The sequence below is a fragment of the Seriola aureovittata genome, chromosome 2 (assembly GCF_021018895.1).
Source record: "Seriola aureovittata isolate HTS-2021-v1 ecotype China chromosome 2, ASM2101889v1, whole genome shotgun sequence".
Taxonomy (NCBI): Eukaryota; Metazoa; Chordata; class Actinopteri; order Carangiformes; family Carangidae; genus Seriola; species Seriola aureovittata.
The window spans coordinates 31545319-31617407 of record NC_079365.1 but is presented as its reverse complement, the minus strand read 5'-3'; the positions used below and the strand labels follow the sequence as shown (position 1 = coordinate 31617407).

At 38.0% G+C, this 72089-nt stretch overlaps 4 protein-coding genes and 2 non-coding genes across 6 annotated transcripts; 1 reads left to right on the top strand and 5 right to left on the bottom strand.

The window, feature by feature from the left end:
* Nucleotides 1-35014: 35014 nt before the first annotated feature.
* On the bottom strand, nt 35015-49380 carry ahcy (adenosylhomocysteinase). Its single transcript, XM_056385337.1, has 11 exons — nt 49224-49380; nt 45054-45244; nt 42274-42349; nt 41909-42061; nt 40553-40665; nt 39051-39258; nt 37850-37937; nt 37655-37772; nt 37243-37365; nt 36976-37047; nt 35015-36040 (listed from the first exon to the last, which is right to left on the bottom strand). The coding sequence occupies exons 1-11, from the start codon at nt 49249-49251 to the stop codon at nt 35909-35911; spliced, it is 1302 nt and encodes a 433-aa protein (XP_056241312.1). The 5' UTR covers nt 49252-49380; the 3' UTR covers nt 35015-35908.
* On the bottom strand, nt 40932-41065 carry LOC130162096 (small nucleolar RNA SNORA17). Its single transcript, XR_008826228.1, has one exon. It is a non-coding gene; the product is annotated as a small nucleolar RNA SNORA17 (small nucleolar RNA).
* On the bottom strand, nt 42581-42714 carry LOC130162092 (small nucleolar RNA SNORA17). Its single transcript, XR_008826227.1, has one exon. It is a non-coding gene; the product is annotated as a small nucleolar RNA SNORA17 (small nucleolar RNA).
* Nucleotides 49381-53672: 4292 nt separating the features above from the next.
* On the bottom strand, nt 53673-60874 carry chmp4ba (charged multivesicular body protein 4Ba). The gene is made up of 5 exons (XM_056385390.1): nt 60501-60874; nt 56754-56931; nt 56497-56611; nt 56216-56342; nt 53673-56134 (listed from the first exon to the last, which is right to left on the bottom strand). The coding sequence occupies exons 1-5, from the start codon at nt 60682-60684 to the stop codon at nt 56070-56072; spliced, it is 669 nt and encodes a 222-aa protein (XP_056241365.1). The 5' UTR covers nt 60685-60874; the 3' UTR covers nt 53673-56069.
* A 1622-nt stretch (nt 60875-62496) lies between these two features.
* LOC130175103 (uncharacterized protein C20orf85 homolog) lies at nt 62497-64917 on the bottom strand. The gene is made up of 4 exons (XM_056385400.1): nt 64821-64917; nt 63858-63939; nt 63243-63341; nt 62497-62784 (listed from the first exon to the last, which is right to left on the bottom strand). The coding sequence occupies exons 1-4, from the start codon at nt 64877-64879 to the stop codon at nt 62629-62631; spliced, it is 396 nt and encodes a 131-aa protein (XP_056241375.1). The 5' UTR covers nt 64880-64917; the 3' UTR covers nt 62497-62628.
* A 3425-nt stretch (nt 64918-68342) lies between these two features.
* Nucleotides 68343-70249, top strand: LOC130175053 (nuclear factor 7, ovary-like). Its single transcript, XM_056385325.1, has 2 exons — nt 68343-68702; nt 68788-70249. The coding sequence occupies exon 2, from the start codon at nt 68805-68807 to the stop codon at nt 70203-70205; it is 1401 nt and encodes a 466-aa protein (XP_056241300.1). The 5' UTR covers nt 68343-68702; nt 68788-68804; the 3' UTR covers nt 70206-70249.
* The last annotated feature ends 1840 nt before the right edge of the window (nt 70250-72089 follow it).

The following is a 72089-nucleotide window of genomic DNA, read 5'->3' as shown; positions in this document are numbered from 1 at the left end:
CTATAAACTATTACATCCATGGTAGAAACTGGAGAATCAAAGTCGTTATCCGGCCTCCATATTGATACAGGCTCGGATGTGGGCCGCCAGCATTTTAGAGACTTTCAAGTGACAATGAGTCGGAAAAGGTTGGGAACTACTGGTTCAGTCTGAATCTGAATATGACACAGACAAAAAATGATGAAAATATTACTTAAGAAATCCAACTTTCAGTAACATGTAAAGTCTGTGTAGAGAGACGGTGTGTTCCCGCTCTGAGCACAACAACAAAGAGCTACTTTTGAAAGTTCTGCAAAAAAATCTAAAGTAGGATCTGTGTGTGTTTCACTGTGTGTGTGTCTGTGTGTGTGTGTGTGTGTGTGTGTGTGTGTGTGTGTGTGTGTTTATACATGTTTGGGACCTTTTCCCAGTCTAAACACCAACCTTGTGAGGACCAGTAGTCCTTATGGGACCACAGCACGGTCCTGCTGAGGCTGGTTAAGGTTACAGTTAGACTGTGCACAACTTGTGTGTGTCTGTGTATTTGTGTGTGTGTGTGTGTGTGTGTGTGTGTGTGTGTGTGTGTGTGTGTGTGGTGCTCTGCTGTTTGTCAGATTCCATCCAGAACCTTTTTAAAAACAAACTGAATTCACACGAAGACGAGGTGTTTCTCTGAACCTTGTGTATTTGGATTATGATCACGGTGTCAACATCTTAACACGCTGCTCACTTCAATCCTGCTGAAGGCAGCTGGACAGACGCAGGCCTGAGCTTCAGTCCAACTGCTGCATTTGAAAACGTAAAAGAGAAAATCTCAACATTTTAAAAAGCATCTTGAACTTGTTTTTTCCAACGTCTTATTCTCCAGCTGGTACTCTTTGTGTTCATGTTTTCATGCACTCGTTTTCTTTTTTCGTTGTTTCTCATCTTCAACCTTCAAAAAGTCTGTGATGATTGTTTGGAAAAGTGCCACAAAAATGAAGCTGAAAAGCTGAATGCAGCTTTAAATATGGGACATAAGAAGCCAACAGCGTGTGATGCTCCTGTTTTTGTGTAAAATCCCGACTACAGCGTCTGGACAGACGTTAAATCTCAGAAGAAGAAACAGTTTCTACCTGCTTTCCTTTGATTTATACGTCTGTCTGTCCAGTGTCTTTGATTTGTTGCTGCAGGCTGAAGATATAAAGATATAAAAGAGAAAAGCAACACAAAACAAAAAAGTCCCATTTGAGAAGCCAGAACCAAAATTGTTGGTGATTACTAATAATTTCAGCCTTCATAACAGGACAAGGAGAAACAGTCTGTTCACTAACCAACAGGGAAAACAAACGAAAACCAAAACAGCAGCATATGAATGTGATTCAGAGGAGACGAGGTTGAATGTGAAAAGCCAATGTCACAACACATTACAGCCTCCAGTCTGGAGAGTAAATACAGCAGTTTTATTGGTATCTAGACCAGGTACCGACTAACTGCTGAAATTACATTCAGACTTGGCCTTTGTCCGTCAGATGAATCTGTTTCAGGGAAGACTCATTGTTTTCTCTTGTTATTGATAAATACTTTGACCAAGTAGTTTTAGCTGCCTGAATATAACCACATGTTCACCACAGGGAGGCCGATCAGGAGAGACCACAGCGGCGCTGACGCTCTGTGACGCTCTGGAATCCATTGAGCACGACTCACCTCATCACACGCAGGCCGCTCAGCGGACGCCGCTTCAACCGTCTAAAGAAACAGATACATGAGTGTACATCAATGAGCTGAACATAGATTTACAGAAACCGCAAAGACTGAACTGAAATGAGATGGTCTGGTCTACAGAGGACTTTCTCTTTGTGTGTGAATGTATAGTAATATAATTAAAATAAATAATTATTTTCCATTACAACAACAAGCACCAGTACGACAATTAACTGTATGTATAATTTCCTTTGGATCAATAAAACATTTCTGAAAATAAAATGAAATGAGACGGTCTCGTTGCGCCACTGTGCCGCAGTCAGTCTTCAGATGCAGCTTCTGAACTGAGACACAGTTGGAGACAGGTGCGTGTCCAATCAGCTGAGTTTACCTCAGGTGGTATCTACTCAAGGTGTAGAAACAGCTCAGGAAGAACCTGAGCGGAACTGACGGAGTCATAGTGGGACTGATGAGGGGAAAATGAGCTTTAAAGGCTGAAACACAACAACGTGAAAACAGTGAAGGGGTCTGAAGACTTTCTGAATTCTCTGTATGAGATAATAAAACAATAGAAAGTGGGGTTTCTCAGTTTCTCACTTTTTAAACACAGTTCACTGGATTTCCGTCCGTATAATTACACCCATGCGCCTGAGCTGCTTCCAAGGTCTGCCTTCAATTTTCATTTAGAAAGATTGTTTTTTTGTGCTGATAACCAGATATAAGACACGTGCTTCGCTCACTGACAGTTGTACTTGGGCAGGGAGGGACGTAGGACAGCCAAAACCTGAGGACGAGCGCCAGTTTGGCTGCAGATGTAGATGTGGGGGGACGCCAGCAGCAGAGGGGAGAATAATGAGCCGTCTGTGAACACAGTCCAGACCTGAAGGGCTCGTTAAAGCTCCATCTGAGGGCAGCTCTCACATCGCGTGACACATTACAGACCTTTTCCACCCTCGCACTTTGTCTCAATACAGGAGCTGGATCCTGTGAGGGATTTGGCCCAAGAAGACGCGTTCTTCAGCTCAGACTCACCCTGCTCTACCTCCCAAAATGAGACGGAGACCAATGCTAATGGAGCTTTTGGGCAACTATTAAGTCGTAAATCAAACGTTTCCAGGTTTGCCATCAGTCGTTTCAGGCAGACAGAGTTGCAGGTTCAAGGTAAACATAAACGAAGAACATCGCATGTCCAATAAGTACAATAACTCATAACCTCGTTTCTCCAGCTTCAAGAGTTAATGAGGATTCCTCTGGACATCATCAGATAGTGGATCACAGCTGATGGCTTGGTCCAGTTCTTGGCCACATCTAAAGGTGTCCCCTGAATTTGAACCGACCTCTCCGACCTAATAAAATCTGGATTTTGGAGAACTGGACCAAAGCTCGTGATCTCACTGTCCTCACTGGAGGTATTCTGGGAAATGGACTAATCCGGCACAGTCCCACCAGCTGCCTCTGAGCTACATGACTGAAGTCTTTGTGATTTTGGATTTCACTGACGACTGGCACTCGTGGTGCGTTTGATGACATCCAGTGTTCAGATGTGTATGATGATTGTGAAGCTACATAAATAACAACACCAATTGCCAGGCAGCGTGTAAAATGCAGGGTTCACACCTAATCAAAACTCTGGCTGTACTCAAGGCGACTTGATAGCCAAGTGGATACAGGCAGGGGATGCAGTTTTGGCAGAAGAGTGGCGGGCTGCTAACACAGCCATCTTGTGGTTGCAGATTCCCTGTCGGCTATAACATGGTTTCTCATCCCTCTCACACTGATACCCATAAAACAATCTGATTATTAGACGAAACATATGCAGCCATATGAAACCTGCAGCTATAAAAAAAAAACTCGGCCCCGGTTCGAGTCCCGCATCGGACGGCCTTTACTGCATGTCATTCCCTTCCCATTTCCTGTCTCTCTACTGTCCTGTCAAATAAAGGCATAAAAAGCCCCAAAAAATATACTTTTAAAAATAGGAAAATGTGTTTTTTGTGCAGTGGAGCAGCCGGAGGTCAGTGCGGGTTGTTTGTCAAAACATCTGGTTTTTTATTAGAAGAAGTCAAGGGACAATAAATGGTGATGAACCATAAAAAACTGCGGTCCTTCTCCCAATCAGCTTCACTTCCAACCAGAGACGGAGTTAGACCCACTCACAGTGATGGGTATAAACCTTAATGGTTCATTATTTCTGCTTATGCAGTGGTTTATGTAAGAAATAAAAAATGACATCAAACTCCTGCTGATATCTGAAGATGGAGCAGAGAGGCTGATCTGAGAACAGAACCTGAGGTGACCCCTATTTAACCTGTTTGTTTCCTTTTAAACTTTGTATTGATACAGGCCTAATGGAGGGTCATCATTTTTACTCCTGCATCATGTTTGTTGTTCCTCCGCGCCGGCGACAGTCAGAGCACGAATCATTTTGTTTTTGGGTTTTCCGTCCGTATGTAGGTAGAAACATGCATCTCTTTCTGTCAATATCTCCATAACACCTTGAGGGAATTTCTTTTTGTTAAAATGTTCACCTTTTTAGTCCTTACTGTACTATGATGTTTTTATGACATAGAATACTATGTTATTTTTATGACATTTTATGTCTTACTATACTATGACATTTTATGACTGTCACGCACTGTCTGGATAGGTCTCATACCTCCTGTTTTATTTTGATACTCACCTCTTGTCTAGTTTCAGGTCCTTTACTTCCTGTCCTCGTGTGTGTTCCTCCTGTGTGATTACCTGCCCTGCCCTAATGTGTTGCACCTGTGTCTCATTGTCTCTCCCCCTCCTGAGTATATTATCTTTAGTGTCCCCTTCCTTCTGTGCCAGTTCGTTTTGTTCCCTCGTGACGGCGTTCCAGCATTTTTTCTTGTGAGTTTCTTGGAGCCAACATTTTCCTGACGTGTTTTTGCCTTTTGCCTGCTGATTTCGACACTTTTGCCCTTCTGACTGATCACCTGTATACCGACCTCGTTCTGACTGAAAGGACTGATTTTTGAACTGCTTCTGAGTCTGTGTCTACATTTGAGTCCAGGCCTGTGGTTCAGCATTGACAATGACATTTTTAAACCTCAATTATACTATGACTTTTTATGACGTACTATACTACGACTTTTTGTACCTTACTATACTATGATGTTTTGTACCTTACAACTTGTTGTACTATGACATTTTATGACGTACTATATTATGACTTTTTATGACTAACTATCCTGTGACATTTTATGTCGTCCTATAGTGTGACTTTTTATGAGATACTATACTATGGCTTTTTATGAAATATTATATTATAACTTTTTATACCTTACTATACCGTGACTTTTTTAACCATACTGTACTATGACATTTTATACCTTACTATACTATGACTTTTTACAACTTACTATATTATGACTTTTTATACCTTAATATACTGTGACATTTTATGAATTGCTATACATTTTATGTCTTCCTGTATTATGACTTTTATAACGTACTATACTATGACATTTTATGTCTTTCTATACCATGGCTTTTTATGACCTATTATATTATGACTTTTTATACCTTACTATACCGTGACTTTTTACAACTTACTATATTATGACTACTATACCTTTCTATACTGACATTTTATGAATTGCTATACTATGACATTTATAACTTATTTTCTATACTATGACATTTATAACTTGATATACTATGACTATTATACCTTGCTATACTACAACTTTTTATGACTTAGTATATATGACTTTTTATATCTTACTATATTATGACATTCTATGTCTTTATTATATTATGGCTTTTTATGAAGGAAATGGGGAGGCAGAGAGAGGGGGAATGACATGCAGCAAAGGCCGTCCGATGCGGGACTCGAACCGGGGCCAACTACAGCTAGGACTGTAGCCTCTACACATGGGGCACCTGCTTAGACCACTACACCACACGAAGCCCCATAATGACTTTGATAACTTAGTATAGTATAACTTTTTATGACTTAATATACTATATACCTTATGATACGATGACATTTAACGACTTACTATACTTTGACATTTTATGACTTAATTTACTATGACTTTTGTACCTTACTTTACTATGACATTTTATGGCTTTCTATTCTATGACGTTTTATACCTTACTATACTTTGACTTTTTATAACGTGATTATGTTTTGTAACTTACTATACTATGACTTATTATGACTTACTATATTATGACTTTTTGTAGCTTGTTATACTGTGACATTTTATACCGTACTATACTGTGACATTTAATGTCTTCCTATGCTATGACATTTTGTGACTTACTATACTATGATTTTTATACCTTACATTACCATGACTTTTTATGAATTATTATATTATGACTTTTTTACTTTGCTATACTATGACTGTTTATGATGTATTGTACTGTGACATTTTATACCTTACTATACTATGACGTTTTATGACTTATTGTATTATGACTTTTTATACCTTACTATAGTATGACTTTTTATGCCTTACTATACTATGAGGTTTTTATGACTTTTTATGCTTTACTATACTATGACGTTTTTATGACTTTTTATGCCTTAATATACTATGATGTTTTTATGACTTTTTATGCCTTAATGTACTATGACGTATTCATGACTTTTTATGCCTTAATGTACTATGACGTATTCATGACTTTTTATGCCTTGATATACTATCAAATTTTTAGGATTTTTTATGCCTTACATTTTTATGACTTTTTATGCCTTCTTATACTATGACGTTTTTATGAATTTTTATGCCTTACTATACTATGAATTTTTATGCCTTACTATGCTATGACTTTTTATGCCTTAATATTATATGACTTTTTATGTCTTACTATACTATGACTTTTTTATGACTTTTTATGCCTTACTATAGTATGACGTTTTTATAACTTTTTATACCTTACTGTACTATGACTTTTTAAACCTTACTATACTATGACTTTTTTATGACTTTTTATGCCTCACTATACTGACTTTTTATGTCTTACTATACTATGACATTTTTATGAATTTTTATACCTTACTATACTATGACTTTTTTACGACTTTTTATGCCTTACTATACTCTATCGTTTTTTTTTACTTTTAATGCTTTACTATGCTATGACTTTTTATGCCTTAATATAATATGACGTTTTTGTGACTTTTTATGTCATACTATACTATGACTTTTTTATGAATTTTTATGCCTTACTATACTATGATGTTTTTATAACTTTATGCTATACTATGACTCTTTTATGAATTTTTTATACCTTACTATACGATGACCATTTTATGCCTTACTATGCTTTCACTTTTCATGCCTTACTATACTATGACTTTTTATACCTTAATATACTATGACGATTTTTTGACTTTTCATGGCTTTGATTTACTATCGTAGACTTTTTATACCTTACTATACTATGACTTTTTATGCTTTACTATACTATGACGTTTCTATGAATTTTTATTCCATACTATACTATGACTTTTTAATGATTTTTTTATACCTTACTATACTATTACATTTTTATGACGTTTCTATGCCTTACTATACTATGACGATTTTTTGCCTTTTTATTCCTTATTATACTATTACTTTTTTATGAATTTTTTATGCCATACTATACTATAACATTTTTTGGACTTTTTATAACTTACTATACTATGACTTTTTATGCCTTACTATACTATGACTCATACGACTTTTTATGCCTTAATATACTATGATTTTTTATGACTTTTTATGCCTTACTATACTATGACTTTTTATGCGTTACTATACTATCATGTTTTTATAACTTTTTATGCCATACTATACTATGACTCTTTTATGAATTTTTTATACCTTACTATACTATTACATTTTATGACTTTTTATGACTTAATGTACTATGACTTTTTTATTACTTTTTATGCCTTACTGTACTGCGACGTTTTAATGATGTTTTATGATTTACTATGTTATGACTTTTTATACCTTACTATACTATGACTTTTTATGCTTTACTTTACTTTGGCGTTTTTATGACTTTTTATGCCTTGCTATACTATGACGTTTTATGCCTTACTATACCATGACGTTAATACGACTTTCTATGCCTTACTATACTATAACTTTTTTATGACTTTTTATGCCTTATTATACTAATACTTTTTATTCCTTACAATACTATGTCTTTTTTATCACTTTTTATACCTTACTGTACTATGACTTTTTAAACCTTGCTATATACTATGACGTTTTTATCACTTTCTCTGCCTTACTGTACTATGACTTTTTAAACCTTACTTTATTATGACTTTTTATGCCTTACTATACTATGACGTATTTATGACTTTTTATGCCTTACTATACTATTACTTTTTTATGACTTTTTATGCCTTGCTATACTATGATGTTTTTATGACTTTTTATACCTTACTATACTATGATGTTTTTATGACTTTATGCCTAAATGTACTGTGACGATTTTATGACCTTTTATGCCTTACTATACTATGACTTTTTATACCTTACTTTACTGTGACGTTTTTATGACTTTTTATGCCTTACTATACTATGACTTTTTTATGAATTTTTTATGCCTTACTATAATTTGACTTTTTTTTAGAACTTTTTATGCCTTACTATACTATGACTTTTCATACCTTACTATACTATGACTTTTTATGCCTTACTATACTATGACTTTTTTATAACTTACTATACTATGACTTTTTATGCCATACTATACTATGACATTTTTATGACTTTTTATGCCTTACTATACTATGACTTTTTTTTTAATCACTTTTTATGCCTCACTATACTATGGTTTTTTATGGCTTTTTATACCGTACTATGCTATCACTTTTTTATGACTTTTTATGCCTTACTATACTATCACTTTTTATGCCTTACTCTACTATGACATTTTTATGACTTTTTATGACTTACTATACTATGACTTTTTTATTAATTTTTTTCACCTTTGTCACGACTCGGCTTCAAGGCCATGACACACAAGGAGGGAAACACAGACCGAGATGAAAACAAGAATAAATTTATTTAACAAAAGACAAAATCAACACATGAGCAACACAAAAGATGATGGGATGTGAGCAACAGTAAATCTGTGGTGAGTGTACGTGAGTGTGTGAGTGATAGGTAATGGGTGTGTGTGAAAGTGTTGGATGTAGAAAAACAAAAGACAGCAACACTGGGGAAATGAATGGGGTCAGAGAGAGAACTCTGGTTCAATGAAGCTGGAGCTTTATAGTAGTGGGCGGCACCAGGCCCAGGTGTCTTCATCTGCAAGTTGGCATCTCCGCCCACAAATGACCTGCAGACAAATTGACAATCAGGATGAGAACACAAAACACAACCTGAAAGCTGATGACGGAACAGGGGTCCATCTCACCTTACTATACTATGACTTTTTTATGCCTTACTATACTATGATATTTTTATGACTTTTTATGCCTTACTATACTATGACGTTTTTAAGACTTTTTATGCCTTACTATACTATGACTTTTTTTTTTATCACTTTTTATGCCTTACTCTACTTTGACTTTTTTATCACTTTTTATGCCTTACTATATTATGGTTTTTTATGGCTTTTTATACCGTACTCTACTATTACATTTTTAGGACTTTTTATACCTTACAATACTATGACGTTTTAATAACTTTTTATGCCATACTATACTATGACTTTTTTATAAATTTTTTATGCCATACTATACTATAACTTTTTTATGATTTTTTTATAACTTACTATACTAAGACTTTTTATGCCTTACTATACTATGACTTTTTTATGACTTTTTATAACTTACTATACTATGATGTTTTTATGACTTTTTAAGCCTTACTATACTATGATGTTTTTATGACGTTTTATGCCTTACTATACTATGACTTTTTTGTGACTTTTTATAACTTACTATACTATGACGTTTTATGACTTTCTTATGCCATACTCTACTATGACGTTTTTGATTTTTTATAACTTACTATACTATGACTTTTTATGACTTTTTATAACTTACTATACTAAGACTTTTTATGCCTTACTATACTATGACTTTTTTATGCCTTTTTGTAACTTACTATACTATGACGTTTTATGACTTTCTTATGCCATACTCTACTATGACGTTTTTGACTTTTTATGCCTTGCTATACTATGATGTTTTTGTGACTTTTTATGCCTTACTATACTATGACGTTTTTATAACTCTTTATGCCTTAATGTACTATGACGTTTTATGACTTTTATGCCTTACTATACTATCACTTTTTATGCCTTACTATACTATGACATTTTTGGAACTTTTTATACCCTACTATACTATGACTTTTTTATGAATTTTTTATGCCATACTATACTATAACTTTTTTATGACTTTTTATAACTTACTATACTATGACGTTTTTAAGACTTTTTATGCCTTACTATACTATCACTTTTTATGCCTTACTATACTATGACTTTTTTGTGACTTTTTATGCCTTACTATACTATGACGTTTTTATAACTCTTTATGCCTTAATGTACTATGACGATTTTATGACCTTTTATGCCTTACTATACTATCACTTTTTATGCCTTACTATACTATGACATTTTTAGAACTTTTTATACCCTACTATACTATGACTTTTTTATGAATTTTTTATGCCATACTATACTATAACTTTTTTATGACTTTTTATAACTTACTATACTATGACGTTTTTAAGACTTTTTATGCCTTACTATACTATGACTTTTTTTTTTATCACTTTTTATGCCTTACTCTACTTTGACTTTTTTATCACTTTTTATGCCTTACTATACTATGGTTTTTTATGGCTTTTTATACCGTACTATGCTATCACTTTTTTATGACTTTTTATACCGTACTATACTATCACTTTTTATGCCTTACTCTACTATTACATTTTTAGGACTTTTTATACCTTACAATACTATGACGTTTTAATAACTTTTTATGCCATACTATACTATGACTTTTTTATAATTTTTTATGCCATACTATACTATAACTTTTTTATGATTTTTTTATAACTTACTATACTAAGACTTTTTATGCCTTACTATACTATGACTTTTTTATGACTTTTTATAACTTACTATACTATGATGTTTTTATGACTTTTTAAGCCTTACTATACTATGATGTTTTTATGACGTTTTATGCCTTACTATACTATGACTTTTTTGTGACTTTTTATAACTTACTATACTATGACGTTTTATGACTTTCTTATGCCATACTCTACTATGACGTTTTTGATTTTTTATAACTTACTATACTATGACTTTTTATGACTTTTTATAACTTACTATACTCAGACTTTTTATGCCTTACTATATTATGACTTTTTTATGCCTTTTTGTAACTTACTATACTATGACGTTTTATGACTTTCTTATGCCATACTCTACTATGACGTTTTTGATTTTTTATAACTTACTATACTATGACTTTTTATGCCTTGCTATACTATGATGTTTTTGTGACTTTTTATACCTTACTATACTATGATGTTTTTATGACTTTATGCCTTAATGTACTGTGACGATTTTATGACCTTTTATGCCTTACTATACTATCACTTTTTATGCCTTACTATACTATGACTTTTTTGTGACTTTTTATGCCTTACTATACTATGACGTTTTTATAACTCTTTATGCCTTAATGTACTATGACGATTTTATGACCTTTTATGCCTTACTATACTATCACTTTTTATGCCTTACTATACTATGACATTTTTAGAACTTTTTATACCCTACTATACTATGACTTTTTTATGAATTTTTTATGCCATACTATACTATAACTTTTTTATGACTTTTTATAACTTACTATACTATGACTTTTTTATAACTTTTTATAACTTACTATACTATGACTTTTTATGCCTTTTTATAACTTACGTTTTTATGACTTTTTATGCTTTACTATACGATGACTTTTTATGACTTTTTAAGCCTTACTATACTATGATGTTTTTATGACGTTTTAAGCCTTACTATACTATGACGTTTTTATGACTTTTTATAACTTACTATACTATGATATTTTATGACTTTCTTATGCCATACTCTACTATGACGTTTTTGATTTTTTATAACTTACTATACTAAGACTTTTTATGCCGTACTATACTATGACTTTTTTATGACTTTTTATAACTTACTATACTATGACTTTTTATGCCTTACTATACTATGATGTTTTTATGACGTTTTATGCCTTACTATACTATGACATTTTATGACTTTCTTATGCCATACTCTACTATGACGTTTTTGATTTTTTATAACTTACTATAATATGACTTTTTATACCATTTTATACCTTACGTTTTTATGACTTTTTATGAATTACTATACTATGACTTTTTATGCCTTACTATACTATTACTTTTTTATGACTTTTTATGCCTTGCTATACTATGACGTTTCTATAACTTTTTATGCCTTACTATACTATTACTTTTTTATGACTTTTTATGCCTTAATTTACTATGACTTTTTATGCCTTACTATACTATGACGTTTCTATAACTTTTTATGCCTTACTATACTATTACTTTTTTATGACTTTTTATGCCTTGCTATACTATGACTTTTTTGTGACTTTTTATGCCTTAATTTACTATGACTTTTTATGCCTTACTATACTATGACGATTTTATGACTTTTTATGCTTTACTATACTATGACTGTTTATACCGTTATAAACTATGACGTTTTTATAATTTTTTATGCCATACTATACTATGACTTTTTTATTAATTTTTTATGGCATGCTATACTATGACTTTTTTATGACTTTTTATACGGTACTATACTATGAATTTTTTATGAATTTTTTATACCTTACTATATTATTATATTATTATGACTTTTTAAGCCTCACTATATTACGAAATTTTATGCCTTGCTATACTGTGACTTTTTTATGACTTTTTATGCCTTAGTATAATTTTACTTTTTTATCACTTTTTATGCCTTATTATACTACGACTTTTCATGCCTTACTATACTATGACTTTTTATGCCTTATTATACTATGACATTTTTATGACTTTTTATGCCTTACTATACTATGCCTTTTTTGTGACTTTTTATGTCTCACTATACTTTTACTTTTTTATGACTTTTTATGCCTTACTATACTATGACTTTTTATGACTTTTTATGCCTTACTATACTATGCCTTTTTTGTGACTTTTTATGTCTCACTATACTTTTACTTTTTTATGACTTTTTATGCCTTACTATACTATGACTTTTTATGACTTTTTATAACTTACTATACTAAGACTTTTTATGCGTTACTATACTATGACTTTTTTATGACTTTTTATAGCTTACTATACTAAGACTTTTTATGCCTTACTATACTATGACTTTTTTATGCCTTTTTATAACTTACTATAATATGACTTTTTATAGCATTTTATACCTTACGTTTTTGTGACTTTTTATGCCTTACTATACGATTACTTTTTTATGACTTTTTATGCCTTGCTATACTATGATGTTTTTGTGACTTTTTATACCTTACTATACTATGATGATTTTATGACTTTATGCCTTAATGTACTGTGACGATTTTATGACCTTTTATGCCTTACTATACTATCACTTTTTATGCCTTACTATACTATGACATTTTTAGAACTTTTTATACCCTACTATACTATGACTTTTTTATGAATTTTTTATGCCATACTATACTATAACTTTTTTATGACTTTTTATAACTTACTATACTATGACTTTTTTATAACTTTTTATGACTTACTATACTATGACTTTTTATGCCTTTTTATAACTTACGTTTTTATGACTTTTTATGCCTTACTATACTATGACGTCTTTATGACTTTTTATGCCATACTATACTATGACATTTTTATGACTTTTTATGCCTTACTATACTATGCCTTTTTTGTGACTTTTTATGTCTCACTATACTTTTACTTTTTTATGACTTTTTATAACTTACTATACTATGACGTTTTTATAACTTTTTATGCCTTAATGTACTATGACGATTTTATGACCTTTTATGCCTTACTATACTATGACGTTTTTGTGACTTTTTATGCCTTACTATACTATGACATTTTTAGGACTTTTTATACCTTACTATACTACAACTTTTTATGCCTTACTATACTATGACATTTTTATAACTTTTTATGCCATACTATACTATGACTTTTTTATGAATTTTTTATGCCATACTATACTATAACTTTTTTATGACTTTTTATGTCTTACTATACTATAACTTTTTTATGACTTTTTATGTCTTACTATACTATGACTTTTTTATGACTTTTTATGTCTTACTATACTATAACTTTTTTTTGACTTTTTATAACTTACTATAATATGACTTTTTATACCATTTTATACCTTACGTTTTTATGACTTTTTATGAATTACTATACTATGACTTTTTATGCCTTACTATACTATTACTTTTTTATGACTTTTTATGCCTTGCTATACTATGACTTTTCTATAACTTTTTATGCCTTACTATATTATGACTTTTTTATGACTTTTTATGCCTTGCTATACTATGACTTTTTTGTGACTTTTTATGCCTTAATGTATTATGACTTTTTATGCCTTACTATACTATTACGATTTTATGACCTTTTATGCCTTACTATACTATGACTTTTTTTGTATCACTTTTTATGCCTTACTATACTATGACGTTTTATGCCTTACTATACTATGGTTTTTTATGACTTTTTATACCGTACTATGCTATCACGTTTTTATGACTTTTTATGCTTTACTATACTATGACTGTTTATACCGTTATATACTATGACGTTTTTATAACTTTTTATGCCATACTATACTCTGACTTTTTTATTAATTTTTTATGGCATGCTATACTATGAATTTTTTATGACTTTTTATACAGTACTATACTATGAATTTTTTATACCTTACTATATTATCATATTTTTATGACTTTTTAAGCCTCACTATATTATAAAATTTTATGCCTTGCTATACTATGACTTTTTTATCACTTTTTATGCCTTATTATACTACGACTTTTCATGCCTTACTATACTATGACTTTTTATGCCTTACTATACTATGACGTCTTTATGACTTTTTATGCCTTACTATACTATGACTTTTTATGCCTTACTATACTATGATGTTTTTATGACGTTTTATGCCTTACTATACTATGACGTTTTATGCCTTTTTATACCTTACGTATTTATGACTTTTTATGCCTTACTATACTATGACTTTTTATGACTTTTTATGCCTTACTATACTATGACTTTTTATGCCTTACTATAGCATGACGTTTTTATGACTTTTTATGCCTTACTATACTATTACTTTTTTATGACTTTTTATGCCTTGCTATACTATGATGTTTTTATGACTTTTTATACCTTACTATACAATGACGTTTTTATGAATTTTTTATGCCATACTATACTATGAGTTTTTTATGAATTTTTTATACCTTACTATATTATTATATTTTTATGACTTTTTATGCCTTAGTATAATTTGACTTTTTTATCATTTTATATGCCTTATTATACTACAACTTTTCATGCCTTACTATACTATGACTTTTTATGCCTTATTATACTATGACATTTGTATGACTTTTTATACCCTACTATACTATGACTTTTTATGACTTTTTATGCCTTACTATACAATGAGTTTTTTATGCCTTACTATACTATGTTTTTTTATGACTTTTTATACGGTACTATACTATCACTTTTTATGACTTTTTATACGGTACTATACTATCACTTTTTATGACTTTTTATGCCTTACTATATTATGACTTTTTATGCCTTACTATACTATGATGTTTTTATGACTTTTTATTTCTTACTATACTATGACTTTTTTATGAATTTTTATGCCATGCTATACTATAACTTTTTTTTGACTTTTTATAACTTACTATAATATGACTTTTTATACCATGTTATACCTTACGTTTTTATGACTTTTTATGAATTACTATACTATGACTTTTTATGCCTTACTATACTATGACGTCTTCATGACTTTTTATGCCATACTATACTATGACATTTTTATGACTTTTTATGCCTTACTATACTATGACTTTTTTGTGACTTTTTATGTCTTACTATACTTTTACTTTTTTATGACTTTTTATAACTTACTATACTATGTTTTTTTATGACTTTTTATACGGTACTATACTATCACTTTTTATAACTTTTTATGCCTTACTATACTATCACTTTTTATGCCTTACTATAACATGATTTTTTTATAACTTTATATGCCTTGCTATACTGTGACTTTTTATGCTTTATTATACTATGACGTTTTTATGACTTTTTGTGCCTTACTATACTATAACGTTTTTATAACTTTTTATGCCTTACTATACTATAACGTTTTTATAACTTTTTATGCCATACTATATCTTTTTTATGAATTTTTATACCTTACCATACTATTACATTTTTATAACTTTTAAAGCCTCACTATATTATGACATTTTATGACTTCTTAAGCCTTACTATAATTTGACTTTTTTATCACTTTATATGCCTTACTATACTATGACTTTTTATGCCTTACTATACTATGACTTTTTATAACTTACTATACTATGACTTTTTATGCCATACTATACTATGACTTTTTTATTAATTTTTTTCACCTTTGTCACGACTCGGCTTCAAGGCCATGACACACAAGGAGGGAAACACAGACCGAGATGAAAACAAGAATAAATTTATTTAACAAAAGACAAAATCAACACATGAGCAACACAAAAGATGATGGGATGTGAGCAACAGTAAATCTGTGGTGAGTGTACGTGAGTGTGTGAGTGATAGGTAATGGGTGTGTGTGAAAGTGTTGGATGTAGAAAAACAAAAGACAGCAACGCTGGGGAAATGAATGGGGTCAGAGAGAGAACTCTGGTTCAATGAAGCTGGAGCTTTATAGTAGTGGGCGGCACCAGGCCCAGGTGTCTTCATCTGCAAGTTGGCAACTCCGCCCACAAATAACCTGCAGACAAATTGACAATCAGGATGAGAACACAAAAACACAACCTGAAAGCTATTGACGGAACAGGGGTCCGTCTCACCTATACTATGACTTTTTTATGCCTTACTATACTATGACTTTTTTATGAATTCTTATGACATACTATACTATTACTTTTTTATGACTTTTTATGCCTTGCTATACTATGATGTTTTTATGACTTTATGCTTTACTATACTATGACTTTTTTGTGACTTTTTATGCCTTACTATATGACGTTTTTATAACTTTTATGCTTTAATGTACTATGACTTTTTATGCCTTACTATACTATGACTTTTTTTTTATGACGTTTTATGCCTTGCTCTACTTTGACTTTTTTATCACTTTTTATGCCTTTCTATACTATGGTTTTTTATGACTTTTTATACCGTATTATGCTATCACGTTTTTATAACTTTTTATGCCTTACTATACTATGACTTTTTATTAATTTTTTATTCCATACTATACTATAACTTTTTTATGACTTTTTATACGGTACTATACTATCACTTTTTTATGACTTTTTATGCCTTACTATGCTATCACTTTTTATGCCTTACTCTACTTTGACTTTTTTATCACTTTTTATGCCTTACTATACTATGGTTTTTTATGACTTTTTATACCGTACTATGCTATAACTTTTTTATGACTTTTTATAACTTACGTTTTTATGACTTTTTATGCCTTACTATACTATGACTTTTTATGACTTGCTAGCTATGACTTTTTTATGACTTTTTATGCCTTAGTATAATTTGACTTTTTTATGACTTTTTTTGCCTTATTATACTACGACTTTTCATGCCTTACTATACTATGACTTTTTATGCCTTACTATACTATGACGTCTTTATGACTTTTTATGCCTTACTATACTATGACTTTTTATGCCTTACTATACTATGACGTTTTTATAACTTTTTATGCCTTAATGTACTATGACTTTTTATGCCTTACTATACAATGACGATTTTATGACCTTTTATGCCTTACTATACTATGACATTTTTTTTATCACTTTTTATGCCTTACTATACTATGACATTTTATGCCTTATTATACTATGGTTTTTTATGACTTTTTATACCGTACTATGCTATCACGTTTTTATGACTTTTTATGCTTTACTATACGATGACGTTTTTATAACTTTTTATGCCTTACTATACTATGAAGTTTTTGACTTTTTATAACTTACTATACTAACACTTTTTTATAAATTACTATACTATGACTTTTTAAGCCTTACTTTACTATGACATTTTTATGCCTTACCATACTGTGACTATTCATGTCTTAATGTACTATGACTTTTTATGCCTTAATATACTATGATGTTTTTATAACTTTATATGCCTTACTATACTATTACGGTTTATGACTGTTTATTCCTTAATATAGTATGACTTTTTATGTCTTACTATACTATGACATTTTTATGAATTTTTATGCCTAACTATACTATGACCTTATTATGCCTTAATATACTATTACTTTTTTATGACTTTTTATGCCTTAATATACTATGACATTTTTATGACTTTTTATGCTTTACTATACTAAGTCCTTTTTATGACTTTTTATGGCTTAATATACTATTACTTTTCAATTACTTTTTATGTCTTACTATACTATGACATTTTTATGACTTTTTATGCCTTACTATACTATGACCTTTTTCATGACTTTTTATTTCTTACTATACTATGAAATTTTTATGAGTTTTTATTCCTTAATATACTATGATGTTTTTATGACTTTTTATGCCTTACTATACTATGACGTTTTTGACTTTTTATAACTTACTATACTATGACTTTTTATGCCTTAATATACTATTACCTTTTCATGTCTTACTATACTATGACATTTTTATGACTTTTTGTGCCTTACTATACTATGACTTTTTTATGACTTAATATACTATTACTTTTTTATGACATTTTGTGCCTTACTATACTATGACTTTTTTATGACTTTTTATAACTTATTATACTATCACTTTTTATGCCTTACTATACTATGACATTTTTATGACTTTTTGTGCCCCACTATACTATGAACTTTTTATGACTTTTTATACCTTTTTTTACATGACTTTTTAAAATTAACTATATTATAATATTCCTTTTTATACCTTATTACAGAACTATTTTTTGATCTTACTCTACTACGACTTTTTCATAATTTACTGTACAATGACTTTTTAAAACTTACTATATTTTTTATGCCTTCCTATACTATAACTTTTTATATCCTATAATATATCACTTTTTCATACCTTACTGTACTACGACTTTTTCATATTTTTCTATGCTATGACTTTTTATTCCTTATTGTATATGACTTTTTAAACCTTACTATACTATGACTTTTTATGTCCTACTATACTATGACTTTTTATGTCCTACTATACTATGACTTTTTATGTCCTACTATACTATGACTTTTTATGTCCTACTATACTATGACTTTTTTTATGACTTTTTATACCTTTCTATACTATGATTTTTTATATCATATGATACTATTACTTTTTTATGTCTTACTATACTATGACATTTTTATGACTTTTTATGCCTTATTATACTATGACTTTTCATGCGTTACTATACTAAGACGTTTTTATGACTTTTTGTGCCTTACTATACTATGACGTTTTTATGACTTTTTATGCCTTACTATACTATGACTTTTTTATGAATTTCTTTGCCTTAATATACAATGACGTTTTTATGACTTTTTATGCCTTATTATACAATGACGTTTTTATGACTTTTTATGCCTTACTATACAATGACTTTTTATGCCTTACTATACTACGACGTTTTTATGCCTAACTATACTATGATGTTTTTCTGACGTTTTATAACTTACTATACTATGACTTTTCATGCCTTACTATACTATGACTTTTTTTATGACTTTTTATGCCTTACTATACAATGACTTTTTATGCCTTACTATACTATGACATCTTTATGACTTTTTGTGCTTTACTATACTATGACTTTTTATGTCTATGACCTTTTTATGACTTTTTATGCCTTAATATACTATGACGTTTTTATGACTTTTTAAAATTAACTATATTATAATATTCCTTTTCTAACCTTATTACACAATTACTTTTTAGATCTTACTGTACTAAGACTTTTTCATACTTTACTGTACAATGACTTTTTAAACCTTACTATATTTTTTATGCCTTCCTATACTATAACTTTTTATATCTTATAATATATCACTTTTTCATACCTAACTGTACTACGACTTTTTCATATTTTCCTATACTATGACTTTTTATCCCTTATTGTATATGACTTTTTAAACCTTACTATACTATGAATTTTTTATATCTTACTATACTATGACTTTTTCATACCTTATTAGACTATGACTTTTTATAACTTACTATACTATGACTTTTCATGCCTTACTATACTATGACTTTTTTTATGACTTTTTATGCCTTACTATACAATGACTTTTTATGCCTTACTATACTATGACATCTTTATGACTTTTTGTGCTTTACTATACTATGACTTTTTATGTCTATGACCTTTTTATGACTTTTTATGCCTTAATATACTATGACGTTTTAAAATTAACTATATTATAATATTCCTTTTCTAACCTTATTACACAATTACTTTTTAGATCTTACTGTACTAAGACTTTTTCATACTTTACTGTACAATGACTTTTTAAACCTTACTATATTTTTATGCCTTCCTATACTATAACTTTTTATATCTTATAATATATCACTTTTTCATACCTAACTGTACTACGACTTTTTCATATTTTCCTATACTATGACTTTTTATCCCTTATTGTATATGACTTTTTAAACCTTACTATACTATGAATTTTTTATATCTTACTATACTATGACTTTTTCATACCTTATTAGACTATGATTTTTATATCTTACTATACTATGACTTTTTATATCTTACTATACCATGACTTTTTATACCTCATTATATATGACTTTTCAAACCTTACTTTACTATGTAATTTTATACCTTACTATACTATGACATATTATTGCCTAATATACTATGATGTTTTATACCTTACTTTACCATAACTTTTTATGACTCATTGTACTATGACTTTTAGGATTTACTATACTATGACATTTTATGACTTGTTATACTATAACTTTTTATGGCTTAATATATTATGAGTTTTTGTACCTTACTCTAATATCACATTTTATGACTAGTATGATATTTTATAAAGTAGTATATTATGACATTTTCTGACTTGCTATATTATGATATTTTATACCTTACTACACTATGACTTTTTACGACTTGTTATATTATGAGTTTTTATGCCTTACTATATTATGACATTATATAACTTCTTATACTATGAAATTTTATACCTACGTTTCTTTGGCGTCTTTTTGACATAGTCTATTAGACCAAACCTTTGTCCTTAAATGCCTGTGTTAGTTCAGAGTTTTTACATTGTTCAGGTTTGATCAGTGTGAACTTCACAGTGAGGTATGAATGTGTGTGTCTCTGAACTGACTGATGCACACGTCTCTGATTTGTTGCCGTGGTGACTGAGTTGATCCAGACCAGAGTTCACAGGCTCTGCACCTGGAACTCGCCCTGACAAAGACCGTGAGAGGAGGTTTACATCTTCCTTCTCTGCCTTAAAACAACGCTTGTGCTCACATGACCTCTGGAACAGGTTCTGATTGGTCCAACAGTACTGGCCTCTACAAGAACCCTTCTTAACGCATTTCCTGTGTCAGTGACGAGGGACAAAACCCACTCTCCATAATCCGTTTGGAGCAGAAACGCACATTAAACTCAGGTTCTCCTCCCTCCCTTCCCTGCCAACACACTGAGGACACACTGTGAGCTGAGGACTAAACACACTCTCTCAGTATATCAGTAACACACACATACACAAAAACACACAGTCATGCTGAGGAGGTGTGAGGAGCAGTGAGAGCTCAGTCTGTGGCTGCAGAGTCACGTAATGATTTCAATGCTTCGTCCTGTGGAGCAAATACCTCCATCTACACACCTGTCTGACAGATGTTCAGAGGTTTGATCCAAAACTTTACACGACTTCACTCACATCAAACTAGTTATGGTTCATTAATATAGCTGTTGTATACATATATATATATATATATATATATATATATATATGTATGTATGTATATATGTATATGTAAATATTTAAAGCTGTCGACGGAGCAGAGATCAACAGGCTGCACAAACATTCACTGTTCAGTCTGAGTGAGAAAATATAAAAAGTGTTTCATCTGTTTTTTATTTAATCTCTTAAACATTTACAAACTTGTTTATTAATAAATTTATACTTTTGCAATAAGCTGTTTTTATTTTTAAATTTTTTTTAAATATTTTAGTTACATTTTTAAAAAACAGACTGAACATCGTCATCGTCGTCAACAACTTTTTTGACTTTTTGTCTTGTTAAATGTGTGTGTGTGTGTGTGTGTGTGTGTGTGTGTGTGTGTGTGTGTGTGTGTGTGTGGTAATGGGGGAGAGCGCCTGATTTCGCTGGACAAATCCCAGATGAACTTATTTTGGAGCTGTCAGGCTTCAGGCCTGTCTGCACTTCGCTGTCTCTCCAGTCCGTCAGATTTCTGGCATTTCAAAATAAACTGCTGTTTTTTTAAACTTCAAAATCTCAAACTGCAGAGAGCGGGAAAAAAAAAACATGATGCCGTAAATTAAATAGTGAGGAGCCCAGGGTGAGTCGTCTCTGTGAGTCTGACCCGGGGAACTAAACGCTACGACTTCAGCTGCACATAGAGGGTTTTCAACACACACACACACACACACACACACACACACACGCACACACACACACACACACACACACACACGCACACACACACACACACACACACCGCTGAGTTACCAGCATCTTCACAGACTCTTGTAAAACGGACTGAACCTGGTTCTGGACTCTGGATCATCTGAACTAAAAGCTCTTTTCTACCTGAAGTTATTCGCAGACTCGCTGTAAACATGAGACATTTTATTCCTAAAATAAATCCCAGCATTCCTGTGGAGTCTGAGATCATTTTGGCGACTTTACAGTTTACCAGAAAACACAGCCCCTCAGGTCTCCGTCTAAAAGCCTCATAATCCTTTTTTTTTTAAGGTAGCGAACAAAGTAAAAATGAGAAAACCAAACCTGAACGTTGCTTTTGATTCTGGGTTTAATTTTATGTTATTGCTGCTTTTAACTGGTTTAATTTAAAGGTTACTCAGGTCTCTGCTCTCACAAATTAAAGCAGCTGTTTGAGGCTTTAATTCGGACCTTTATTGGACTGTGATATTTATGGAGGCTGTCTGTGGAGTTAACAGGACGACTGAGGCTTCAGAGCACTTTTATGGTCTGTTGTTTGTTTACCATCTGAAAACTCTGTTTCACCACTAATGTAAGGTCTGTTCGGAGTGTGCTGCACTTTTTATCTGTGTAGGAAGCTTTCAGGATAAAGCCATGAGCAGTTTTTATTTGAACAGAAAAAACCCAAACTAGATCTGGACTTGCTGTGCCTAAGATGCATCTAAGATGTAACTGTACAGAACCGAGGAGGGATGATGTGATTTTGTTGGTCTTGTACCAAACAAAGATTTTTCCTTTACATCTGGAGAATATTATTTCTCGTCTGAGGCGTCTTGTTGAACCACTTCACTTTTTTATGTTGTGAAACATTTTGACTTTATTAAAAAATTTGAAGCTCCTGTGATTCGGATATTTCACTTGGTGATATCTCAGTTTCAATAATATTTCATTTAATTGTGAAGCTGTACCAGAAACCAATATGAAATTTTCTATTTAAATATTTTTCCATGTTTAATAAATTAAATCTAATTTTTTTATCTATATAAAAAAGTGTGTTTATTTAATTTCCATTCTAAAAACCAAACTGTCAGATTGTTTTATTTTTTTCTCATTTATCTCTGGTCTAAAACGTAAAAGAAGAAGAAAAGAGCTTCAATCACAGGAACATTCACACTCTGTTTTGTCAACTTTTCCAATAAATTGTTTCTATTTTGTGTAAAACTGCGACAGAAACCCGCCTGCTATCAGCTGATTGGCTTCAGCGTCGGTCTGAAGTGAGTCCAGCAGGGTCATCTTAAATCCACATCCCCGTTGGGTCAGTCCAGCTCTTAGATCCGGTCTGAGGACTTGTCTTCTGGGTCTGACTCCAGTGTGAGTCCGGCCCTCCTCCTAACCTGTCTCTCACTTCCTGTCTGGAGGAGATTTTCCATCAGCAATGAATTTCATTTCTTCAGTTTCCTTTCAGGAATATGAGCCACACTTCTCCACAGAGGCTGACGGAGAGCGAGGGCTGACCGGAGGTTTGGCTCCTGCAGCGAGGCACAAGCAGAGCAGCAGGAGGTGACGAGGGTCTGAGGCAAACACAAGACACACACACACACACACACACACACACACACACACACACACACACACACACACACACACACACACACACACACACACCCAAGTTTAAAGCAGCCCTTAAATGAGAACAGTCGGTTTCAGGTTCCTGCTCGGTGGATGTTTAAACAGCTGATCAGTTAAAGTCTCAACACGTCAAACACAGTCTGGTGTTTGGTCTTTGTGAAACAGACACACTGTGTCTCTGACTGTACGAGCAGCTGTTATGGAACAAGTTCACCAAGTGAAGCAGGAGAATTTGTTTAGTACTGAAACAATAAGCCATTTAATCTTATTTACTTTAATTTTTAACATATATGTAAATCTATGTTTTTAAGTTATTTCCATCTTTTTCAAATGTGTTGGTTTTTGTGTCACTGAGACAAAACAAGAAGTAGGTCTAGCTTTTATATTAATACTGTGAAAGTATCAAAGCCTCAGTCCACAGAGAAATGCACACAGCCTGTATTCAGAAACTGAGCCTTAAAACCAGCCGTCAGGACTTCTGGAACTTTGTGATGTCACAACAAAGCAGTCACCAAGCCCCGCCCACCTGGACCCACCATCCAAACCTTGCAGGATTTGGTTTCTCTGAGTGTTTTTACCTGAAATCTGCTGTATTTTTATTGGATCACTCAGAAAACAGTCAGCCAATCAGAAGAGAGGCTCAGAGCCTCCTCTCTTCTGATTGGCTCACCGACCTGTTGTTACTAGAGCTGCAGAGAGAAGCCTGAGAGAGGAGATGTAAAACTACACTGAGATGGTTTTTATATCTTCTGATGGATCAACACTTCAAATCAAACAAAATATATAACATAATTTAACATAATAAAACACTGGAGAAGTGTAAAATATGGACCTTTAATAACTCAGTTACTGCTGTATTAATCACTTGAGGCAGCAGCTTGACTGGACTAAAGTTTGTACTTTATTGTGAAGGGTTTCTGAACTTCCGGGCCTTGGACTTTGTCCATAAACATGTTATTTTGAGCTGTGAGTCTGTTTCTCTTGTTCTCAGTTAGAAAAACGATTTGATCGGATTAGATTCATTTTTGTCAAAGTTGCAAGTTTTATCAGATTAATCTGTGACTACAACTGGTTCACCATGTAATTACAACATGATTACTTCACAGACCTCAGGGAACTTTTACATGGAGCTGAAACAAATAAAAATCGAAGGTTTTCTGGACGATGGGAAAAACACATTCAAAAACCATTAACTGTCAGGAGACAACTTCAGGGATCAGCAGATGATTCCTGCCAGGCCGAGTGTCACTGCTGATTAAACAAAATACTCCCACAACAACACAGCAGAGACACAACAAGACTCAAAGTGACAGTTACCCACAATCCTCAGTTAACAGGATCCAGTCACCGGCTCAGTTTCTTCACAGAGACACAACAACTGTGAACATGATAAATTCACCAAATTAAACTGGACATCAGAGCAGCTGTACTTTCCCTCGTTAAGCAAACCCACTGATTGAAGTGATGCAGCTGAACTGAGTTCATCTTGGTCCAGACCGGAGTCCACGACGCTCAGCACCAGAGAGATGACACATGTTCAAGACCAGCAACCATCAGAACGAGGAGAACGCAGCTCCTGAGCTTCATCACACTGTGATGTGACTTTATCCAGAGGCGCTGTGTTTTCCTGGAGCATGAACGCAGCATTTTTCTGTCCTGAGTCATAGTTAACAGCCGAGAGTCAGAGAAAGAGGAACACATGTAAAACCAGGACAACATGTTGATCTTTACATCACCTGTTTCTGACGGCAGGATGGACAGGAAGCTGTTTATTTTTTTATTTTTTTATTTGGTGAAGCAACATAAAGACAAAGAAAGTGACGACATAAGACGTAACATAAAACAAGGTGACATAATGTAAGACAACGTAACATAAGAGCACACTATCACAGAGAACAACTGACAGCTTTTTCTTATTGTTCAAATTTAGATATATGACTTACGGATATTGATTTGAGAGGGAGAGAGAAATAGAGAGCGAGAAAAAAAAAGATAGAAAATAAATAAATAAATAAGGTGTTAGGTATTTATTCTATTTTCCACTTTCCATCTTCCCAGGCAGAAAACAGGTACGTGATCTGAGTCAAAGAGCAGAGTTTGAATCTGAATCCTAACAGCGACAGTCTGACACTTTAAACAACAACTGTAAAATATAAAGCAAAGAAAAGAAGCACCGAACATGTGAAACACCTGAAGGATCCTGTTGTGTTGTTGTGTTGTTGTGTTTGTGGGTGTGAGGAGGAAAATTACTTCACAGCCTGTGAACCTGAGACTCGTCTTCATGTGAAACGCTTCATTTAAAAATCTTGTAAATGTTGAACAATAAAAATTCAAAGTGCAGGAGACGCACAAACAGTGAGGCAGATGTGGAACATCTGTTATGACGGATCCTCTGTCACCTCAACACTATTTCTCTTGGTATCAGAGTCAGCTGTGGAAAACAGTCGCTTTGACCACCGGACCTTCAACATGAGGCCTGAGGTGTGAACAAAGCATCGTCTGATCTCTGAGGACAAACCAGCATCAGTCCGACTCTTTCCTGCCTCCTAATACAAGTTCAGTTTGTGGCGTCATGTTTGTTATAATGTGAGGCTTTCTCCATGAGGACAGTGAACGCATCATCAACTAAAATCACATTAACTGAGATCTAAATTCATTTATAACCAAAGTTCAGAGATAAAATCAAACCAGAGCTGTTCTCATCTCTAGATCATTATTTCTGTTAATTGTCTTTGATGACTGTTCGTAGCTTCTTGTTGTTGTTGGTGTTGTTGTCGTCTGTCTTCAGACTGAACATCTGTATATTTTTTAGATAATTGTAGGATATTATCCCTGTGTTGTTTTTGTTATTGACAGATTTAATGACATTAAACATGTAAAAGTCAATTAGAGACGGGAGAGGAGAATCAGCAGCAGATAGAAACTCTCTGTGCAACACGTTAGATTCATGATCTGTTTTCAATCTACGTTAATTTGGCAAATTACACTGATGTCAGACTGAAAGTGGCCAGTTGGTGTGAGAATAGAGACTCTTGGTGAATCAGTTTAATGTATTTATGTAACAGCAGTTTAACACTGTTCCATACTGATGTGGAAACTGAACGTTACACTGAGAGTTTAGAGCTGTTGCTAATTTTCAACTCTTGTCTCTAGTTGACCTTTGACCTGCAGTGACAGTGAGATGACATAAAATGATAATGATGAAAATGATTGAATAGAAGAGGAGAAGTGTAACAGACACAGACAATCAACATTAATTATATTCACACGGCCTGTGAGGCGTTCACTGAACCTCGGTGTCTGACTCTGATGTGAGGTGGACAGACACTGAAGACGTCTCTATGTAGTAAACAGGTGAGAACAGGTGTGTTCCTGTCACTGAGAGAACAGGTGAGAACAGGTGAGAACAGGTGTGTTCATGTCACTGAGAGAACAGGTGAGAACAGGTGAGAACAGGTGTGTTCCTGTCACTGAGAGAACAGGTGAGAACAGGTGAGAACAGGTGTGTTCCTGTCACTGAGAGAACAGGTGAGAACAGGTGTGTTCCTGTCACTGAGAGAACAGGTGAGAACAGGTGAGAACAGGTGTGTTCCTGTCACTGAGAGAACAGGTGAGAACAGGTGTGTTCCTGACACAGAGAACAGGTGAGAACAGGTGAGAACAGGTGCGTTACTGACACTGAGAGAACAGATGAGAACAGGTGAGAACAGGTGTGTTCATGTCACTGAGAGAACAGGTGAGAACAGGTGTGTTCATGTCACTGAGAGAACAGGTGAGAACAGGTGTGTTCCTGTCACTGAGAGAACAGGTGAGAACAGGTGTGTTCCTGTCACTGAGAGAACAGGTGAGAACAGGTGAGAACAGGTGTGTTCCTATCACTGAGAGAACAGGTGAGAACAGGTGTGTTCATGTCACTGAGAGAACAGGTGAGAACAGGTGTGTTCCTGTCACTGAGAGAACAGGTGAGAACAGGTGTGTTCCTGTCACTGAGAGAACAGGTGTGTTCCTGAAACAGAGAACAGGTGAGAACAGGTGTGTTACTGACACTGAGAGAACAGGTGTGTTCCTGAAACAGAGAACAGGTGAGAACAGGTGTGTTACTGACACTGTGAGAACAGGTGAGAACAGGTGAGAACAGGTGTGTTCCTGTCACTGAGAGAACAGGTGAGAACAGGTGAGAACAGGTGTGTTCCTGTCACTGAGAGAACAGGTGAGAACAGGTGTGTTCCTGACACTGAGAACAGGTGAGAACAGGTGAGAACAGGTGAGAACAGGTGAGAACAGGTGAGAACAGGTGAGAACAGGTGAGAACAGGTGAGAACAGGTGTGTTACTGACACTGTGAGAACAGGTGTGTTCCTGACACTGAGTACCTGGACGGAGACGTCTCCCTCCTGACACATGATTCAGCCTCAATATGAAACAATGAATTGAAGCAGGTCTGATCAGAGTTGATTGATCCGACTCCTCTTCTTTCTGTAAATATAATAATCATATAATATCGTGCCTCGTCGTCCCTGGAGATGAAAGCTGCTGATTTTATTAAAGCCAGTGTGAATAAAAACAAACCAGCCAGTTGCTGGTTCTGGCAGAGAAAAGCTGAAGCTCAGACCACGTCCTGTCCTTCTTCTTTGCATCAGGATCTTTGTGCTTATTTATTCCAGCCTCTCCCGAAGCCACGATAACAAACATGTAGAGAGGAGAGAGAACCAGACGCTCCGGTTTACGACGGACTGTGAAGCAGCCTCCGCATCCTCTGATCTCATTAAGTGAAGAGCTGGATCCACTTCAACAGTGAAGTCAGGATGATGAATGAGCGAAGGATCAGCTCTGAATCCTGCAGCAGGTAAAGTTCAGACTCCACGTCAAACACAAGCAGAGGAATCACTTCAGGTCTGTCTCAGAGCTTAGAGCTGCTGTTTATTCCTCCACGACAGTCAGAGCGGCGGCCATTTTGTTTTCAGGTTGTCCGCCTGTCCGTCTCATTCTCATAGACACGATATCTCAGTAATAGCTTGATGGAACTTCCTCAAATTTGGCACAAACATTCGCCTGGACTCAAGGATGAACTGATTAAATTTTGGTTTGCAAAGGTCAGTGTGACTTCAGAAAACACTTTTTATCCATTACTCAAGACTTCGCACACATGGTTAATCTTTTATCTGACTCTGGATAAACAGGATGTAACCTGGAACTGGTCCGAGTGGTGGAGGGATATGACCACGAGGAGGTGATTCTAGATTTTTTTCCTTGGTGATCACCACGGCGACCGAGCCACAGATGAGAATTGGATCTGGACTCCGACTTCCTGGTGAGACAAAGACCACAGACTAGATCAAACAGATGAAGCAATATCTCGAGATTACGTCATTCTGTTTCATTCAAACCACTTTTTAAGTTTAAAGTGACACAGACTCAGTCACATGTTCGTCCTCTGGTCTGGTCTAACGTTAGCTAATATTCACACTCTGATAGACATTGATGATAACACTGACTCTAACAGAGATCACTGGGTGGGTCACCATCTGTCCCTGACTCTGTCCCTGACTCTGTCCCTTTAGTTCTTCATGTCGTCATGGATATAATATTTTACTGTGCAATCAGACTGAGATTGAAAACAGGTATATGATGTTTTCCAGTGACAACAAAAAGTTCTTGTCATTAGCTCATCACAGAGATCGGCCTTAATACAAGAAAGAAAATCAAAGGAGTTTTAAAAAATGTTGTGTTTATATTTTTTTCAGTGAAACGGAAATCAAAATATCTGCCAAAATCCATAAAAACCTATTGACTCATAAAAACTAAAACTTTACTGTTTTGCAAAAGTGTGTCCGCTGGATTCACCAACAGAAGAAGTGTTGGCTGAAGGAGGAAGGGGCGGAGTTTCTCTCCAACATGTTGCTGTTGGTATGAACGACACCGACCTATGATCACTCTGACTGAACGATGACAGACACCTACTGTCTCACACTGTGATCCTCAGTCTAACTCCAACTCATTTATTTTGAACTCAGTTTTCACAGTTCAAAAGATTCTTTGACGCCTGTTCAACGTTGAGATTTTTTTTGTAATTTCACCTTGGGCAGATTTTCCTGAGCGTTTGCAGTGAGAACAGAGAAGAAGAGATAATTAGAATCATTAAAGGTCAGTTTCTACGACATCTGTCACTTAGATTTACACTGTAACGACGCAGATCTCTGGAGTTTAGCTTGAACGCATTAAAGAAATATGTGAAACACAACAAACACATGTTTTTTATAGAAGAACTGTCCTGGTTACTCTGGATAATCCACAGATCCACAGAGACACGATTCACAGGAACTACACAGGGAAACTCACACACACTATATATATATATATATATATATATATATATGATTTATGTTTCTTCACTGTAATAAGATAAAACAGTGTAATGACGTCACCTGACCACTCTGACCTCTGCACTGCCGACAGTCAGGACGAACCAGTTCTCATGAACCTGATATGTCAGTAACACCTTGAGAGCTTCTTCAAATTTGGCACAGACCTTCACTTGGACTCAAGGATGAACTGATTAGACTTTAGTGGTGAAGGGTCAAAGGTCAAGGTCACTGTGACCAGAGTTTGAATTATACAATGACAATCAGGGGGTCAATATTCCTCCAGGGTGACAGTACAGAGCAGGTGCTTCAGTGAACTGAGGTGTTGGACACACATGTATTTTAATATAGTTTAAAGAGCCAACAGGTAAAACTCCTGAGTGAAAACAAAGAGGGTGTCTCTTATAAAAACTAAGGTTAAAGGTCAAAGACTAAACCACCACATGAAGTAATAAACTCTATATTGGTGTTAAAGCGTATCAACAACTAATCCTCCATTGTCTCTCCAGTGTTTGTAACATTAGATCATATGTGACATTTTATACTGCTCATGAAACGACAAGCTAACACTGGAGATGAAAGGGCACGCTATCAGCTAGCTAACATTAGCTAGCTAAACTGTAACTTAAAGCTAAAGCTAGAAACTATCTAACATTAGCTAGCTAAACTGTAACTTAAAGCTAAAGCTAGAAACTATCTAACATTAGCTAGCTAAACTGTAACTTAAAGCTAAAGTTAGAAACTAGCTAACATTGGTTAGCTAAACTGTAGCTTAAAGCTAAAGCTAGAAACTATCTAACGTTAGTTAGCTAAACTATAGCTTAAGGCTAAAGTTATAAACTAATTAACATTAGTTAGCTAAACTAACTTAAGGCTAAAGTTAGAAACTAGCTAACATTAAAGTTCATCTGTAGATACTTGACACAATCTAATTGAGAAACTCTGAGGGTGAGAAAATAAAGTGTAATTAACAAGCTAGCTAGTTAGCTAGTGCTACTTACATTTAGCTGCAGTGTCTGTGTGACACACAGGAGCAGAGACTTGAGGGCGGAGCCACTGATGGAGTGAGGCAGACCAGATGTTAGAAATGGTACAGTCCACTTTAGGGGTGTCACAAGATTCTTCCAGAAATTAATATGAGAAATATATTGTAATATTTGCAATTACAGGGAAGAAGATTATATCAATTTTTAAACCCCCCCAACTGTTGTTTTTTTTAATGTCTACTGGGGGGGGGGGGGGGGGGGGGGGGTGACCTGTGACCTCACAAAACACGTATTTGGATATAACATGAATTCAGACAGAAATGTCTATAAAGATAAAATGAAGTGATGACATTTTAACACAGGTTCATGTGGATGGAGAGGATAAAAGGATACTGATGAATAAAACAGCACCTGACTAAATCTGAGCAAAGTTCACCTGTGTCCTCAGTAAATACATGAGCTGGTAGATCAGTGAGGAGGACAGTGAGATTAGAGAGCACACACTGCCATCTGCTGGACAAGGTGGCAAAACAGCAGTGAAACAGATGTGCTGTCACACACTGATGAGTGTGGAGGTGTTTCCTGAGTGTTTACCCACCGACACTAACGTCTCACCTGTAAAGACTGACCCCCACTGCGGCAGGTTCAGATACCTGTGAGGTGTCAGAGTCTCAGTGGTCTGGTCTCTCTGCCTCTCAGATCATCTGGCTTCTCCTAAAGACGTCCAGTAAATCTGAGAAAACATCTCATATTCATTTTTCACTAATCTGAAACATCTGGACGCTGGTTTTTATCTCAGTCACTCACACAGGAGGAAATAGTGCATTTGTTGTGGTGGATCAACACACATTTGGTTTGGTTAGTGATTCCAGCAGCAGGCTGGTGTGTGTGTGTGTGTGTGTGTGTGTGTGTGTGTGTGTGTGTGTGTGTGTGTGTGTGTGGATGGTGATGAAGGAACGTGTAGTTGAATCTTTGTACTTGTATCTGGGATTTGTATTAACTCAATGTTCCCCCTTTTTTTTCTTTTTTTATTGATTTTATTTTTCCAATATCTTTGATGTTTGACCATGTGTTTTCCCTTGTACCGTGCTCTGCTCTGTCTTTTGGAAAATTCAATAAATAAATGGTTAAAAATAAAAGAGATCATCAGACTTCATCTTCAAACGTTTTATGATGAGTATTTGATTCTTTTTGTCTTTTATCCGTTTTGTTTTATTCGGCTTCAGTTTTTTCTTGAAACAAACTGTTTTCATGATGATTGTTTTTACAGTTACATTTTTAGTCTGTATATTAGTTTCCCAAAGTTACACCTCAAATCACATCAAAAATATTTTGTATGGAAATGAATTAATCAAATATTAACTACTAATAGTTGCTTATTCATTTTCTGTTGATCAATTATTCAATCAGCTAACAGTTCCAGGTGTATTCGGTGTTTTTGGGCTGAACGATATGTATTGTGATATGAGTCATGATGTCAGTGGTCATGTGATTGGAATATTTCACGTGGTCACGTTGAGATTTCAATAATATTTTGATGAACTGTTCGGCTTCGTCTCGTTCATGTCTTGATTTTTCTTGTTCATTGTATTTTACTTTATTTTTCTTAGATTGATCAGTGATATCTGATGTTTGTCTTCTTTAATCTTTGTAAATAGAAATGCAGAATTAGAGTTTGAATCGTGAAACTTTTTACTTCTTGATTCATTCTTCAGTTTCTGTGAAGCTCTGTGTTCATGTCAAAGTTCTACTAATAAAGTTTCACTGATCCACTGAACAAACGAGTGAAGTGAGTTCACCTGTGCCAACGCTTCAGGGTCAGAGGTCAGGTCAGTGTCTGACTGAGCTTTAATCCAATCAGCAGAGAGGACCGGCAACGGCTTAAAGTGCTTACATCTGGATCAGATCTGCACCAACATCTGGTTCAGGTTTCATCAGCTTACAGGATTTTTATAATAAAACTGAAGCGCTGATCAACGCCAGAGGTGTCAGCTGGTGGGGATCCCCGAGACCCGGGACCAGACCCGAGACCAGAGACCAGAGACCAGGGACGAGAAACCAGGGACCAGGGACCAGAGACCCGGGACCAGGGACCAGATCCGAGACCAGAGACGAGATCCGAGACAAGACCAGAGACCAGGGACCAGGGACCAGGGACCAGACCCGAGACCAGAGACGAGATCCGAGACAAGACCCGAGACCAGAGACCAGGGACCAGGGACCAGGGACCAGGGACCAGGGACCAGACCCGAGACCAGAGACGAGATCAGAGACCAGAGACGAGAAACCAGGGACCAGGGACCAGAACCGAGACCAGGGACCAGAGACCAGACCAGACCCGAGACCAGGGACCAGGGACCAGAGACCCAAGACCAGAGACGAGACCAGGGACCAGAGACCAGACCCAAGACCAGAGACCAGGGACCAAGGACCAGGGACCAGGGACCAGGGACCAGAGACCAGACCCAAGACCAGAGACCAGGTGATGATGAAGCACAACGATCAAAGGACCAGTTTATAGTGAATGAGCTTAAGTGATGAGCCATTCAAAGACACATTCACTCACACACTGATGTAGTGGATCAGAGACAAACCAGTCGTACATCTTATGACTAAAGAATGAAAGTTTCAGCATAACGATTATTTGCAACCTTTGCTGTGTGTTCTATGGAATTACATGACGAGCTACACGTTAGCGATCATTCTAATCAGAAGCTATGACTATAAACAATGAGGTTATGGACACATGAATTTCCCCTAGGGGACAAATAAAGTATCAATCTATCTGTGTAGTTTGGTCTGGACCGCAGAACAGTTAGCATCTTTTCAGAACAGTTAGCGTAATTAACATCTTTTCAGAACAGTTAGCGTAGTTAGCATCTTTTCAGAACAGTTAGTGTAGTTAGCATATTTTCAGAACAGTTAGCGTAGTTAGCAACTTTTCAGAACAGTTAGCGTAGTTAGCATCTTCTCAGACCGGTTAGCGTAGTTAGCATCTTTTCAGAACAGTTAGCGTAGTTAGCATATTTTCAGAACAGTTAGCGTAGTTAGCAACTTTTCAGAACAGTTAGCGTAGTTAGCATCTTCTCAGACCAGTTAGTGTAGTTAGCATCTTTTCAGAACAGTTAGCGTAGTTAGCATCTTTTCAGAACAGTTAGCGTAGTTAGCATCTTTCCAGAACAGTTAGCGTAGTTAGCATCTTTCCAGACCAGTTAGCGTAGTTAGCATCTTTTCAGAACAGTTAGCATATCTGCTGCACTGATGATGCATCAGGACAACCGGTCTTCCCCAGGGACACTTACATGTGGACCAGAGGAGGCGGGGATCAAACCAGCGACTCCTGAGCCACAGTGCGTTTCAGTTCTACCCGTCAACATCATGTATATAACCACACGAGGACAAACAATCAGAGTCAACGTCTTTATTTTTCAGTTTTCAATCCATGGTTTACAGGAAGTTGAACTCTGCTTCAGGCTGTAACCACGACAGTCACTGACTCCACCCAGCGTCTGAACAACCTGATTCACTACAATGAAAAGAGGGGGGTGGGGTGGGGGGCTGTTGCACATGTTTTGGCCCTTTAAGTCAAATTAAATAAAAATCACAATAAAGGAGGAAAATGAGGCAACAGAATAAGACTCAGGCAGAAACAGGAGGAGCGTTGGAGGTTCCTTTGGCAGCGGCGCTCGTCTTCAGTTCACGTACAGTTTGAGTTAAGTGCTAACACAGGGCAGTGTTATGGAATAAGGCCACTGTACACTAAGCCGTCTGCCTCGAAACCTTCTCTCCTGGAGACGCTGCGAGATGGAGGTCGGATAGAAGAGGTTTATTTTTTCCATTAAAGGAGGGAATGACATGAACAAGAGGAAGAGTCTCTGACGGCCACTGACGGTGTTTCAGGAGAGCTGATGAGGAAGAGGAGAGACGGACGAGGGATGAAGGTGTCAGGGAAATAACACGATGAGACAAACTAAACTTTCGGCTGATTGTTGATTCGACTTTATGACACTTAACACTCCCACATCAAACTACTGATGAAGCTTTGTGTCTACTTCCTGTTTCTACTCAGCAGCTCTATGGAGGATCAGTAAAAGCAGAACACGGCGTTTGAAAAGTTTTTTTGTTTTTTTAAGAGGGAAAATCAAACTGTTTCTGTCCCTGAAAACTTGATATTTGGCTCCCAGAGTGAAACCTGGAGAAACTGTCCCAGAGCTCCCATCATCCACCAACACACCAACACCTGTCCAGCCACTCCTCCGCCTTCTTCTCCTCTCCCCAGCAGGGCTCGGGGAGGGGGGGCTCAGTAGCGGTAGTGGTCCGGTTTGAAGGGCCCCTCGTTGGGCAGACCCAGGTACTTGGCCTGCTTGTCTGTCAGCTTGGTCAGCTTCACCCCCAGTTTGTCCAGGTGGGCGGCGGCCACCTGCTCGTCCAGCTGGGGACACAGGGACAAGAGACACAGTTAAACTCTATATAAACTTTATAACTCTATAAAGTCAGAAACTAAGTTTTTTCTGCCTAATTTGACTTTTACTGATTTCATGTGAAACAGAACGTTTTATATGGTTTTATTTTCCTGTTGAACTGAAACTGAAGCTGCTGGATGACTGAAGGTCCCATGATGGGATGATTAAAGTATTTATATAATTATCTTTTGGCCTCTTATTTCTTTGACTTATTTTTATCAATTTTCAGAAAACATTGAAAAGATGAAATTTTCAGATTTTAATTTTTTGTCCATCAAACTGTTTAAAACGTAATATTAAAATTTATACCAATATAAGACGAAAATAGAAGAACGTCGTCTCATTTAAGAATCTCAAAACATTTGGTATTTTCTGCTTGATAAATAATTACGAGCTAAGTGAGTGTAAACTTCTGCCAACATGTGAACCTCTAAATAATACTTTATATTCATTTTAATATTTACAGAAATACATACTTTGTAATTGTATATGGTATTTCTAATTTATCTTATTTATTCTAGATTCTGTTTCTATTATTATATTTCTTTATCACATTTTCTCCTTTCCTCTACAGCGGATCAATAAAAGTTCATCTAATCTTTATCTTACATTTATATGCAGTTTTTTTCCCACATGTTTATAAAGAATCAAATCACAGGCTTTAGATTATTATCTTTTTATCTACCGACACTCTGAAACTGAAAACAGCTGCAGATCAAACTTCCTGTCAATCACCTGACTGGTTTCAAACCACCTGATGAACGTGAAGCCGAAAACATCACGTTCAGATTCAAACGAAGGAAGTCGAGTCTGACGCAACGTTTCCTGACTCGTTAAATCTTTGAACACATGAACAGAAAGTCTGTGAGAAAATAGAGAGTGCTGTTGTTCAGTGGGTTCTCACCTTCTTGGGCAGGAAGTAAACTCCCACGGGGTATTTGGAGGTGTTCACCCACAACTCGATCTGAGCCAGCACCTGCAGGACACCACTCACCATCATCATCATCATCATCATCATCATCATCATCATCATCATCATCACACAGACATGTTTTACTCAGGCAGACTGATCTGAGATCTGAAGGTTTCTCTGATTCGTCCAGGTTCATGTTCACAGCTGAAGAGACGGTGAAGTAAAGGATCATCTGATCGCTCCTCCGGATCAACTCACCTGATTGGTGAAGGAGTTGCTCATGACGAAGGACGGGTGTCCCATGGCACAGCCCAGGTTCACCAGTCTGCCCTCAGCCAGGACGATGATGTGACGCCCGCTCTTCAGACGGTAACGATCAACCTGAGGAGGAGGAGGAGGAAGATTAATGGAGTCAACAGTTTAACATTATTCTAGTATAAAACCAGAATCTCCTCCTGCTCACATCGTTTATCCAGTCAGAGAAAATATTAAACATTTGTTCTGTCAAGTCTCGAGTAATAAGTGTTTTCTGAGGTCACCGTGACCTTTGACCTTTATCCACCAAAATGTAATAAGTTCATCCTGGTGTTACTGAGATATCGTGTTCGCAAGAATGAGACGGAGAAGAGGACCTGAAAACAAAATGGCTGCCGCTGTGACGGAGTCGTACCTGAGGCTTGATGTTGACCTTCTCCGCGGCATTCTTGGTGAGCCAGCTCATGTCGATCTCGCAGTCGAAGTGTCCGATGTTACAGACGATGGCGTCGTCCTTCATGTTCTCAAAGTGTCTGAGGACGAGACACAGCGTTTATCAGAGACGCCGTCATCACAGCGAGACGCAGCCGAGACCGTGAGCTGAACTTACTGTCCCAGGATGATGTCCTCGCAGCCGGTGGTGGTGACGAAGATGTTTCCCTCTTTACAGGCCTCGTCCATGGTGGTGACCTCATAACCTGCAGAGCAACACACACGGTCAGAGGTCAATACGCGGCGTCATGACCCAACAGACTGATCACTACATCTTTCGTCTGATACATCTCACAGTATAAGGACATATTTTCATATTTTATCCATATAATCTTAATTCTTATTCTTTGCTGATACAGTTCCACTGTTGAGGGAGCAGCTGTAATGCCATTTAATTTCCCCCTGGGGATCAATAAGGGATCGATTAAGTATTGTGATTAACATTTTAAAGAGAGAACCTCGTCTGTTCATCCACAAACTGCTTATTGACTTATTTAGTCGCGTCTCTTCTCAGATTTCACCGAGATGTTAAATCTTCGGCTCCTTGGACTCACCGGGTGAAACACCTGGAGGTGATCTTTGATTCAGAGCTAAAACCTTGAAGCTCGTGTTTCCAAATCTGATTTTATCATCTGAAAAATATTTTTGAAGTGCAACTGTTTCTCTTCTGTCTGGATTTTATTGATCATTTTTAAAGCTCTTCGTGTCTCATGTTTACACTCTCTGCTCCTTGGGTCGTCCGGTACCCGTCTGTTAGTTGCTCTGAAGTTCAGGACTCAAACCTGTGGTGAAGCTCCAAGCCGATGGAACTGTCTCCATGACGACCTGAGAGCAGCTGAAGTGTTGAAAAGTTTAAATATGAACTCAAAACTTTCCTCTTCAGCCTGGCTTTCCATTAAATATGGTTTTTAATCTTGTTCACTTATAAAAATTTATATTTTATTCTATTTTGTTCTTTTATTATTAATTTTCTTGTGAGTTTATTGTTTTTTCATGTTATTATTTTTCTTTTTTAAAAATCGGTTTTATTGTTTCTCATCAGTCTGAAGCTCTTTGATGACCTGTATGAAAAGTGCAGTACAAATAAAGTTTGTTTGATTGAACAGCTCGACCTGGAGCTTCACACAGATTTGTCCATAAACATGTGAGAAAGTCTCATCAGATCTGAAGATAACAGACTCTCCACGAAAGCAGAAAACAACGACTGATGCTGTGAATGTGTCAATGTGACATTTCAGCTTTTGGAAAAAAGTAGTTTTCTCTTGAAGGGTCTGAAGACTTCCTGAACGCTCCATCCTGCTCTGTCCGTGGTCACCTACCCTCCATGGCGGCCTGCAGGGCGTTGATGGGGTCGATCTCGGTGACGATGACACGAGCTCCGAACCCGCGCAGAGCCTGGACGCAGCCTTTGCCCACGTCACCGTAACCCGCCACCACGGCGACTTTCCCGGCGATCATGACGTCGGTGGCGCGCTTGATGCCGTCGATCAGACTCTCCCTGCAGCCGTACAGGTTGTCAAACTTACTCTGCAGAAGGGACAGAGACAGGAGACACGATGACGTCGAGTTTCTCCAGAACAGAACCAGGAGACAGACCAGTTCCTGCTGAGGACCTGGAGTCATGTTCAGACATGGAGTTCAACAAGTCTGAGGATTCCTACGACCTCAAAGTGTCACTGTTGAACTTTTAACTTTCTGACCAAACATGGTCTGAGTGAGACAGTGGACACGACGTGTCGACAGACCAAAGTGATTTCTGCACAAAATCAGATTGTGATTCTTTTATCAGATCTTGTGATTTCAGTGTGAACGACTGAAGAAAATATAAGAATGATGAAGATGTGATTCTACGTCTGGAGAATATGATCTGTAGGTCGTGGCGTCTCTGTAGCGCCACAACACTGATGGTGCTAACAATGCTAATGCTAACAATGAACAACAATGTGACACATTTTACCTTCAAAGAAACTGCAGCTGCTGAGATTTGGATGTTGAACGTGGTCAAACTGAGATTTTGTTTATATCTGGATTAATTGTGCAGCTGCAGATTAAAGCTGCTTCACTGAGCGGAATAATTAGAGATGTTCAACAACATTTCTCATTCTATTTTCACATGAAGAAAATAAAAAACAGCTGTCTGACTACCAAACTACTGACTGTGGATGAGATGACTGCTGTATGACTCATGTTAAACATCAACACACACATGAATGAGATCTATTATTGTCCAATCTGACTGTCACTCAAAAAATAAATAGATAAATAACTAAATGTAGGAATTAATAACTTTTTAACTGGAGCGACCCTCTAGTTCAACTTGTTGACAAACTGCTGGTGTTTTGCTAACAGCTAATGCTACACTGTTTACCAGAAACCAGCTCTTCTTCACTGCTCTGAAACTGCAGCCTACACAGGAAGTTGCACTACTGTTTTAGAGCAGAGAGGAAGAAGTGATTCTGGACACCTGCTGTTTATTCCAGCTCATAAACGATAACGATCATTAATGAACTCCACGCACGCTGAAGTCTGATCAGGTGTCGGAGGCGTTTCAAAGAGCAGCATCAGAACAACTGTAGAGTCGGTGTTTCACTAGAAGATGAGATCATTTCAAAACTTCTATAACGAGTCATTTCGCTCTAAAGATGAAGAAAATCAAGACAAACACCTGATATTAAACTCCACCCACCTGTGAGGTCACACTTTACAAATCAAACATGTTGATGGTGATATTTAAGAGAATGAACGAGGATCAATATCTTCCTGTTCCTCATGTGGACTCTGCACGATGCAGCTGAACAGCAGGACTGATGGAGGTGGTTACCTTGGTGACAGAGTCGTTGACATTGATGGCGGGGATCTTCAGATCGCCCTTCTTCATCATCTTGTACAGGTTGTGGACACCTGTGGTCGTTTCCTCAGACACTCCACGGATACCTGAGAACACACCAGAGTCACATGACCGAGACGTGATTTTTTTTTTTTTGGGGGGGGGGGGGGGGGCTCAGATGATCTCCACCTGTGACACTGGAGGAGGAGGAGGAGAAGGAAGAAGAAGAGACTCTGAATTCAGTTATCTTGGATTAAACGTGAAACAGTCATGTTCTGGTGTTGATCATCATCAGTTAGAGCTCTACCTGTGACTGACAGGTGTGACCTTTACAGGTGTCTGATTGGCTCATTCAGCAGCCTCAGTGTTGAGGTGTGGGTGGTGATGATCACTCTGAGTCCTCAGTGTGTCGTAGAGTCTCAGTGCAGACCACCACCTGTCTCTCTCTGCCGCCTCCTGACACAGCTGCAACACTCACAGTTGAGCTGCAACGCCTCGAGGGGCAGGACGTCACTTCATGTATAATAATAATAATAATAATAATAATAATAATAATAATAATAATACTTCTGGATTATTGCAGTTATTTAGTTATTTGCACCATTGAGCTGCTGGAATTTGCCGTAGGAATAAATAAAGCTCCATCCGTCGTTGGGAACCACTGATCTACAACATCACAACTTTGTTTGAAATGACTGAATTTTAAATAAAGTTCAACTGTAACAACCTCTAAAAAAAACATCTTTTGATGCCTAATATGATGATGATTAATGAGAAACTTAATGAGAAATTTTTAACCTCATTTTATTCTTCAGTCACTGTAGATACTGTTTTTAGTGGCATCTGCTTTTTACTTTAGATAAAGCTCAGGTTCCTGTTGTGTTGTTCTTTTCTTGTTCCTTTTTTGTCTTGGTTTTTATTTTACATTGTTTTGCATTAGGATGTAATTTTTCCCTAAGTGGAGCCCAGGAAGAGGAGCTGCGACTTGGTGGTGGCTGATGGGAAGCCAAATAAATAAATAAAATAAATAAAAACATGAATGAGATGCAGCTTGTGTCAGACCAGTGTCCAACTCTACAGCAGCTTCAACATGTGGATAAGACGGATCTTCATGAGTCCCACAGAGAAATCTACACATCGCTTAATTTACTCTTACAGTACAGTGTGTGTGTGTGTGTGTGTGTGTGAGTGAGTGAGTGAGTGAGTGAGTGAGTGAGTGAGTGAGTGAGTGAGTGAGTGAGTGAGTGAGTGAGTGAGTGAGTGAGTGAGTGAGTGAGTGAGTGAGTGAGTGAGTGAGTGAGTGAGTGAGAGAGAGAGAGAAAGAGAGAGAGAGAGAGAGAGAGAACACACCTGCCAGCAGTTTGGGGTACTTCTTGTGGACCAGGTTGGTGAGGTCTCCTCCGTCGTCCAGGATCATGTTGAGGGGCTGACCGTCTTTGAAGTACACAGTCTGTTCGATGCACCACACGTACTCCTCATCTGTCTCTCCTTTCCACGCGTACACTACACACACACACACAAAATACACACACACACACACCTGTTCACCTGCTTCCTCTCAGAGTCACATGGGAATATTCCCACCCACCAACTGTCAATCTAAACTGTGGGTGGTGTGGACACACTAAGTGTTTGCAGTTCATACATAAATCTGAATGTATATATTTTCACTCAGACAGGTATGGAACATCATACACACAGGTGGTGTGTGTTACCTGGAATACCAGCCTTGGCGATGGCGGCAGCAGCGTGATCCTGAGTGGAGAAGATGTTACAGCTGGACCACTGAACCTGAGGAGGAAGATAAACATTGACTTAATATAAACATAATTTAACTGTATTAGAATCAGGCTTCTTTATCTTTTTATCCAAGATAATTAAAATCAAATTCCAACTAAAAGTGAAAGTCTAGATGAGTCATGTTCTGGTGTTGATCATCATCAGTTAGAGCTCTACCTGTGACTGACAGGTGTGACCTTTACAAGTGTCTGATTGGCTCATTCAGCAGCCTCAGTGTTGAGGTGTGGGTGGTGATGATCACTCTGAGTCCTCAGTGTGTCGTAGAGTCTCAGTGCAGACCACCACCTGTCTCTCTCTGCCGCCTCCTGACACAGCTGCAACACTCACAGTTGAGCTGCAACGCCTCGAGGGGCAGGACGTCACTTCATGTATAATAATAATAATAATAATAATAATAATAATAATAATAATAATAATAACAACAACAACAACAACAACAACAACAATAATAATAATAATACATCTTAACTAGAGCTGCACAATTAATCAAAACTGCAACATAACCAAGTGCAATATCCAAATTGCAAGAGCTGCAATGTTTCTTTTGACATCTAAAATGAGAAAAATCATATTCAAGATGTAAAGGAACAAGATTGTTTGGTGCAGGAACCAACAAAATGCAAAAATTAGCACTCTAACTAAAATCATGGCTCATATCACAATATGATGTGTCTTTCACATGGTTCAGCCCTGATCACCTTGGTGATGATGACCTGGTTCATAAAACAACAGCAGCTCATTCACTTCATGTTGGATCAGACTCAGATTCTATTTAATGAAGTTAATGATCCAAACACGCACAGCGCTGCCATCTAGTGTCACACACACTGCACTGCAGCTTTAACTTCCAGCTGCATGTGACAGAGTTTAAGTTACTGTGACAACAGGTGTTCACTGACTGAATAAATCCAGATACAGAGTCACACAGTTCAGTGTCTCAGCACAGAGACAGAAGTGAACCAGGCTCAGAGAGCAGGTTGTTGTTTAGTCTCAGCTGGTTCTCAGGCTGCAGGATCCTGCAGGACCAGACCAGACCAGACCAGACCAGGTCAGATAAAACCAACATGATAACAGACTCACGGCCTTGAGACAGACAGAGGGAGAGGGAAAACTGAGACAGTTTGTTCTGATGACTGGATCAATAACCTGTCCTCTGTCATTAACTGACTGTGGTGAACTACAGCAGAGCTCCACCTGACAGACACAAGTTCACTGGTCAGCTGCTGGTCTGAAGCCGTGTTCACACACCGAGTCATCACCAACACAACCAGTCATCCAGTTAAGGATCATAAGTTTATGTATGTATGTACTTACTTACAAGTGTTAGAAAAAGTCAGTGAACCTTTAGAATTAAATTGATTATTCATTTAAAGTACTAAATTAACTTCATTAACGTACGACTTTGTCTTAAAATATAAAATCAGATCTTTATTAAAGTCACCATGAAGAACAATCTATTTTACTAATAAAACAAATCACTGCAGCGGAAACTGTGTGAATCTCTGGACTAATGACGTGAACACAAGCTGCTGGAGTCACGAGCATGAAGCCATTTCCTCATTCCTTCCTTTGACACGTGAACGCACCGTTTTCTAAAGTTACAGTGAAGTGAAAATATAGAAAACTTCACAGAGCTGATCATCATTATAAGTTTTGATGTTTACACAGCAAGAGAAGAAAGATGAGGAAGAACAATTTCACTGATTGTGACACTGGATGTAAAAACATCATCAGTTTACAATCACTCTGATGTAAAGTCCTGTTTCACTCTGAGCTTCATTTACTGGGACTAGAGTCTTAACGAGGCTCCAACACTGAGATCAGTCAATATGAAAATAGTATCAGTTTACACAATCACTCACAATAAATAATAAGGACATTAAACACCAACAATTACTTCTGTTTATGAAATGTTAAATTATTATAAAACTTTTAATGATGATAATGAACGAAACTCTGAAGTTGGTTATTTTATTCTTTAGTAAATGACTGTAGCTCAAGGCTAAAGTTGGAAACTAGCTAACATTAGTTAGCTAAACTGTAACTTAAGGCTAAAGCTAGAAACTTTATTTTGTTAAATTACATGTCTCTTTATTTTGTAACTTGGATCTCTTTAGAAAACCATGTGTTCACATGGTTGAAGGAATGTGTGAGGTGACACATTGTGTTGATAAAAACTAATTTATCAACGGGAAATGGCGTATGTATGGTTTTTATGTGAACGCATCATTTATGAATCTTGACCCAGATGTATTCTCCACACAAACTGATTCTTCACATGAATCAAGAACAAGTCAAACTAGGATAAAGAATAACTAATACAAACAACAACAGGTCTCCGTCTCCTAGAGACGTTTGACTCGACAATGAACAACCAGAAGACGTGAAGTAGATCTGAGTGGAAACAAAGTCCAGTCTCATCGTTGTATAAGAGACTGTGTGAATGAACAGATCATGTCCTCGTCTAAAGCATCTGTCTTTGCTCTTAAAGAAGACGACTGCAGCAGGTCACAGCAGCTGGAAGCTTTAGATATTTCAGATTTATATTTAGACTTCCCTCATTTAAAGATGAGACATGAGCAGGTGAAATAAATAAATCCACTGCAGAATGTGGAATCTGCCACACTTCCTGTCACCGTAGAGGGCTGTTTTCTGATTGGTGGATTTTCTCTGGGTGAAGACGTTTAGACATTACCTCAGCTCCGAGGGCGATGAGGGTCTCGATGAGCACGGCGGTCTGCAGGGTCATGTGGAGGCAGCCGGCGATGCGGGCGCCCTTCAGAGGCTTGGACTGACTGTACATCTCCCTCATCTTCATCAGACCGGGCATCTCATTCTCTGCGATATCAATGGCCTTACGCCCCCACTCGGCCAGGGTGATGTCAGCTGGGGGAGACACAGGGAGAAATGTGAGTATTACAGTTTATATATTCTCAACTGATGTCTTCTATTCACCATGGACTCCGTTTATTTAATCCTGTCTAAATATGAAAATTCATATTTTTTTGCAAAACAGCAAATGTGCAAATAAAGTAGTCTGGTGAAAACTGCAAATGTTTTTCCTAATGCATGTAAAATAGTGCATCATTGCCTAATGTGACTGCGAGCCGTTACACAGTGGGGGGGTTGAACTGTGTGTTGTAGTTTGTTCACTCCTTTAATCTCCATCAGCTGCTGCTGCACATGTGCAGTTTGTTTTGTTTTTATCAGTGAAGAACGTGACCTCACTCACAGAGGTGAGTGATTTAAAACGTAATAAAGCATCACTGTGTACCGTTACATCAACATGAAGTCTCTCCTGAACGTTCCAACATTTATTAACCAGAAGAAGAAGAAAAAACAAAAAAACGTGCGACTGTAAACTTGTAAAAAAAAAAATTAAAATAAACAAAAACATATTTGTAGTCGAGTATATTTTGAAGTTGTGAGGATGAAAATTGTTTGCCCTTCCACTCTCATGAACACATGTTCACCTGTCGTCTCAATTAAAGGACACACCACCCCTCAACATCACCCCTACAGAAGAGGATTAGGGCCACGTTAAAAAAATAAATAAAGTTTCAGGAAAAAAAGTTTTTTTTTTTTGTTTTTTTTTAAGTCTGAATTTTAATAGAAAATGTTTTTCCATGTGGCTTTAATCCTCTTCTGTACACCTCAAATCTATCAGGTATCAGATCATGATGTTTTCATGATAACAAAAACAACAACAAACACATGAAGGGCATAAATAAAATCAGAATAAATATACTGAAATATGCAAAATGCCCGACAGGTAAAGCTGCAGGACTCTGCACACACTGTAAAACCTTCACTTCTTGTTTTCAGTTTGTGTTGCTTCAGTAAAACTTTGTCTCCATGAAGATTTGTACAAAGTGTTTTTCTCCACTAACAAAACTCTCTGGTTCACAGCTGCATGATACAACATGGAGGGAAACCAGAGTTTTTACAGTGAAGGCAAAGAGCCTGTCAGTCACAATCAGGGGGGAGGGTGAAGAGAGGCAGCAGAGGCAGCGCTGCAGGGCGAACACCGGCTGATAATCTCCAGCTGGACTCACAACAGAAGAGCAAAGAGCCACAGCTCTGCATCTGCTGCTCTGAATCACTCCGTCCTTTATCTGAAGCCACCATGTGTCAGAGCTGGAGTCAGAGCTTCACTATCAGATCACATGGCACTGAACCACCAGCCCACTGCTAACAGCCCCCCAGGGGAGAGAAGCAGATAAGGACCAACATCACACAGGGACATTATCCTTCATTATCCATACTGAACATGTGTGCTGCTGAAACCACTAATCTGTACACTTCAAGTTAGAGATGATCAAAATATAAGAGGAAGCTTTGTGATTTAACAGGAAGTGAAGAATTCTGCTTTATGCTGCAGATAAACTTCAGGCAGCAGGATGAGGTCACAGAGTACAACCAACCCCCCCCCCCCACCACCAAAGAGACTGCAGCCTGTTCAAACACACCTCAGTTGGTCTGACTGCACTGAACCAGCACTGGGCCGACTGACTGGCTCAGGAACGACTTCACACTGAGCTCAAAGTCGTGACTGAACAAAGTGTTTTTATTTATGAAGCTTCAGACTGAGAGAAATGATCTTCAGTCTCTGAGCAGCTTCATGATCAGAGTGAGGAGAGGAGCTTCTCTGCTTCCTCTCTCATCTCCTTTAGGAAACACTGGAGTTTCCTTTACCAAAGGAAAGGAGACATGCCGTCCCACAATTCCTTGCTGCAGCAACATTTAAAACCACAGCAGAGCCACATACATGTAGAAACATCAGAGCAGCTGTTTCTGTCTGATGGACTGAAGCCCAGATCCATAAATATAGATTCATTCTCTTTCATCAGTCAGGAGTCGTCATGAAGAACGAGCTGATGAATCTATAGTTACATCATCATCATCAGAACTAAATACTATAGTCTATACATTCATGTTGTTTGACTAAATCCTCCCATTGTGGAAAGACCCAAACATGAATTTTATCTACTTAAACATATAAAATGTCAGGAAACTATAAACTTATGTCTGAATATAATTTATTCTCTAATGACACTTTCTGTATTTTTCTTATTTCAACATTTCAATCCAGTTGACAGTCATCCTCCAGGTGTTATAAATAAGGTTAGTTTAAAAAATAAATAAATAAAAATACTGTGTGTGTATTAGTGTAAGGTCAGTCAGATTCTTCTCCTCAGTCTTAATGAATTCTCCTTCACATCTGTGACCTCATGATGATTTCCATGGAGGTCGGGCAGACGATGTGAGAGGAGGTTATTTTGACTTTTCAAACGCAGCCTAAAACTTCTAACTTCTTCAGACGAGGCTCAGAGAGTGAAACAAGTCTGTAGCCGTCTTAAGTACATGAGCTGAGCTCCAATATTGGCAGGAAGTTGGGTTCAAATCCCATTCAAAGCCACCTATAAACAGTACAGTATTAGTCTTTGAAGTGCAGTTATCCACCACAGGCGTGACTGGTACGACTGCTCTAAAGACCACAGCAAACTCTGTTGACTGATTCTGGTATAAAGGAATAACATACTGCAGCACTAATGACTAATATAATGCTGTATTGATTATTAACATAAAACATCAGAACTGTAGGAGAAAATTACACTTTAAAAAAGGTGCGAAGTAACAAGAAAGATTTGTCTACAGGAGAAAATATGTTGCACTGATTTACCACTTGTTTTATAGAGTGATAATGCATTAATTAGCATGTCAGGACTTGACAGATAGTCACTGCGGAGAAGCCTAAACACTTGACTGCCTATTTCCAGTGGAGGCTGTAGACTTTGCCCCGGAGCTATCTGTTAGCAGGACGTTGTGCAACTTCTGAACCAGCTGCCGAACTCGTCCAGAGCAGTAGTGACAGCAGCAAACAACTGTTATGACACATGTTACAACTGTAGTTAATGTAATGAATGATACCTGAATTAATGAATGAATGAATATTCTGCATGTGTTTTCTGACACATTCACTGAATGCAATTTTTATCAAATATTTATCAAGTGCATTTTTTTGTTTTTCAATGTAAATATGTTACAGCAGCTGTTCCCCTTTACTTATTTTTCATTTTTCCCCCTCAGTTGGTTTCTGGAGCCAAACATCTGAAGAAATAAAAGATTTTTTTTTCAAAACAAATTAATAAAAACATTTAATCAAATGCACATAACTCTAAAACCTGCTGCACACAAACACCACGTGTAGTCCAGGACTACTACAGTGTGTAAGTTACATAGGCTGCAGCTCAGTCTCTGCCTGCTCCTGTCACTCATGCATAAACTGGCGGAGCGGCGCCAGGCATCACGGGAATTGCAGTTTACAAACACAGACCGGAGCTAAGGAGCGTGACGCCGACGGCTCCGCTAATAAACTACAACACCCAGAAGCTGTGGACTCGCCTCTGCTCAGATTGAAGCCCATGCTTGGCACCAGAGCGACTGTTACATGTCGATTCATTCTCTGATTTGAATTAAAGTTTGAAAAAACGACGGGTTAAAAGCGGGAATTTACCGGATGTAGCCTAAAATGATTGTAGCGAACAACAAACATGCTCAACACGCTGCTAGCTAAATCACAATAACAACAGCTAACAGTTTACCACATGCTAGCAAGTTAGCAACAACTGAGCCACGAGAGAGAGGGTTAACGATAGAAATCGCGGGAATAACAATACATTAGTCTTAAACGTCTGAAAACATTAGCTTCACTGCACGGTGACGTTTTCAGGCTAACCCCCGATGATGGAGGAGCCGTTACACGTTAGCATAAACTTAACAGCATGCTAGCTAAAAAACCGCCGCCGTGCTTCACGGAGCTTGACTCCGGAGCACAGTTAAAACGATGAACCGTGATACTGACCAACTTTGAAGGGGAGTTTGTCAGACATGGCTGATTTCTGGTGTTGTATTCCGGGCAGGTTGAGCGCTGCAGCAGCCTGGCCGACGGATAGTGGCAGAGAGGGAGGGACGGAAACATGACGGCTCGGTTTTTATCGTCGGAGCCGAGTTTACACGACGTACCTGGACCTACTCTGCATTTCTATTGGCTGTAGAAGATCCCGCCCCGCTTCTGAGCGATGTGATTGGATAAGGGTTGGTGTGGGCCGGCCAATAGGCTGAGTGTTTGGAACAAGTTTTGTCTGGACTCGGTTGGTGTTTTCCCGGTTAGAAAATAAGTAACTGAGCTACTCCACTGACTGCTGGAGTTAAATAAGATCATTCAGATTACACAAGACTTTAAAACACATTTTATTACACACACAAACTATCTCATCTTAATCTGTAATAACATGAATGTTGCTTTTGTTATTCATTTTATTCATGAGTTAGTTATAATTTCTATCTTTAATCACCCATATGCAAATGTAATATATGTACACATACTGAATTTACATACATGAAATACATGTACATATAAAATAAAATATAAGTAGAAATTATATTTGAAACCTATTACAAACTGGAACAATTTTATATATTGACATATATTTCAAGCTCATAAAAAATTGTATGTTTATGTATGTATGTATCATTCAACATATACAGTCTGCTCATAACATGTTATACTACATAAAAACGAATCTAGATATGTTAAATATATATGCATATACACATTTTACTCATTTCATATATGTCATAAACTTATATCTTAGCTCAGAGGATGTATATATGTGATAATCATATATCCCCTTGTAGGTGACATATATGTATATATATGTATATGTATGTATATATTATATTTCTGTATGGGTACTTGTGAGTGTTTGTTTTGTTTACTTATTTTATAAAATTTATAAATGATCATGTGTCACCATTTATTACCACTGTGATTAAGAATAAAATCATTTATCTTTTTACACAGTTTACTTTATTTTAATTTTTTGGCCTTGGATGTGTAGCACTGAGTCTGTGGGAAGCAACTGATATCCAATGTTTTAATGAGCGACTGGAGCATCTGACACAGAGTGCCCAAAACATGAGATACAGAAGTCCTGGTACAAGGTCATGTAGAAGGTAACAACAGGAGGAGTGAGATACAAGTGACACGGTTCAGCTCAGTCCCAGGTTTTGTTGCTGTGTTTTGATTTATTTGTAATAAAGTCTTCATCACACTGAACTCAGAGGACTGTGTGTTTTAATTGAGGTTATAAATGTGTGTTGGAGGATCTGAACTCCTCCGGCCCAGCTGAAAATTTCTCTGCCAAACTGTGAACTGAACGACATGTAGTACGTAATAAAAATAATACATATTATTTATAGGCACCTTTCAGGACGACTTACAAGTCACAGTCAAAATAAAATACAAGTACAAGGCATAAAATACAAATTAAATTAGAATAAATATAATTGTATAAAAGTAAATATGATTAAACGCTGGTGTCGGAGTTGGTGTGTCTTTATTACGAATGTACTGGACAGTGATTCACCATCACCATCACATAATGTCACATATTTTTTACTTTTTTCCATATTCTTTCTTTTAACACATCCATGTGTCAGACTCGTTCTTCATCCAGTTTTCCATGTTCAACTGTCATTTTTCTACTTTTACAAAATAACTAAAGAAGCTAAAAACTGCTCTGTCCTCCTCTGCCTTCATTTAATCTTTTAATCCTGCACTTTAATGAGATATGATCTGTTTTATAATCTGTTTTTATGCTTCTTTTATTTCTGTCAGGATCATTGAATGACCTCTGTGTATGATAATGTTCTGTACAAATACATTTGCCTCGACTTTAGGTTTATATATTTATTCAGTGCCTCATATACACTCAACCCTCTGAACGTAAACTAAACTAAAAAGATAATAATAATAATAATAATAATAAGATTTATATATTTTGCACTTTTCAAAACGCAGTTACAAAGTTACGAAAGTTAAAAGTGAGGCTGAACAGTCCCAAACAGAAATGTAATATATGACATACAGTATATGTCTCCAGAAGGGGATATATTATTAACACATATACATCCTCTGGATATAAGTATATAAGTTTATAACATATATGAAATACCCATAGTAAAATTTGTTCATATATCAAAAATATCTATGTGATGAATTTATTTAAATGAATTTTACATAAAACACATAGGTGCTTTCTATGTAGTTTATTAAAACAACATACATGCTAATAATTATATATGTTTTTATGTTTTCCTTTTTTATTTTAAACACGTCTCCTCACATTCTGGTAAAGTGTCTCAGACTTTTGGACTCTAATGTTTATTATATCTACATATACTCACAGGCTGTGGAGGGATATATATTTATGTAACATATAGCTTCAATATAAGCATATATACATAAATGTATATATTTGTATAGGCTACATATACATGTCAATATATGAAATTGTTCCAATTTCTAACAGGTTTCATAATATATATAATTTTTACATATATGTACATATAAAATAAAAATGTATGTTTCACATACGGAAATTCAATATATGTACAAATACTGAATTTACATATGGGATAATAAATGAATGATAAAAACATTTAAAATCAGTTTAAAGGTTTTATAACATCTGGGGAGAGAAAAGTGACAATGGGACAGAAGAGTGGCAAATAATGAAAGGAATCTATAAGAAACTTAATATAATTATAGATTGTATATGAGAGATGAAGCTCAGTACGAGTCACATGCTGACTGTGCGCGGCCTGAACTCACCACACTGTGAAACCTAGAGACTTTACCATAAGTGTAGAAACAGGAAGTGAAATGCAGCCTGGTGCTGAGGAGGTGAAACTCAGCTCACTGCCAGAAACATTACACTCCTGCTAATTTAAGAGCAGCTCGCCCCCCAGCCTAAAGCCTATTTACCCCCCCCCCCCCCCCACACACACACACACACACACACACACACACACACACACACACACACACACACACACACACACAGGCTGGAGGGAGGTGGACTCAGATGCGTGTGGGGGATCTGTGTTGAAGGAGTTTTAGGGTGAAAGGTCGTGACAGCTCTGGTGGGCGGAGTCAGAAGCTGTGGAATGTGTTGAGTAACAATCAGATTATGAACTGTTCCTGTGTGATTAATATCTGAATAAAGGTTTGAACAGCAGCAGCTTTTTGGTAACAGACGAGCTGTGTTCACCGGGAACATTTACAATAATCATCATAACTTTATTTAAACACAACTTTTCTTTTCTTTCAGATAAAAGAAAAGATCAAAGAACCAAAGGATCTGACAGGAAGTGAAGAGAGTTATTAAAATACATAAAAACAATCATTAAAACAATTTAAATCCAACGTGTTTCAGACGTTATCGAAGGTTGAGTCAAAGAAATGTGTAAAAGGAAGTTAAAGAGTGACAGTGTCTGATTTCAGAGTGTGGTGGCTCTGAGAGTGAACAGCCCCTCACCCTCAGCCACAGACCTGGACCGGGAGTCTTTTTAAGATCAGCCTGTCCGACAGGGAGTGACAGCGGAGTCATGTGACTGTAGCTGCTCCTGCAGCAGCTGAAGACCTGATCAAGTGTGTTTCAATAATCAAACTGAGAATCGATCAATAATAATGTAGAACTGATTGTAGATCAGCAGTTGAATGATCCTGACCTGATGTTTGACTGGATTATTAGACATTCAGGTTTTTACATGTCAACAGTGTGTCATTAGCGTGTTAGCATGCTAACAGTGTAACATGTATCTCAGCTTTAATCATGGTGTCATCTCTTAGTCTGACACATGTAAAGATGTTGAAGTCACTGTTTTCTCTTCCTGTAAAACGGAGGTGCACTGGGACAGTGTGTGTATATGTATATATATATACATATACATATATATATATATATATACATATACATATACACACACACATACTGTATAGGAGTTAATGAAACTGAGGCTTTACATGGTTCCCACACTTTTGCACATTTTAAGTTCCTGACAGACTCATTTCACTGTGTTTGCTGCAGGGTGTGTGTGTGTGTGTGTGTTGTGTGTGTGTGTGTGTGTGTGTGTGTGTGTGTGTGTGTGTGTGTGTGTGTGTGTGTGTGTGTGTGCTGGTTCTTCTCACTTCAAACATCAACAATCTATGGAATTTGCCTGCGGAGTCAAAACTTCACATAAAACTTGAAGTGCAAAGAAGCAGAAACTGGAAACACAGGAACAGTGTGAGTAGGTGTAGTTGTACTGTACATTTACAGGTGAGTCACACAGGTGAGCAGGAGACTGTAAAGTGCAGTCATCAGGTGCTAATGAGAAAGACGAGAAACTTGGAGAACCACAGAACCAAACTCCAGATGTTCTGACTCTCAGGAAAAACTCGTATTTACAGATGCCACACAGCTGATTCTTGCATTCAATCCCAACTTTATTAAGACAAACTGTTTACAAGCTCACACTGACAACAGTCACAGAGCAACATGGCCGCCCCACGGGAAACCTTCCACAGTCCAAGCCTTCATACATCTCTGAGCAGCTGGTCACAGAGAACACGAGTGACGTTCAAGGTCAATCAGGAAAAAAGGAAATCAAATAGTTTCTTTAAATATAAGGTCGGGGCTGGATCCACTGATCTGATTTATTATGTGAAGACAGAGTCTGATTCTGGGTCGACTGGATCGGTTCCAGGTGAGAGGAGAGCAGAAGAAGAAAACTCCAGCTCAGCGTCTCTGTTTGACTAAATATTCAGAGGTCAGAGGTCACTGTGTCAGAAGGCTAATAAACATCACACACACTCACACTCTTTATCTTTAAATTCAACTGATGCAGGATTTTCTCAGAAGACGTCACTGTTAAAGCGGGAGGAGTCAGGAGAACAGGAACAGAGGTTGTGTGCCCTCTGGCGGCCATATTGGATTTCGACCTCCCCTGATAACAATATTACAAAGCAGCTTTGGTTCTGGCATTTCTACAAATCCAATTAACCCCAGATAGGGAGTTTACTGGCTCCGGTTTCTGCAGGTTGGAGCTTGTTCTTACAGCTGTGTCTTCTCTGACTTCAGATCTCAGAAAACGACTGAATCCAGGTGAAAACCTCCGTCAAACCAGGTGAGCTCAGAACACAGAGAGAGACTGATCAGCGGTTCCTGACCTCACAGGGGGTCTAAAGGACAATCTCAGGGTCACAACACTATTTTCAAAGAGATAAAAGGAAATTTAAGACAAATGCTGTCTCGTGTTTTTCTTTTTTAGTGAAATATTCTTTTCTTTTACGTCTTAAGCCCAAAATGTTGAATGTTTTTCTCTCTCTCTCCGTCTCCTGAGACGAGTCAAGGTCTGACGTTAGTGTACATGAGGCAGTGGCTGGTGGACAGTTACCTGACTCTGATATTCACTCATATAATAATATAAGATATAATATGTTAGACAGTGAGTGGATCAGGGTTTGTTCAGATTAAAGGAGCAGAGTTCGACTGTTCAACAAGCTGAAGCTGCTTTCTGGAAAAATGTTGATTCTTTCCTCGTGTGACATTTGAGTAATTGAAGTGATCGGAGCCAGGCGGCCTCTACATGAGTCAACAAGACGCTGCCCAGAGGCACTGCGGCAGGAGACTGGAGCCTGGACCCTGGACCCTCCCACTGCCAGATGTTTCTGTGCCGCTGTAACATGTGGTGGTGTATCGATGTGAGAGCGACGTCTCAGTGAGAAAAATCCTACTTTCTAACGGCTGCGTTTGTCAGAGACAATGACACTGCAGGAAGCAGACAAACCACTTCGTCTGTCTGTTGTTGCTTTTCTTTCCCTCACGTCAGTTGATTCTTCACATTCCTCCCAGTAACAAACCCCGCCCTGCCCCCCCCACCCCCCCTTAAAGGGACAGTCCAAGTTATCAGATGTGGGGTTGTGTGAGGTGTTCATGCACAGTCAGTGTGTTTCCTGCAGTAGATTCAGTTTAGAGCAGCAGCAGGAGGACTGTTGGGGGCGGGGCCAGCAGTAAACACCTGTTTAGACACTTTTAAAAGACGGCCACTGAAACAATCCAACATCTGTTTAAATGTAGAAGATTTTCCGCGTCCCTACGCTACGGAGGAGGATCAGGGACGTGTGGAAAAAACTTTTTTCTGAGATTAAACTCAAAATTTTGATGTTTTTTAGATTAAACTCAAAGTCTGAGAGAAATTTTTTTTTTACGTGTGGCTCTAATCCTCTTCCGTACTTCGCATAAGCGCACCTACAGCGTGCACCGTGTCACGCCGCAGCTGCAGGTCAGCTGAGTGAATCAGAAAGAGCTTCATCTACATTTAAACAGATGTTGGATTGTTTGTGTGGATGTTTTCTGAAGCAGGTGTTTCTCTCCTGACTGGCAGCTGATCTGAATCTGCTGCAGGTAACACACCGACACCTCACACCACCCCACGTCTAATAACCACAACCATCCCTTTAAAGTATGCACGTGCACGCTCCTGTTCATGCACTCGTGCTTCGATGAACCCAACCACAGGTAGATGAGGGCGTGGCGTTTGCTCTCTGCTCTCGACGGCCTTCAGAAACAGAGGAGTGTGCAGCCGGAGTGAAGAGATTCTCACTGTACCGTGAATGAGAAGAGAGAAGCCTGGTCGCGTGGTTTAGAGTCAGCAGACGTGGGCACAGGTGCATACTTTAGGGGACAGGTGAGTGTTGGGACATGAAGCAGCCAGCTCAGCAGCCCAGAGTCTCTGTCTCTCCTCCAGATGTCTGCGACTGGTCTGGGAGCAGAGAGACAGACAGGAGGGGGGCTCCAGCTAGCTAGCAGGGCGAGCTAGCTTAGTTAGCTGCCCAGGCCTCGAGGTCCGCCATGTCGTCTTCGTCCTCCTCCTCCTTCTTCTTGGCTGAAAACAAATGCAGACACATGATCACGTGTCACTCAGCAGAGCTCAGGGGTGTGTACTCAGGTGAGTCAGAGTGTATACCTGGTCTGGAGGGTAGTGATGTCGATGGGACGCTGGGCAGAGGGACGTCTTCTGTTCCTTCAATCTCCAGGAGATTCTTGTCAAGTTCCTCCTGCTCCAGCTCCTCCAGCTCTGCCATCAGCTCGTCCTGCACACACACACACACACACACACACACACACACACACACACACACACACACACACACACACACACACGAAGATGTCAGAATCTTTCTCATTAATATGTCTGTGTAAAAATCAGCGGTGGCTGTAGCTCCGCCCCCTCAGGTGCCTTCTCACCTCATCATAATCTTCTCCAAAGCCCACAGGTCTGGAGATGACATCTGAGATTTCCTGAGCCACTTCCTGCTGTTCTGTGATGTCCGCCATCAAATCGTCGACTTTGTCGATGTCCCTGTGAGACGGGAGGAAGCAGAGAGAGAGACAGAGGGACGATAGGTGAACACAGGTATCTCAGAATAAACCACAGGTGACAGGAAGGACAAGAACAGCTGACAGAGACAGCTGTGACAACATCAGCAACATCAGTGTCTCACATGTTCTCGTGCGCCGCCTTCATGGCCTTGGCGGCGTAGCCCATGTTCTTCAGCACTTCTGTGTTGGTGTTGGCGTTCTCCAGCGCCTCCCTCTGGAACTCGATGGTCGACAACGTCCCGTCGATCTGCGCCAGCTGCTTCTCATAACGCTTCTTCCTCTTCAGGGCCTGAAGAGCCGCTGGAGGGGGGACAGGGGGGAGGGGGGGGGGGGGGGCCTTTAGTGTGGGACTTCAGCAGGAAACTGAAGGTGTTGTGAACGTGACGCTCTCAGACGTGTGACCATGACCACGACCGACACTGACATTTAAAACCTTTAATGACCTCAGACGTTAGACAGGTTCATCTGTGACTGACCGTTAGCTCTTCAGGCTAACGACACGTTAGCGCCGACTTCTCTCTCCTTCACATGACGAGGAACTGACTGAACAATTACTCAACTTCAAATCAAGAACAGGTGATTGATTATACTTGATGATGATTTAATTAGAGGTGTGACATTAAACTGTAGCAGCAGGTCTACTGAGCTTACACTCCTCAGAGCTTTTTATTGATCAAACATGTTTGTGTAGGTGTCTGTGTACACAGGTGTGTATGTTTATATGTGTGTCACACGTCCTTCAGTCCTCTACCGATCAGACTTCACTTCCTGCTCTCTGTCGCCCCCTGGAGGAGCAGGTCACTGTCTGCAGGTGTTACTGGGATCACGTGCTCTGACACACAGAAGGGATCAGACCGCCATTCACTCCCCACAGCACTTCCTGTTTACGTTTATTCACTTTGTGCCACAGATTCAGTCTTAACGAGACCAGACCCTGGTCTCCGTGACAACTACTGGTCCCAACAAGGTCAGTGTTTGTACCACACACACACACACACACACACACACACACACACACACACACACACACCTGACAGTTCCAGTTTCATCTGATTATTTCAGCTCTGGCTCTATTCCTGGACTGATAACATCATTACCCAACATCTCTCTCACCCCCCCCCCCCCCCCCCCCCCCCAGGATACCTTTGACTGTGACCCTGTCCATAATTTCATCCAAGGTGAAAATCAAAGTTCTGCTTCCTTCAGATGAAGAATTAAAGAACAATATTAGAAACAGAAAACCACCTGGTCAGGTGATCGGATGGTTGTTTACAAATGGTAAAAGAGAATAACTGTGTTGTAGTCGATCTCTTTATTTTCAGATTATATATTTAATTGTATATATTTCAATATTATTCATTATTTTATTTTAAAAAACTACATAAACACAACGCTTTTGCTTTCTTATTTTCTTATTGTTTTTTATTTTCTGTTTTTTCTTTTAAGTTTAATTGATGCTGGTGTTTCCAAAGTCAGTGAGCGATCCTGTGAAATCATCCTGATCTCAATATTGATCAAAATAATCATGAATATGATTTTTGCCATTAACGAGCAGCTTTAGTTAATTGTTAAAATACGTTTTAATTAATGAGTAAATATAAAGAGAACATGTATGTGTTTCTTTTCTTTAGGGGGAGTGTGTGTGTGTGTGTGTGTGTGTGTGTGTGTGTGTGTGTGTGTGTGTGTGTGTGTGTGTGTGTGTTTGTTTGGGGTTGTAATATTGTGTAATATATTGCATAATAATGTTAATGGCTATATAATAATAACTCAATAAAGACACTTATAAAAACTCAGCTGACGTCATTTTGATATTTCACAGAGCAAATAAAAAAAAAAATATATAAAATAATCTAACTCACTGGTTAGATTATTACCAGTTCATACTTCAACATGCTTCATGTGAGGCTTGATGTGCACAGAGGAAAACTTTTTAAAAACTTTGTAAAGTTATTCTGAGAATCCTCCAAAGACTCCAAACATCAGTTTTACAGGTTGAGACTTTCCTGTGACAGCAGTCAGTAACGACGGGTCACATGACTCTGTACAAGGTAAAAAAGATCTGTCATTGTATATGAAAATACTGCATATCAGAAAGTGAGAGAGAGAGAGAGATAGAGAGAGAGTGAGAGAGATATAGAGATAGAGAGAGAGTGAGAGAGCGAGAGAGAGATATAGAGCTAGAGAGAGAAACGGAGAGAGAGTGAGAGAGAGAGAGAGAGAGATAGAGAGAGGGAGAGAGAGAGAGAGAGAGAAAGAGAGAGATAGAGAGAGAGATAGAGAGAGAGAGTGAGAGAGAGACATAGAGCGATAGAGAGATAGAGAGAGAGACGGAGAGAGAGAGAGATAGAGAGAGAGAGAGAGAGATAGAGAGAGAGTGAGAGAGAGAGAGAGATAGAGAGAGGGAGAGAGAGAGAGAGAGAGAGAGACAGAGCGATAGAGAGATAGAGAGAGAGAGTGAGAGAGAGACATAGAGCGATAGAGAGATAGAGAGAGAGAGAGAGAGAGAGAGAGAGAGAACTCTGGAAATACATTAGAAGTCTTTTCTGTCCTGTAGACATGTTATTTATTTTATGCGTCATACATGTAGAACAAACTGCTGTCCTGCCTGTCTGGGTAAACATGTTGTGTATCACTGTTTAAAGTAGAGCTGCAGTAACGAGCTGCAGTAACGAGCTGCAGTGATTAGTCAATTAATGAAAAAGTCAATTGACAGAACAACTATTTTAATCATGAATTGATGATTTGAGTCGTTTGTGGAACAGAAGTGATGAACACTTCCTGGTTCCAGCTCCTCAGGTGACAGGATTTTCTTTTCTTTGTCTTATGTGACAGGAAACTGAAAATCTTTCGTATATTTAAATATACATTATAAAATATAATATGTGGATTTCATGCTTTTCTTTGTCACATGACAGTAAAGTGAATATCTTTGGATTTTTGACTGACAAAGATGTCACTTTGGTCCGTGCATTTACAATTGTTTCATAAACAAAAAATATAATTTATTAATATTAAAAATAACTGGCAGATTAACTGATAGTGAAAACGATTTTTAGCTGCCACACAACAGGAGCACTGAGTGACGTAGCTGTAGAGTAAGCTAACTGAGATAAACAGCACTGTGTAGTTAGTTTCACTATATTTAGTGTCAATTATTTTGAAAACTTCGTTATAAAAAGGAACATTATGTCTCATTCTAGTTACATACCATTTGGTTTATTGTCTCTGTTTTTGGATGTTTAGGTCAGCATGTGTTTTAACTTTTTAAGACCCTTTAAACACCGTATAAAGTAAATACGATTGAATATATTCAATATATATATAACTATCATAATTATCTCTATGTGAATCTACTCACATTTCGCAGCAGTATGTAAAAATTTGATCTGACACAATTAGTCAATTAGTTCGATCAACAGAAAACTAATTGACAACTATTTTGAAAATCCTTTAACAGTTCCGGTCTCTGTTCAATCAAAACTACTGAGATTTTCCATCGAGTTTCAGCTAAAATCAGATAAATAAACCCGTTAAAATGAACACAACTGTCGACATGGAGCAGGAAACACCACCCAGGACCATAGTGGTCTAAATTTAAGACTTTTTTATTAACTTCTTGAGGTAACTGGATCTTTTAAAACCCCGTTTAAAACTGTCTTTATCGTTTTTAGCGTCCCTATATTTCCAGTAGTGACACCGCTGCCCTCACACAGACATTTAAAAATGGAGTCACACTTGTGTTCAGGTGCCTGTCAACTGAAAACTTCCATGTTCCTGTGTGATAGCCTGCGGGCTAACCAACTAACTCTCTTCACTTTGACGGGTTCGGTTCGGTGGTTAACTGGCGCCGCCCGGGACCGTGTCCTCACCTCGTTTGTTTTTCGTGCCGTTCTTCTTCGCCGTCAGCAGCTCCTGGTCGATCTTCTTCTCCAGGAACTCCTGTTTTTTGGCCAACATCTCCTCGGTCTCTCTGAGTCGTTGGATAGCCTCCTGGGGTGTCGGCGCCTTCCCACCCTTACCCCCGCCGCCGAATAACTTACCGAACAGCGACATTTTAGTTAGTGAACGTGAACGATAACGGCTGAATTGACAGAACACAAGCCGCCGGCACCTCGTGATACCGAACCGATGATCGTTTGATCGCTCTGTTCTCCTTTTCGTTAACTATCGTCGCCGAGCCGAAGAGCAGCCGCCGCCGCCACTGCTGCTGCTGCTGTTGTTGTTTTGTCTCTTCTTCCGCCTTTTCAGACAGGCCTCGTGATGTCATTACGTCAGCGCCACTACGTGACTCATGCGTGAGACAAAAAAAGGGGAATTCACAAGTGAGTCAATACAACAGTTGAAAGTAGAATTCCGACACGACACTGATTCATTACATGAACCGAAGAAGAATGAAACAATAAAAACAGAAGAAACTAATATGAATTTTTTCTTTAATGTCTTTGTTGTTTGTCACGTGGTACCCAGCCTATATATATATGCCAAATATTTTATGATGTAGGCCGAAAATGAGCTTCCCCTCCTTATATGATATGTATATATATATACATATCAGTGGCGGCTGCTGGTCTTATAAGGAGGGGAAGCTCATTTTCGGCCTACATCATAAAATGTGTCCGTTTATTTATATGTAAATTCGCAGAGTGACAGAAGAGAGTCACCAAACACAACGCTAGTTGTTTTTAACAAAGACAAAGTCGCTGAAGATCAGTAACGTCTCCAGATCAACTCCGAACAACGGAATGAAAAACTTGAAAACTGCTCCGGTGGATGCTTATACTTCAAGATCGCTGATTCGCTCATTTCGCTGTCAATCAAAAAGGGACTCAGCCTCAGACAGATCATCCAATCATCATGCAGAAGCCGAGCGTCCGGGCCAGCCCACTGTCCCATAGACCCCCAGAGACGCTGAGCGTCCGATGGGCGGGACAAAGCCCAGCATTTATCCAATGACCGTCTAGTTTGGCTGCAGTGGAACAACCCACTCTCTGCTTCCCCAGTGACGTCAGGAGACGCTCGGCGTCAACACTGTGTAAAGCTCTGTGGCGCTGCGGGAGGAAGGAGGAGGAGTCAGGTCGGTTACCTGTGATAAGGAGCTGATTCTGAACAAAAGATGAACGTGTTCTAGCACATATTTAGTCAATGAAATGTTCACACAACAGAACATATTTGACCACTTATATTGTTGACATTTTAGGGGAAGCTGAGCTTCCCTTGCAGTCTTAGAGCGATCGCCACTATATATATATATATATATATATAAATATATATATATATAGTTGTGTCCTTTTGGAAATATTTTTATTTCATCGTCCTTATTTGTGTTTCGTATTTTGTTTATTTTATTTTATTTTTTCTTTTATAATTTTGTTATATTTTTTATTTTATTTTTTTATTTTATTTTATCATTTTATTTATCTTGTTTGAGAATTTTTGATTCTTGAATTTTCCACCTTTAATGTTTAATACTTGAAATTAAAATTGTTTTGAATATTGAAAAAATCACAATTAAGCAAACAGCATTTTCAAATATCTTCTTAAATTATGATATTTTTAGAAATAGTTTACACACATTATTTTTGTCCTGCAGCTAACAGTTATTTCTCCTTTCTTCGGTTAATCGTTTAATGTGTGTTTAAGATATTCAGTTTACAAGGTGAATCCAAAAACTCTAGAAGCTGAAACAAGCAAAACATTTTGACAATTTATGTTAAAAAAAGACTAAAACTATTATTCATGTGAAACGGACCAATGAAGGTGTTTAATGAACTGCCCTACAACTTTATTGTTATTGTAATAACACAACGTCAAACTTCCATTAATAACTACCACTGCATAATTTATGTGTGTTACCAAACTCTCTTTATCTCTGTAAAGTGACGTGTGTGTGTGTGTGTGTGTGTGTGTGTGTGTGTGTGACATTATAGCAGAGACACACACTGTTTGTTCCAGCAGCATTTTAATCCACATAAACACTGAGTGGACAGAGACTTCCACTCAGCTACAGGCACCAAGAGGCCAGCCCAGCTCCTTCATAAAACTACGCCTCCCATAATGCACTGTGCCGTACTTTTCCAGCTGAAGATGTGAGTGAGCTGAACGCCAGCCAATCAGAGCCTGAGTTGTCTGAGGAACTGGAGGGGAGGGGCCAACCTGAAGGAACAAAACCAGGGCAGTGAAAGTAAGATAGATAGATAAATAGATAGATAGATAGATAGATAGATAGATAGATAGATAGATAGATAGATAGATAGATAGATGGATGGATAGATAGATAGATAGATAGATAGATAGATAGATAGATAGATAGATAGATAGATAGATAGATAGATAGATGGATGGATAGATGGATAGATAGATGATAGATAGATAGATAGATAGATAGATAGATAGATAGATAGATAGATAGATAGATAGATAGATGGATGGATAGATGGATAGATAGATGATAGATAGATAGATAGATAGACAGATAGATGATAGATAGATAGATAGATAGATAGATAGATAGATAGATAGATAGATAGATAGATAGATAGATAGATAGATAGATAGATAGATAGATAGGTGATGGATGGATGGATAGACGGACAGACAGACAGGTATCATACCTGGATGTGTTTGTGTGGGGGGGTTGCAGGTGTTGGGGCCAGGTGATGGGGGAGCCCCCCCCCGGCTGCTCTCTTCAGCTTCACACTCTCCCTCTCGTACTGAAACAACAACCATGTTACAGTTCTCCACCAATACAAATGGAATAAATTCTACTGTATTAATTAAGGACATCTACTGAAGAACAGGAAAACTATAAAACCACTTAAATACTTTCCTTAAATGTCTTTGTTTATATAGTTTTATTTTGTCCTTTTGGAATATTTTTGTTTCATAATCCTGATTTATATGTTGCATTTATTTCATTTTATTTGTATGTACTGTCCATATCATTCACTGTGTATCTGATTTCATTAGTTATGATTGTTTCCTCCTTTTTCAGTGTTTCATAGTTTCACAGTAGATAGAAACTTTATTTACAGTTTTTCACAGTTAAAAGATCAAATGGAAAATGTTTTAAATATAAAGCATTTAAAAAAAAAGAAACAGTGCCACTGTTTTTCTCTAAGTACTGCAATACCAATGTACAATTCAGATATGTATGTGTGTGTGTGTGTGTGTGTGTGTGTGTGTGTGTGTGTGTGTGTGTCTGTGTGTGTGTGTGTGTGTGTGTGTACCTCCTTGTAGACCTCAGTCAGGAAGCCCCACTTTTTGGGCCAGACTTCAGCTGAAACCTTCTCAACTTTTAAATGCGCCTTCCTACACACACACACACACACACACACACACACACACACATAATAATTCGGATCTTCACTAAAACGCGGCGTCAATATGAACAAGAGCTGTAAACGTGCCTGAAGCCGACAGCTGTAACCATGACAAGAAATATTCTTTTCCTCATTAGTGAGAAGGAAGAGATCAAGGATTTGTTTTTCTCTTCTTTTTCTTGTTGTAGAAGTTTCATCTGATCTTTAAAGCCTCATTAGGTTCAACACACCGTCCACACATCTCATTAAAACAAGACGCTTCTCATTACAACTCACTGAATCTCATTAGAACAGGACGCTTGTCCTGATGTAACAGGACCAGTCAGTCTGTAAAGCTGCAGCTGTTTATAGCAGGAAGCTACAGGACAGGAAATACAAAGTGTTCACATGAAGATGGAGGAGGAAAGACGAGGAACGTCTGTACATTTGTAGATCATTTTAGAATATTATCAGTTACGTTGTTTTTGTTATTGACAGTTTTAATGTCATTAAACATGTAAAAACCAAAAGCAGAGACGGGAGAATCAGCAGCAGATAGAAACTACATTCAACTGTTAAACAAACTAAACTTAACAAGAGAGAGGAGGAAGAAAGGAAAATAATGATGATGATGATGATGATGAAGATGACGGTCACATTAATATTAATAATTATACAACGATTGCACAGAAAGACTCATACGGATTATTCAGTAACGTTTTGTTTTAAAACAAGAAAGAAATCAGACCTTTTCTGAGATTTATCACTTTAAAACATCCAGTCAACATATTAATAATAATAATAATAATAATAATGATAATAATCCCATGATCAATACCAGGTAATAACGTCTGACATAAACACAAACACAGTGTGAGTCCGTAGATTTACCAGATTTCATCCTGATGCACAAAGTTGACGGGTTCAGATGTTTGCTTCGAGTCGGCCATCTGTCCTGACTGTGTGTGTGTGTTGTGTGTGTGTGTGTGTGTGTGTGTGTGTGTGTGTGTGTGTGTGTGTGTGTGTGTGTGTGTGGCTTATTTCTCTCCGTCCAGCTAATGTTTCACCTGTGTGTAAGTCACACTGACAGACCTGTTTACTGTCGTCATGGACACGGGGTTCCCTGACACACATATCTCTTCTCTCTGTCCTGTGTGTGTCACCATGGCAACAGTGGGATGGAACCACTGAGGGGGGGGGGGGGGGGGGGGCAGCACATCACTGTAAACATCTCTTTAATGTTTTCATTCCTCTGAGGCCTTTAATATGAAAAATATCATTAGCCACTTGATATTTCAAAAAGCCACCATTTTCCAAGATGGACGCCATTTCCAGCATCAGACACATGTTTTACTCCTTTCAGATTTCAATGATTCTGTAATTGAATCCTTTGTGGAGGTTAAATTTATTCTTCATATCTATTAAATATTATTTTAAATAATTAAGATTATTTCCAAGCTGACGAGGTTTTTGGTTTTTCTACAGTTGTTCTAGTTCAGCAGGACTTTTAATTTGTAAAATGAAGGTTATCTGTAAATTTTGCCTTTTTGCAAATGTATTATGAAGAGAAATCTCCCACTGACAGAAGGAGTCAGACTTTTCTAATAGTTCACTCCTTTCTTTTGTCTTTCATCACATTCAGATTCAGACTTTATTAATAATTATTATTAATATGTGCAGCTTACCCATCTATACACACAAGATCTATGTCAGAGGCAACACATCGACATACGAGTCAGTACAAGGAGCAACAAGCAGCAGGGAGTGAAATAAAAAACACATGAATGAGTGAAGTGTGTGTGTGTCAGCACCTGACAGCAGACTTTACTGTAACGCCGACCTGAGGGCATCGTCACACTGAGGTCACCGGACAGAAAAGTGAAGAGCAGGTGAAGCTGATGAAGACGATGTGAAACAGAGGCAGAGGACGTCTCAGTGACTCAGGTGACGTGGACACAAGGTGGCGCTCTCGTCAAGGACATGTTGTCAACAGGCTCCATCAGTGATCTCCGACCTGTTACTGTTACTGTAACTCAGGAACCACCTGCAGACCCAGAACCCAGAGAACCATCAGCTTAACGGAACATTAGAACCACTGTGTTATCTAAAGTAATAATCTGACGACACCTGGCCGAACACTCAACACCTGAACAACAACAGGAAAATGTTTCCTTCTCTTCTTCACTTTATATCTTCATGAATTCATTTCACAGCTGCATTAAATTAAATCTCTTTCTTTTATATAAGAAACACAACAGACTTTATTAAGCCAGAGTAATACCAGCTTCCTGGGTTATTAAACTAATATCAATATCAATAATAATCTGTGTAACCGATGTGACCTCATCAGTGTCACTGTGAGGAGAGACACAATTCTTAAAATGATGAATGTTTAAATAATATTTAGATTCATTTTTCTGTCTCTTCGTGTTTGTGCACAGATTGTCGTATGAACTACGACCCCCCCCCCCCCCCCCCCCCCCCGAGTGTTATCAGGTGTGTGGCTTTACATCAGTGCACTTTGTACTTTAACCTGGTCTGCAGCTGCTGTTTGCTACAGAGTCACACACTGATCAGACCCATGACACACTTTCACTGAACCAAAGAAGAAGAAGCGAGTAACTCTGACTCTGTAACTCTGACAGACAGTTTCTCTTCCTCTGTCCTTAGAGACACATCTCTGCAAAACTGATCAGCTGATCGACCGAAAATAAACCATGATCTACTCGTCATTCAGATCAGCAGTTCTCAACCTTTCCCATGATGCTCCACTTCAAAACTCAAAGATGTTGGGGAGCCACATCCAACCCCCTGACAATATGGAGGCCAAACAGTGACAGCACTTTTATTTTACAACGTGAAGACGTCATGAAGACATCGTGAAGACATCGTGAAGACATCGTGAAGACATCGTGAAGACATGAAGACATCGTGAAGACATCGTGAAGACATCGTGAAGACATTGTGAAGATATCGTGAAGACATCGTGAAGACATGAAGACATCGTGAAGACATCGTGAAGACATCGTGAAGATATCGTGAAGACATCGTGAAGACATCGTGAAGACATGAAGACATCATGAAGACATGAAGACATCGTGAAGACATCATGAAGACATCTTGAAGACATCGTGAAGACATCGTGAAGACATCGTGAAGATATCGTGAAGACATCTTGAAGACATTGTGAAGATATCGTGAAGACATCGTGAAGATATCGTGAAGACATCGTGAAGACATCGTGAAGACATCATGAAGACATCATGAAGACATCATGAAGACATCATGAAGACATCGTGAAGACATCGTGAAGACATCATGAAGACATCATGAAGACATCATGAAGACATCATGAAGACATCTGAAGCTCTGTGATTACCTGGTGCTTCCTGTTTGGATGTTTCACTCAGGACTTCTGCTTTTCGTCACACTGATTCAAACAGGTTTTGAAACGTGAGGAAACAGAAGACAGAGAGAGGACAGGTTTAAAACAGTAAACACTGATCCAGTTTCCTCACAGGTCTCACACCTTGTCTCTGAGTTACCTCCTCGTCCTTCACTCAGTGTGGACAGACCTCCGCCCTTCATGTGTCTCATTTCTTCAGTGGTTTAATGAACTTACAGTCTGTGTGTTTTCAGTTAATGGTCTGTACTTCATAGATGCCCCCTGTATTATCTGAGGTTTATCTCTCCACACACAGAGCAGCTCAGAGTCTCTTCCTCCAACCACAGCTGGGCAGTTACAGTAGATCCTCAGTTTATGGGTCAAAGCAGTTTTTCAACCTGATAAATTCATATACATGTAAACAGAGACTGGAGTCCAGGCTTTAGGTTTAGGGAACAAAAGCACTTTGGTTCGGGTTAGAGAAAGACGGTGGTTTATTTAAATGTCTGAGGTGTCTGAACGTTGTCTGTATTAAACCAGACCAGGATCTTTCCCTGACCTGAACCGAGAGCTGGAGAGAGAACCGCAGAGAACTGTGACTTCAGGCTCAAGTTAGAAACTAGCTAAAACTGGTACTACAAAACAATATTACAATACTGCAGTAATGCCACTTTAAATTGTCGTGACTTTCACACCAAAATGTAAGTTTACACTCAGTGTGAGTAAACCTTTCTTAGAAACTAGCTAATATTAATATTTGCATTAGCATTAACGTCATTAACACTAGTCAGCTAAATTGTAATTTAAGGCTAAAGTTAGAAACTAGCTAACATTAATGTTAAAAAACACAACAAGTGAGGAGTGACCCCCTCACCCCCCCATAATTCAAACCCTGAGTGTCCAGTGTGTGATGAAAAACCTTTAGTGAGTGATCCACCTTGTATCTTGACTTTAAAGAGCCTGTCAGACCTTCTTCCTGCAGAGATCAACCAGCAGCTCCACTGTGATCAGACTGTGGGTGGGAGAGGACAGATGATCTGAATGCCTCAAGTATTCAGATCATTTCAAATCACTTAAACATGGATCACTGTATGAAACAGGTGAAATATATGAACGTACATGTACAAACAAACACAACAAGAAGACCTGGTTTTACAGCTCTGCACACTGCTCTCAGTAACGGTCTGTTAAAGCTCCACCCTTTTCCTGATACTCTGAGACGAAGCAGGAAATACCATTTCATACTGGTCGTCACTCGTGAGAGACACGTTGATGCTGAGAAACATTTAAAGAGATTCACCTTTAAACCAAAACAACAGCTTCTACAGAGAGAGGAGGGAAAACAGGACGACAGCAACTTCAACCTGCAGCGACTCCACACACCAACTGTGAGTTTAGAAGAGACAAGACTGAAAGTGAAAGTGTGAGGGAAACCACACCTCACTGACCTCTGTGCTGGCTTTGTGTTTTCAGCTTCACTCAGAGAGGACATGTCTTCCCGGTCAGAGGAGGAGCTCACCTGTCCTGTCTGCCATGACATCTTTAAAGAGCCTGTTGTCCTGTCCTGCAGCCACAGCTTCTGTAGAGACTGTCTGCAGAGCTGGTGGAGAGAGAAGGTAATACAAGAGTGTCCAGTGTGTAAGAGATCGTCAAACACTGAACCACCTGTTTGTTTGTCCCTGAAGAACCTGTGTGAGGACTTCTTACTGCAGAGACATCAGAGACCTTCAGCAGGGTCTGAGCCTCTCTGCAGTCTGCACTCTGAGAAACTCAGACTCTTCTGTCTGGACCACCAGCAGCCAGTGTGTCTCGTCTGTCGAGACTCAAAGACACACACCAACCACAGCTTCAGACCCGTTGATGAAGCTGCAGAGGATCACAGAGAGGAGCTCCAGAAAGCCCTGAAGCCTTTACAAGAGAAACTGAAGCTGTTTGAACGAGTTAAAGGAGACTGTGACCAAACAACACAACACATCAAGGTCCAGGCCCGACACACTGAGAGCCAGATCAAGGAGCAGTTTAAGAAGCTTCACCAGTTTCTACAGGAGGAAGAGGAGGCCAGGATCACTGCTCTGAGGGAGGAAGAGGAGCTGAAGAGTCACATGATGAAGGAGAAGATGGAGGCTCTGAGCAGAGAGATAGCAGCTCTGTCACACACAGTCAGAGCCACAGAGGACGAGCTGAGAGCTGAAGACCTCTCATTCCTGAAGAACTACAAGGCTGCAGTGGACAGAGTCCAGCAGCGCCCCCTGCTGGAGGATCCACAGCTGCCCTCAGGAGCTCTGATAGACCAGGCCAAACACCTGGGCAACCTGACCTTCAACATCTGGAACAAGATGAAGGACCTGGTCTCCTACAGTCCTGTGGTTCTGGACCCAAACTCTGCTGGTCCAGTATTCTACCTGTCTGAAGATCTGACCACAGTGACACGAGGACAGAGACAGAAGCTTCCTGACAATCCAGAGAGGTTTGACTACTATGTCTCTGTCCTGAGCTCTGAGGGTTTTGACTCAGGGACTCACAGCTGGGACGTCCAGGTTGGAGACAGTCCAGGTTGGTTTGTAGGTGTGACTGCAGAGTCTGTTGAGAGGAAGGGAGAAATAGATTTATTTGCTAAATCATGGATAATAGTGTTATATGAAGGTGAATACAGAGCACAGTCTCCATCAGATCCCTCCACTGTTCTCTCAGTGAAGAAGCTCCAGAGGATCAGAGTGAATCTGGACTGGACCAGAGGAAAACTGTCGTTCTCTGATCCTGATACTGACACACACATACACACCTTCACACACACTTTCACTGAGAGGATGTTTCCATACTTTACCACAAACAAAGATTTTCCTCTGAAGATATTACCAGTGAAGATCAGTGTCACTACACAACAAAGATGAAGAACATGATGGTTTAAGATCTTTAATACTTTAAAATATCTTTGTGGGTGGAGGGAGGTGGAGGGGGATGGAGGGGGATGGAGGGAGGTGGAGGGGGGTGGAGGGAGGTGGAGGGGGATAGAGGGGGATGGAGGGAGGTGGAGGGAGGTGGAGGTGGAGGGAGGTGGAGGAGGTGGAGGAGATGGAAGGAGGTGGAGGGAGGTGGAGGGGGATGGAGGGAGGTGGAGGAGGTGGAGGGAGGTGGAGGTGGAGGGAGGTGGAGGGAGGTGGAGGAGATGGAGGGAGGTGGAGGGGGATGGAGGAGGATGGAGGGAGGTGGAGGGAGGTGGAGGAGATGGAGGGAGGTGGAGGGGGATGGAGGAGGATGGAGGGGGATGGAGGAGGATGGAGGAGGTGGTGGGGGATGGAGGGGGGTGGAGGGGGGTGGAGGGGGGGTGGAGGGAGGTGGAGGGGGGCAGGTTGAATGTGTAACAGCATCACTGTATATTTCTCTATATAATGTATATAAATATCATTGTGTTGATGTGTGTTGATATAGTGTGTAATATTCAGAGCTGTTGTCTGTTAGATTGAAATATGGAACCAGAGCTCATTGATCCTGAAGAGTCTCTGACCACTGAACCTTCAGACGTGGATGTCACATGATATCTGCTTCCTGTCATTCAAACATGGTCTAATGTGTAGAAGAAGTCCATGTTGCCTGTAGAGAGCTGACAGGACTGGAGGTTTGTTCCTCCTGTTCAGGACAGTAACAGTAACAGTGTTTGTACAGATCACAGTCTGTGTCCAGTTTGTTCACAATCACAACGTGTCATATCTTTGATCTCTGCTGTTTCTCTCTCATTAATTACTGATGATGTCTGTTCACTCAACTAACTGATGACTTTTTTCTTCATGAACTAATAAAGCAGTCAAACGTGTTCATGTCCACTGAGTGTGATTTCAGCAGCTCAGTGACAAACAGCTGAATGTTGTTGTTCTCGTCTTCCTGCTACACTTTGTCAACTTCCTGTCCTAGCTTAATGCTAAACTTAGAACCTAGCTAACATTAGTTAGCTCAACTGTAGCTTAATGCTAAACTTAGAACCTAGCTAACATTAGTTAGCTCAACTGTAGCTTAATGCTAAACTTAGAACCTAGCTAACATTAGTTAGCTCAACTGTAGCTTAATGCTAAACTTAGAACCTAGCTAACATTAGTTAGCTCAACTGTAGCTTAATGCTAAACTTAGAACCTAGCTAACATTAGTTAGCTCAACTGTAACTTAATGCTAAACTTAGAACCTAGCTAACATTAGTTAGCTCAACTGTAACTTAATGCTAAACTTAGAACCTAGCTAACATTAGTTAGCTCAACTGTAACTTAATGCTAAATTTAGAACCAAGCTAACATTAGTTAGCTCAACTGTAGCTTAATGCTAAACTTAGAACCAAGCTAACATTAGTTAGCTAAACTGTAACTTAAAGCTAAAGTTAGGAACTAGCTAACATTAGTTAGCTCAACTGCAACTTATGGCTAAAGTTATAAACAAGCTGACTGTAAGTTAAGGCTAAAGTTAGGAACTAGCTAACATTAGTGTAAAGTTAGAAACAGTTAGCTAAACTGTAGCCTAAGGCAGAAGTTAAAAGTAGCTAGCATTCATTAGCTAAATAGTAACATAAAGCTAAATACTCATACTAAAAAATGTTACCATGGCAACAAGAGTGAACGCTGGCGCAACTTGCTGCCGCTGCTCACCGGTAACCTAACTTTTTAACTTTTAATATTTCTTTTCAACTTTTCAGACCTTCTGACTTATTTAATAGTTTTTATAAACCTAACCGGACCTTGTAATTGCCTTCATTTGGAATATTTCTACGATCTACTGGCACTACATCCGTGTGA

Coding starts and splice junctions, on each gene's coding strand:
- LOC130175053 (XM_056385325.1), top strand. CDS start 68,805: ATGTCTTCCCGGTCAGAGGAGGAGCTCACCTGTCCTGTCTGCCATGAC.
- chmp4ba (XM_056385390.1), bottom strand. CDS start 60,684: ATGTCGCTGTTCGGTAAGTTATTCGGCGGCGGGGGTAAGGGTGGGAAG. Junction 56,612..56,753: donor AAGGCGGCGCACGAGAACAT/GTGAGACACTGA, acceptor CCCGTCTCACAG/GGACATCGACAAAGTCGACG. Junction 56,135..56,215: donor ATCACTACCCTCCAGACCAG/GTATACACTCTG, acceptor ATTTGTTTTCAG/CCAAGAAGAAGGAGGAGGAG.
- LOC130175103 (XM_056385400.1), bottom strand. CDS start 64,879: ATGGCCGACTCGAAGCAAACATCTGAACCCGTCAACTTTGTGCATCAG. Junction 63,940..64,820: donor GTGCATCAGGATGAAATCTG/GTAAATCTACGG, acceptor GTGTGTGTGTAG/GAAGGCGCATTTAAAAGTTG. Junction 63,342..63,857: donor TGACTGAGGTCTACAAGGAG/GTACACACACAC, acceptor TTGTTGTTTCAG/TACGAGAGGGAGAGTGTGAA.
- ahcy (XM_056385337.1), bottom strand. CDS start 49,251: ATGTCTGACAAACTCCCCTTCAAAGTTG. Junction 42,062..42,273: donor CGCCAAGGCTGGTATTCCAG/GTAACACACACC, acceptor GTGTGTGTGTAG/TGTACGCGTGGAAAGGAGAG. Junction 37,366..37,654: donor AGGTCAACATCAAGCCTCAG/GTACGACTCCGT, acceptor CCTCCTCCTCAG/GTTGATCGTTACCGTCTGAA.